Source organism: Coregonus clupeaformis, chromosome 27 (genome assembly GCF_020615455.1).
Source record: "Coregonus clupeaformis isolate EN_2021a chromosome 27, ASM2061545v1, whole genome shotgun sequence".
Classification (NCBI taxonomy): Eukaryota; Metazoa; Chordata; class Actinopteri; order Salmoniformes; family Salmonidae; genus Coregonus; species Coregonus clupeaformis.
The window spans coordinates 50,736,453-50,808,541 of record NC_059218.1 but is presented as its reverse complement, the minus strand read 5'-3'; the positions used below and the strand labels follow the sequence as shown (position 1 = coordinate 50,808,541).

General features: G+C 43.4%; 2 protein-coding genes across 2 annotated transcripts in view; one reads left to right on the top strand and one right to left on the bottom strand.

Annotated features, from left to right (window-relative positions):
• Positions 1 to 3,719, bottom strand: part of LOC121554451 (tumor necrosis factor ligand superfamily member 10) — a 49,272-nt gene extending 45,553 nt beyond the window's left edge. Inside the window, exon 1 of the mRNA XM_041868048.1 lies at positions 3,291 to 3,719. Coding sequence (XP_041723982.1) covers positions 3,291 to 3,512 — 222 coding nt within the window. The 5' untranslated portion in view covers positions 3,513 to 3,719. The remainder of the gene's footprint in view (positions 1 to 3,290) is intronic.
• A 21,804-nt stretch (positions 3,720 to 25,523) lies between these two features.
• Positions 25,524 to 41,428, top strand: LOC121554374 (G2/mitotic-specific cyclin-B3). Its single transcript, XM_041867931.2, has 11 exons — positions 25,524 to 25,645; positions 26,659 to 26,797; positions 27,753 to 27,836; positions 28,175 to 28,287; positions 28,922 to 29,033; positions 29,709 to 29,900; positions 32,227 to 32,364; positions 32,533 to 32,688; positions 34,071 to 34,220; positions 34,522 to 34,652; positions 40,444 to 41,428. The coding sequence occupies exons 2-11, from the start codon at positions 26,714 to 26,716 to the stop codon at positions 40,508 to 40,510; spliced, it is 1,227 nt and encodes a 408-aa protein (XP_041723865.2). The 5' UTR covers positions 25,524 to 25,645; positions 26,659 to 26,713; the 3' UTR covers positions 40,511 to 41,428.
• The last annotated feature ends 30,661 nt before the right edge of the window (positions 41,429 to 72,089 follow it).

Sequence of the window (72,089 nt, the reverse complement as noted above, 5' to 3'; positions counted from 1 at the left end):
TAATAGAATGCAAGAACAATATAATAGAATGCAAGAACAATATAATAGAATGCAAGAACAATGTAATAGAATGCAATAACAATGTAATAGAATGCAAGAATGTAATAGAATGCAAGGACAATGTAATAGAATGCAAGAACAATATAATAGAATGCAAGAACAATATAATAGAATGAAAGAACAATGTAATAGACTGCAATAACAATGTAATAGAATGCAAGAACAATGTAATAGAATGCAAGAACAATATAATAGAATGCAAGAACAATATAATAGAATGCAAGAACAATGTAATAGAATACAAGAACAATGTAATAGAATGCAAGAACAATGTAATAGAATGCAAGAACAATATAATAGAATGCAAGAACAATGTAATAGAATACAAGAACAATGTAATAGAATGCAAGGACAATGTAATAGAATGCAAGAACAATATAATAGAATGCAAGAACAATGTAATAGAATGCAATAACAATGTAATAGAATGCAATAATGTAATAGAATGCAAGGACAATGTAATAGAATGCAAGAACTATATATTAGAATGCAAGAACAATGTAATAGAATGTAAGAACAATGTAATAGAATGCAAGAACAATATAATAGAATGCAAGAACAATGTAATAGAATGCAAGAACAATGTAATAGAATGCAAGAACAATGTAATATAATGCAAGAACAATGTAATAGAATGCAAGAACAATGTAATATAATGCTCAGCTTGCCCTGTGTGCTGCATGGCAGTGGGTCCTCCTGACCAGAGAAAGAAGGAGGGCGTTCTGCTCATTCATTCCTATCCTGTGTTCCTGAGTCCTGTGGGAGCCTCATTCATTATACACATCAATATACACTATACCCATCAATATAAACATCAATATGCACTATACACATCAATATGTACATCAATATACACTATACACATAAATATATACATCAATATACACTATACACATCAATATACACATCAATATGCACTAAACACATCAATATACACTATACACATCAATATATACATCAATATACACTACACACATCAATATACACATCAATATATACTATACACATCAATATACACATCAATATACACTATGCACATCAATATACACATCAAACACATCAATATACACATCAACATACACTATGTACATCAATATACACATCAATTTGCACTATACACATCAATATACACTACACACATCAATATACACTATACACATCACTACACACATCAATATACACATCAATATCTACATCAAACACATCAATATACACATCAATATACATTATGCACATCAATATACACATCAAACACATCAATATACACTATGCTCATCAATATACACATCATACACAGCAATATACACTTCAATATACACATCACTATACACATCAATATACACATCAATATTCACATCAAACACATCAAACACATCACTATACACATCAATATACACTATACACATCAATATACACATCACTATACACATCAATATACACATCACTATACACATCACTATACACATCAGTATAACATCAATATACACTATACACATCAATATATACATCAATATACACTATACACATCAATATACACATCAATATACACTATACACATCAATATACACATCCATATACACTATACACATCAATATACACTATACAAATCAATATACACATCACTATACACATCAATATACACATCAATATGCACGTCAATATTCACATCAATACAAGAAAAGCAAAACACAATCATAGAAAACAAACACATTTGTCAGTTTAAAAAAAATCACAGACATTCACTTCTATTCATTCTCACTTGTATGTCACTTTGTAGGCTACAAACAAAGTGAATCTCGGCCACCTTGGGAGTTCGGATGACACTGAAGAATGGACCTAAGTTGTCATATTGAAGGACTTATTGTCAAACTGGATAATGTCTTATTTAACACAATTATAGGCTATTATACATAATAACAAGCAGCAAGTTTCGGTTTCATCCCATAATCAATCCATAATGACTTAATCGTTCTGTCTGTCTGTCTGTCTGTCTGTCTCTCTCTCTCTCTCTCTCTCTCTCTCTCTCTCTCTCTCTCTCTCTCTCTCTCTCTCTCTCTCTCTCTGTCTGTCTGTCCATCTGTCTCTCTTTCTATCTCTCTGTCTGTCTGTCTCTCTCTCCCTTTCTATCTATCACTCTTTCTATCTCTCTCTCACTCTCTCTCTCTCTCTCTCTCTCTCTCTTTCTGTCTCTGTCCCTATTTCTTTCTCTCTCTCTGCTTCGCCTTCTTTCTCTCTCCCTCTCTCTGCCAGAACACCCATAACCTTGCATCATCAGTTAGATTAGACATGTCTGTATGATATGGATAGTAGCCTGTTTATCAGGTTTACTCTGTTGCAATCAATATTACCATGTTCATTACTGTGTGTTATCTCTATTGGTTTATTCGTGTTCGTCTGTGGAACGAAACTCTAGGTTATAGTCAGTCCATAGCTATTTAGATCAAACTCGTGTTGGGCAAAATTGCATTTAGCCTACATTTCACAACCCATATTATCCAGATTACAGACTATACTTTTGCTGCAAAAGTTTTGCTGTTATACTGTGGTTATGAATTGGCGACCATAAACTGTTAATAGGCTATACCTATGCTATACATGATTTGTCTATAAATAATCTTGCACATCTATCATTCCAGTGTTAATACTAATTGTAATTATTTTGCACTATGGCCTATTTATTGCCTTACCTCCATAACTTGCTACATTTGCACACACTGTATATATATTTTCTGTTGTATTTTTTTGACTTTGTGTTTTGTTTTACCCCATATGTAACTCTGTGTTGTTGTTTTTATCGCACTGCTTTGCTTTATCTTGGCCAGGTCGCAGTTGTAAATGAGAACTTGTTCTCAACTGGCTTACCTGGTTAAATAAAGGTGAAATTAAAAATAAATTTAAAAAATCTAACATAAACAACGTGTTTGGCCACTATTGCCAGAGAGACATTTAACCATATAACATGTTGCGTAATTTGCTCACAAAATCCATAGGTCACACCATTTCCTGAAACTTTGTAAAATCGTGCATAAAGTTCCTCCACACAGCGCTGGAATATCGTCAACAAGTTTCACCAAGAAACTTTGTTCCAGAAGTTTGCGTTGCGTCCAAATATAGACAACTGCACTCACGCGGTGTCTGTCCGCGGCAAAGCCAACTGTCTGCGGCCAAGAAAACACTCCTCTCCCTTCCTCCCTTTTCCTTCATCCCCTGAACAAAAACAAACTCCTTACCTGTGATATCGACATATTCAGGTAGACGAACAGACCTGTGGTAGAGGCAATCTGTAGAACGACCACCACAATCACCACCATAGCGACCCACATCTTGGACGGCGCGGCATCGCGACGCGTGTTTGCCGCTGCCGCCGTGGCCGGGACCATCATATACGTGGTGGATTCGCTGCTGACGCTTCTGAAGTAATCCTGCTGCTGAAGGCTGTTCGGCGTGGCCATGGTGGCATTCCCGACGCATAAGTATCCTTCAAAAAACACAACAATGAAATCGCTGATGGGACGGGTAAATTAAATCAGTGCCAAGGCTACATGAGTGTGTCTACTGCTATTCCGAGTCCGAAAGAGTCCTTCCATTCAGTTTTGCGTGGGAGGAGAAAGCAGGGTAAAACCTATTCATTCCTCTTTGGCCCGACGACTGCTGTGCAAGGCGAGTTGAGAAAGAAAGTTAACTGGGGCAAGCCAAGTTCCAGAGAGAGAGAGTGGGAGAGAGAGAGGGAGGGAGAGAGAGTGCAGACTGAGAAAGAGAGAGAGAGAGACTGTTAATATTGTTAATATTGATTGTTTATTTCACTTTTGTATTCTATCTACTTCACCTGCTTTGGCAATGTTAACATACAGTTTCCAATGCCAATAAAGCCCTTACATTGAAATTGAATTGAAATTGAATTGAGAGAGAGAGAGAGAGCATAGCCTTGCTATTGAGAAAGGCCGCCGTAGGCAGACCTGGCTCTCAAGAGAAGACAGGCTATGTGCACACTGCCCACAAAATGAGGTGGAAACTGAGCTGCACTTCCTAACCTCCTGCCAAATGTATGACCATATTAAAGACACATATTTCCTTCAGATTACAGAGATCCACAAAGAATTCGAAAACAAACCCAATTTTGATAAACTACCTTATCTACTGGGTGAAATACCACAGTGTGCCATCACAGCTGCAAGATTTGTGACCTATTGCCACAAGAAAAGGGCAACCAGTGAAGAACAAACACCATTATAAATACAACCCTGAGTGGCGCAGTGGTCTAAGGCACTGCATCGCAGTGCTAACTGTGCCACTAGAGATCCTGGTTTGAATCCAGGCTCTGTTGCAGCCGGCCGCGACCGGGAGACTCATGGGCGGCGCACAATTGGCCCAGCGTCGTCCAGGGTAGGGGAGGGAATGGCCGGCAGGGATGTAGCTCAGTTGATAAAGCATGGCGTTTGCAACGCCAGGGTTGTGGGTTCGTTTCCCACGGGGGGCCAGTATAAAAAAATAAATAAAATAAAAATATTCACTAACTGTAAGTCGCTCTGGATAAGAGCGTCTGCTAAATGACTAAAATGTAAACCCATGTTTATTTATTTTTCCCATTTGTACTTTAACTATTTGCACATCGTTACAACACTGTATATAGACATACTATGACATTTGAAATGTCTTTATTCTTTTGGAACTTCTTTCACTTTTGTTTACTATCTACCTCACTTGCTTTGGCAATGTTAACTTATGTTTACCATGACAATAAAGCCCTTAAATTGAATTGAATTGAATTGAGAGAGAGAGAGAGAGAGAGAGAGAGAGAGAGAGAGAGAGAGAGAGAGAGAGAGAGAGAGCAAGAGAGAGCGAGAGAGCGAGAGAGAGAGAGAAAGAGAGAGAGAGAGCAAGAGAGAGCGAGAGAGAGAGAGAGAGAGCAAGAGAGAGCAGAGAGAGAGAGAGAGAACAAGAGAGAGAGAGAGAGAGAGAGAGTAGAGAGAGAGAGAGAGAGAGAGAGAGAGAGAGAGAGAGAGAGAGAGAGAGAGAGAGAGAGAGAGAGAGAGAGAGAGAGGTAGAGAGAGAGAGAGAGAGAGAGAGAGAGAGAGAGAGAGAGAGAGAGAGAGAGAGAGAGAGAGAGAGAGAGAGAGGTAGAGAGAGACAGAGGTAGAGAGAGAGAGAGAGAGAGAGAGAGAGAGAGAGAGAGAGAGAGAGAGAGAGAGAGAGAGAGAGGGAGAGAGAGAGAGAGAGAGATAGAGAATGGTCTTTTACCCATGGTCATTTAAAAATATACTCATCTAACATTGATTTGTCATTCAGCCAAGATTATCCTTTTAGGCCAGATAAAACTAAAAAGGAAACATTTACGATAAAATAAACATCTTCCATCACAAACACATCAATGAAGATATAAAGTTGCATTTGAAACAACTGATAAAGATGCAGAAAGATGGGAACAGATAAGTGACGGCTTTTAGCAGATATATATACCAAATATATCAGACATTTTTATTGGTCTTCATCTCCTCCTACCTTTTTGTCTTTTTGAGGACCGCTGTTATCTGAATGCTCTGTATGTGTGTTTGTATGTATGTGCGTGCGTGTGTGTGTGTGTGTGTGTGTGTGTGTGTGTGTGTGTGTGTGTGTGCGTATGGAGTGTTTGAATGTATGAGGGATTTGTGTGTGAGTGAGTGTGTAGATGGTGTGTATACAGTTGAAGTCTGAAGTTTACATACACCTTAGCCAAAAACATTTAAACTCAGTTTTTCACAATTCCTGACATTTAATCCTAGTAAAAATTCCCTGTCTTAGGTCAGTTAGGATCACCACTTTATTTTAAGAATGTGAAATGTCAAAATAATAGTAGAGAGAATGATTTATTTCAGCTTTTATTTCTTTCATCACATTCCCAGTGGGTCAGAAGTTTACATACACTCAATTAGTATTTGGTAGCATTGCCTTTAAATTGTTTAACTTGGGTCAAATGTTTCGGGTAGCCTTCCACAAGCTTCCCACAATAAGTTGGGTGAATTTTGGCCCATTCCTCCTGACAGAGCTGGTGTAACTGAGTCAGGTTTGTAGGCCTCCTTGCTCGCACACGCTTTTTCAGTTCTGCCCACACATTTTCTATAGGATTGAGGTCAGGGCTTTGTGATGGCCACTCCAATACTTTGACTTTGTTGTCCTTAAGCCATTTTGCCACAACTTTGGAAGTATGCTTGGGGTCGTTGTCCATTTGGAAGACCCATTTGCGACCAAGCTTTAACTTCCTGACTGATGTCTTGAGATGTTGCTTCAATATATCTGTATAATCTTCCTTCCTCATGATGCCATCTATTTTGTGAAGTGCACCAGTCCCTCCTGCAGCAAAGCACCCCCACAGCATGATGCTGCCACCCCTGTGCTTCACGGTTGGGATGGTGTTCTTCGGCTTGCAAGCAACCCCCTTTTTCCATAACGATGGTCATTATGGCCAAACAGTTCTATTTTTGTTTCATCAGACCAGAGGACATTTCTCCAAAAAGTACGATCTTTGTCCCCATGTGCAGTTGCAAACCGTAGTCTGGCTTTTTTATGGGGGTTTTGGAGCAGTGGCTTCTTCCTTGCTGAGCGGCCTTTCAGGTTATGTCGATATAGGACTCGTTTTACTGTGGATATAGATACGTTTGTACCGGTTTTCTCCAGCATCTTCACAAGGTCCTTTGCTGTTGTTCTGGGATTGATTTGCACTTTTCGCACCAAAGTACGTTCATCTCTAGGAGACAGAACGCGTCTCCTTCCTGGGCAGTATGACGGCTGCGTGTTCCCATGGTGTTTATACTTGCGTACTATTGTTTGTACAGATGAACGTGGTACCTTCAGGCGTTTGGAAATTGCTCCCAAGGATGAACCAGACTTGGAGGTCTACAATTTTATTTCTGAGGTCTTGTCTGATTTCTTTTGATTTTCCCATGATGTCAAGCAAAGAGGCACTGAGTTTGAAGGTAGGCCTTTAAATACATCCACAGGTACACCTCCAATTGACTCAAATGATGTAAATTAGCCTATCCAGAAGCTTCTAAAGCCATGACATCATTTTCTGGAATTTTCCAAGCTGTTTAAAGGCACAGTCAACTTAGTGTATGTAAACTTCTGACCCACTGGAATTGTGATACAGTGAATTATAAGTGAAATAATCTGTCTGTAAACAATTGTTGGAAAAATTACTTGTGTCATGCACAAAGTAGATGTCCTAACCGACTTGCCAAAACTATAGTTTGTTAACAAGAAATTTGTGGAGTGGTTGAAAAACGAGTTTTAATGACTCCAACCTAAGTGTATGTAAACTTCCGACTTCAACTCTATATAGTCTAGTGAGTGTGTATATGGTGTGTATATAAAGTCTAGTGAGTGTGAGTAGGTTCAGTGCAAGATAGAGTCAGTGCAGATAGTTTGGGTACCATTAATTGAATATTTAGCAGTCTGGCTATTTAGCAGTCTTATGGCTTGGGGGGTAGAATCTGTTTCGGAGCCTATTGGTCCGAGAGCCGATGCTCTGGTACTGTTTTCCGGACGGCAGCAGAGCTCCGGCAGGGAGCTCAGCCTTAGTGATGTACTAGGCTGTCCGCACCACCCTCTGTAGCGCTTTGCGGTCAAGGGTGGTGCATTTGCCATACCAAGAGGTGATGCAGTCAGTTAAGATGCTCTCGATGGTGCAGCTGTAGAACTTTTTGAGGATTCGAGGGCCCATACCAAATCTTTTCAGCCTCCTGAGGGGGAAGAGGCGCTGCCGTGCCCTCTTCATGACTGCGCGCTAGGGGTTAGGGGTTGAGATTAGATAACATGCTAGCTAAGTATTTAAAGGGTTACAGTTAAGGTTAAGGTTAGGGTTAGCTAACATTCTAAGTAGTTGCAAAGTAGCTAAAATTGTCTGTGATGAGATTTGAACACGCAACCTTTGGGTTGCTAGAAGTTCATGTTATACGCCAGCCCATGTACCCCGACCAACCACCCTCCTATAATTTCCATCTTACGTAACCTACTAATTCACTGTATACAAAATTGTGTACTTTTTCGTGTGCCTGTCACGAATTTCCAATAAGCAATTCGTGTCTATTTCACAACAATCTGTGATACTGGGTTGGTGTGTTCACACTGTATTTCACCCATAAACTGCCTGGATGGAAAGAGAAGTGAAGAGGTGTCTCTCTGCAGGCCTCTGGCAGTAACACACACACACACACACACAAGGGGTGGTGGTAATGCAAGAAGGGATGCTCTTTTTTGCCTCCATCTATACATCCTTCTGCTGCGATCCCCCTCCTCCTCCTCCTCCTCCTCCTCCTCCCCCTCCCTTGTTCCTTTTGGCAGCCCCCCACCCCCTGACACTAGCACGAGTGGTTCTCCAGATGCAGTGTGTGTGTGTGTGTATGTGTGTGTGTGTGTATGAGGGGAGCTCTGAGTATTGTGTCCATGTCTCCTCTGACACCACAGCTGGCGGCCCAGACCTGCATGTGTGTGTGTGTGTGTGTGTGTGTGTGTGTGTGAGTGTGTGTGAGTGTTTCTGCCGTGAAGCTTACTTTTCCAAACCTCTGTGTATTTCCATGTATCCGTCTAAACCTGGCCTCTTTGTATAAATTGTTTGCCTGTGTGTGTGTGTCTGTATGTTTCTCCCTGTGTGTGTGTGTGTGTGTGTATGTTTCTCCCCGTGTGTGTGTGTGTCCCGCGGTGGGGCCGCCCCGTGACCAAATGTAGGAGGCAAAGGTTCACAATCTACAATCCTGCCATGTTAGGTATCTGAGCTGGGGGAATACAGTCGGACGTGCTTGCGCACTCACACACACACACACACACACACACACACACACACACACACACACATCGTAGTTAAACTGGAGAACTAGACAAGGGGTCTTGATGGGACCCTATAGACCTCACAGTGGGCAGCATACAGGATGGAGGGAAGGAGAGAGGTGGAGAGGGAAGATAAAGCGAGGTAAGAGGGGGAGAAAACATGACGAGAAGAGAGAGAAAAATAGAGGAATGAGGAAAAAGAGGGGAGAGGGAAAAGGGAGTGAAAGTAGAGAGAGAAAGTAGAGAGAGAGGAGGGAGAGAGGGGCTGTAAAGGAGAGAGAGAGAGAGAGAGAGAGAGAGAGAGAGAGAGAGAGAGAGAGAGAGAGAGAGAGAGAGAGAGAGAGAGAGAGAGAGAGAGAGAGAGAGAGAGAGAGAGAGAGAGAGAGAGAGAGAGAGAGAGAGAGAGAGAGAGAGAAAGAGAAGGAGAAAAAGTAGAGAGAGCGAAATAAATAAAAAAAGAAAGAAAAAAGAGAGAGAGAGAAAGTAGAGAGAGAAAGTAGAGAGAGAAAGTAGAGAGAGAAAGTAGAGAGAGAAAGTAGAGAGAGAAAGTAGAGAGAGAAAGTAGAGAGAGAAAGTAGAAATCGATAGGAGGGAGAGAGAGGCTGTAAAGGAGAGAGAGACAGAGAGAGTAGACGAGCCGATGAGCTCCCACATTTTCCAGCATGTTTTTACAAAAAGATAGATTTAAAGTTAGATACACTTGGATTTTCTGGCAGGGACATACACAGGATACTACCCTCCACAACATAACCTTCACTCCAAATCAAACCTCCAAACCTACAACCAGATTTTGGACAAAATTACCTACTACCAAATATTCTTATTTCCAAGCTATACAGCAAATATGCTCTGGCAAACAAACAACAGAAACCTGAAAAAACCATCCAACCTGGAACTAAGTGAGTAATGTTTAGTCTGAAGTTACTTTTACAACCAATAAGAAAAATACATTACAATGATATATTTTACTTTATAAGGACTGAATGCTAAATTAAGGCTACCACGCTTGCTAGGACAGAACAGATCTGACTGATACTTCAATTAGCACTGAGGTGTGAAGTGAGAGGTGTCAAAGCCCTTGAGCCCAACAATGGCAGGAGAGTCTTACAGCCTACCCCACCCAAGTGCAGAGGCCATTGATGTAGCGGGTGATTTTGGACAGAGTCAGACGCAGGAGGGTAAATCACAGAATAAATGGTTGATTCGGCAATACAGCGGTACACAGCAATGCGTAAAACACTCCAGGGCGGTAAAACTGGAGAAAACAAGGCACACGGGTGAATATCCTGGTGATACAAAATACAATATAGCTCCACCGAGCTATGGTCACCTCCACAATAAACAATCACACACAAAGACAAGGGGGGCAGAGGGAACAATTATACAGGTACTGATGAGGGGATATGAACCAGGTGTGTGTAATAAACAAGACAAAACAAATGGAATGATGAGATGAGGAGCGGCAGTGGCTAGAAGGCCAGTGACGATGAACGCCGAAGCCTGCCTGAACAAGGAGAGGAGGCAGCTTCGGAGGAAGTGGTGACAGTACCCCACCCTTTGACGCGCAGCTCCAGCAGCACGCCGACACCGGCCTCGGGGACGGCCAGTAGGACGCGGAGAAGGGCGAGCCGGATGGCGATGGTGGAAATCCCGCAACAGGGAGGGATCGAGGACATCCCTCACCGGGACCCAGCACCGCTCCTCCGGACCGTACCCCTCCCACTCCACGAGGTACTGAAGGCCCCCCACCCGATGCCTCGAATCCAGGATGGAACGGATGGTGTACGCCGGAGCCCCCTCGAGGGACCTCCCGCACCTCAGACTCCTGGAGCGGTCCAGCCACCACTGGCCTGAGGAGAGACATGTGAAACGAGGGGTTAATACGGTAACCTATACGTAACCTCATTTACTCTCCTCAGGACTTTGAACACTTACTGGTCTGAGGCCAAACCACACGACTAACAACATTGGACACTTTATGGAACACAAATCCTTCACTATCTCATCCTGGAATATCCAAGGCCTGAGGTCATATGCCTTTGGCCTAAAGAGCAGGAACCAGGACTTCACCAAAGAAATCAGAAATACAGACATTGTCAACCTACAAGAAACATGGTATAGAGGCCGATTTTGCAGGTTTTTCTACTTACAAAGCATGTAGAGGTCTGTAATTTTTATCATAGGTACACTTCAACTGTGCGAGACAGAATCTAAAACAAAAATCCAGAAAATCACATTGTATGATTTTTAAGTAATTAATTTGCATTTTATTGCATGACATAAGTATTTGATCACCTACCAACCAGTAAGAATTACGGCTCTCACAGACCTGTTAGTTTTTCTTTAAGACGCCCTCCTGTTCTCCACTCATTACCTGTATTAACTGCACCTGTTTGAACCTGTATAAAAGACACCTGTCAACAGAAAAACAACAAATTGAGACTCTGCATGCAGATTTCTGAAAAAATATCCTCAGTGTACAATGAAAAACACCAAATAATGCATGCAGAGCAGAATTAGGTCGATATCCGCTAATTATCAAAATCCAGAAAAAAGCTGTTAAATTCAATAACCACTTAAAAGGAAGCGATTCCCAAACCTTCCATAACAAAGCCATCACCTACAAAGAGATGAACTTGGAGAAGAGTCCCCTCAGTAAGCTGGTCCTGGGGCTCTGTTCACAAACACAAACAGACCCCACAGAGCCCCAGGACAACAAAAACAACACAATTAGACCCAACCAAATCATGAGAAAACAAAAAGAGAATTACTTGACACATTGGAAAGAATTAACAAACAAACAGAGCAAACTAGAACGCTATTTGGCTCTAAACAGAGAGTACACAGTGGCAGAATACCTGACCACTGTGACTGACCCAAACTTAAGGAAAGCTTTGACTATGTACAGACTCAGTGAGCATAGCCTTGCTATTGAGAAAGGCCGCCGTAGGCAGACCTGGCTCTCAAGAGAAGACAGGCTATGTGCACACTGCCCACAAAATGAGGTGGAAACTGAGCTGCTCTTCCTAACCTCCTGCCAAATGTATGACCATTATTAGAGACACATATTTCCCTCAGATTACAGAGATCCACAAAGAATTTGAAAACAAACCCAATTTTGATAAACTCCCTTATCTACTACTGGGTGAAAAACCGCAGTGTGCCATCACAGCAGCAAGATTTGTGACCAGTTGCCACAAGAAAAGGGCAACCAGTGAAGAACAAACACCATTGTAAATACAACCCATATTTATGTTTATTTATTTTTCCATTTGTACTTTAACTATTTGCACATTGTTACAACACTGTATATATACATAATATGACATTTGAAATGTCTTTATTCTTTTAGAACTTCTGAGTGTAATGTTTACTGTTAATATTTATTGTTTATTTCACTTTTGTTTACTATCTACTTCACTTGCTTTTTGGCAATGTTAACATACGTTTCCCATGCCAATAAAGCCCTTACATTTAATTGGGAGAGAGAGAGAGAGAGAGAGAGAGAGAGAGAGAGAGAGAGAGAGAGAGAGAGAGAGAGGAGAGAGAGAGAGAGAGAGAAAGTAGAGAGAGAGATAGGAGGCACAAACCTCTCACCTGGGAACTGGGCATGTTTTATTTCATACTTGGGGTTACATCTCAAATGGCACCCTATTCCATATTTAGTGCACTACTTGGCCCGTGTATATATGGAATAGGGTGCTATTTGGGACCCAATGCAGGAATTTGGATTTTACGCTAAATTCACTGTTTTTTCTAGTCCGAGTTTTCTTGTCGTCTCAATATGCCTCTGTCTGAGTAACTCCACCCAAAACATACACACTGACCTCATCCTCTCTCCCACTCACTGTGGTGGCTGTGGATAGTGTGTGTGTGTGTGTGTGTGTGTGTTAGGCTGACCCAATAATGTGAATGAAGCTGACCCAATGAAGACAAAAACCTCTTCTATCAAAGTTGCTCCTGAGACCTGGAGCTAAATACTTTTAACCACTAACTCTAACCTTGTGTCATATCTAGATACAATGACTCAATGTTTTAATTGTAGGCTATCTATCCCTAACAGGCTACTATTATCTAGACTACTTATTTATAATTAACTCTACTGCCTAAAATTCTTATAAACCATCTAATAACAAAAAGTCAAAGTCATAACAGTTTTAGTTAAATGCCCATATTTTATTTAAGCAGACTTTAACATCGCTACACTACCTGGGGAGAACCGGCAGGGGGCGGTTATGTCGGGTAGGTTGCCCGGCCTGTCTAACGCCTCCTGCGTCCTCCTCTTCTGCGACGACGGGACACCCTGGGGCGTCGTCGTCTGCGGACAGGGCGGCTGCTTGATCTGCGTCTTCTGGGCATCGCGATTGATAGATAATACTATGAATGACATTAAGACGAGTCGGGGGTCCATTTTATAGGGCTGGAGGGGGTGGGCGTGACGTCATTATGGGATAAATGATGATGCAATAATTATTATTGAAAGTTTGAATTTTGAAAACTACTGTCGTCAGTGACGTCATAGTAGCATTGGCAGGATGACACAACAGTGATATTTTTTTATTTTGCTATTTAATTAGTGATGTTCTTGGTCGTTCCATCAGTTCACTTGTTTCCACCACAAAACACCAGAAAATGACCAAAAAGTGTAGAACCAGCTCACCTGCTTTTACACTTGATTTGATTATTAGATGTTCAAGGTTTATTTTGACATTTTAAAAAAAGAATAGCGGTTCGTTTTTTTATTAAAATTACAGTTCAGTTCACATAATAGGGTTGACCTTAAAATGAGGGAAAGACATAAATTAATCACTAATCACATTTAAAATATATAGAATCTTCAGAAATGACTTTGTCAAAGCAACAGAATAACTAGGGTAAAAACTATGGAGAAACGTTGGAGTTAAGTGGGTTAAAAATCACAGAGGGTTTTAATGGAGGGACTTGTAAAAATGCTGAATTTAGGCTCTTTAAGAAGTCTTTATTCACTTTAAAAAATCAGATTTATTGAATTCACGAGTTCTATATTAAAGGGTACTTCATGTAAAATAACAGTCTTTTAAAATTCAATATTGGTACACAATTTCTACTTGCAATATCAAAGGGCCTTCTTTAAATTGAATAAATGGACCCTTCCGTTTCTTTGGCTAACCCAATGAACCCTGGTACAAATAATCACTCAGGGCCTGGTTTCCCAAAAGCATCTTTGGGCTAAAAAGATCCTATGGTTCTAACGATGAACTTAGCTTTAAGATGCTTTTGGGAAACCGGGCCCAGGGCTTTAGTCATTTGGAATGTCAAGTCGGTGAGCATTATGGGTCAAATGTACAAAACACATCAGAATATGAAGTGGACAACATGCTTCCTATGATCCTGAAATTGAGAAAATCTGCCCCAAACTGTAGGATACAATTTTTGGTTGTTGTATAACCCATATATGTCAAGCTCATCAGTTCTGACCACATTGTCCGAGCACAAACTCTAACCTTGTTGCATCGTCAGTAAGCAAAAATAGGCCTACACTAAATTATCTCTTAATTTTGGGTTAAGGTTATTAAACTCTAAAGTTCTATCAACATTGCAAAGTTGCCCCTGAGACCTGGAGCTAAATACTTTTAACCACTAACTCTAACCTTGTGGCGATATCGTCAGTGAGTAAACAAATACAAAGTCAATTTAATCCCAGGTTAAATTTGAGGTTAAGGTTATGGCTTCAATTTTGTTCAATTTTGACCACTAACTCCAACCTCGTGGCAGGCAATATTGTCAGGAAGCAATTATACATAAGCAATGTATTTTTAATTTGGGAGAGGCGCCATAGCTCATGTACATCACCCTCATAAGTTCTGACAACATTCCCACTTTTGTCAAATTTTAACCACTAACTTTTACTTTGTGGTAATATCGTCAGTAAGTAAGCAAATGCATGTACAATTTATTTAATTCTGGGTTAAGGTTATACACATGAACATCAAACTCATCAATTCTGACAACACTTGTCCAACAGTTGCTCCAGGAGCTGAATAACCACCCAGATGTCGCCCTCTTGTGGTCATTCTGTGTCATTACATCAGGCCTCCCACTCAGTGTAGATCGGCCACTCTGGAGAACTACATGTCAATCAATCAATCAAATGTATTTTATAAAGCCCTTTTTACATCAGCAGTTATCACAAAGTGCTTTACAGATACCCAGCCTAAAACCCCGAAGAGAAAGCAATGCAGGGGCAGAAGCACAGTGGCCAGGAAAAACTCCCCAGAAGGCAGGAACCTAGGAAGAAACCTAGAGTGGAAAAAATGTCACGTTTTTATTGTCACGTGCATAAGTACAGTGAAATGCCTTTCTTGAAACTCTTTCCCAACAATGCAGTAATCAATATCAGTAGTACTATAAAGTAAAGTAAAGTAGAACAGTCTATGGCTTAGGTGGCTGGAGTCCAACAATTTCCCTGGCCTTCCTTTCACACCGCCTGATATAGAGGTCGTGAATGGCAGGGAGCTCGGCCCCAGTGATGTACATTTTACATTTTTAGTCATTTAGCAGACGCTCTTATCCAGAGCGACTTACAGTTAGTGAATACATCTTTTTTTTTTATACTGGCCCCCCATGGGAATCAAACCCACAACCCTGGCGTTGCAAACGCCATGCTCTATCAACTGAGCTACATCCCTGCCGGCCATTCCCTCCCCTACCCTGGACGACGTTGGGCCAATTGTGCGCCGCCCCATGGGTCTCCCGGTCGCAGCCGGCTGCGACAGAGCCTGGATTCAAACCAGGATCTCTAGTGGCACAGTTAGCACTGCGATGCAGTGCCTTAGACCACTGCGCCACTCAGGAGTATGTACTGGGCTGTCCGTAACACCCTCTGTGGCGCAATGCGATTGAGGGGCGGTGCTGTTGCCATACCAAGTAGTGATGCAGCAAGTCAAAATGCTCTCGACGTTGCAGCTGTAGAACGTTTTGATGATTTGAGGGCCCATGCCAAATCTTTTCAACCTCCCGAGGGGGAAGAGGCGCTGTCACACCTTCTTCGCGACTGTGTGTGTGTGGACCATTTTAAGTCCTTGGTGATTTAGACACCGTGGAACTTGAAGCTCTCGGCTCAGAGGTGTGGCCAGAGGCCGGAACCTAGGAAGACACCTAGAGCGGAGCCAGGATCCGAGGGGTGGCCCATCCTCTTCTGGCTATAAAGAACTACATACACTGCTGCCTTTTGGGGGCCCTAAGCTAGATTTCGTTGGGGGGGCCCCGACACCTCTTGACCGCGGAGAGAACATTTTTAATTTGAAAGTTAATTTCCTGAAATTCTACACATTTTGCCATGGGGAGTAGAGGACATTTTTTCAGTTTTAAAGCTAATTTCCTGCAATTCTACATATTTTGCCAATAATGATATCTGAGTGACAGTGACTAAGAAAATCAATGTGGGCCCCCTGGAGGTCAGGGCCCCTGTGTGTCTGGTCGGTATTCGGCCATGATTACTACAAGTTTAGATAGCTGGCTAGACTAACTTACCAATCTAAAAGTTGTTATCTGACATGGCTAATTGAGTGACTGTCATGTATAACAACATTTTAAAATTGCACCTGGTGTATTCTACTATTCTAACTCTCAACAGTAAGTTGAGACCCCGACTGAGTTCCTAAAATACAAAAAATACAAAATGGGTCGGGGGCCCTGTCGCTTTAGCCTGGAGCCAGCCCCACCTGCAGGCCTTTACCACGCGACACCTCACCACAGCTTAGGCCCTCAGCAGCGGAGTGACTGATTACAGAGGGTTGAAGAGTGGGCTGTCATGTTGGGGGTCCGATCTGAATTCAACTCATAGGGTTTGGGTGAACCAAGCTGGATGCTGGATGACTGGCTGGGAGTGGTTAGACTGGGATGTGGATAGACAGTGGTCTGGTTAGGTCAGCCTTGGTCCATTGGACTTGGTTCCCCTCGCCACTTCTGCTCCTTTTGGAGAACCAGGGGGTCATGGAGAGAGGCCCTCTTCAGCTCCGCTCTAGCCAGGGGGAGTGCACCGGAGACCAGCCTTCCAGCATAGTTGGTGGTTGGATGTAGAAGCAGGGCGTCCTGGACAGAGGCTATCTTGAGCTTTTCCCAACCCATGGAGAGTGCATCCGAGACCAGCCTTCCAGCATATATTATATTATTATACCCCCTCAGCCTCACCTCAGTTAATAACGACGTGATGATTTTATCAGACATTCGATCAGATATCAGATAGAGGTCGTCAATTTTTGTCTTGTTATTGTTCAGCCATGTGATGATGTCATCAGAGATTGCCTCTGCGTACGTCGTCAGCTTGGCACTCCTTCCGTGGGGTCCTCGCTCTTCATAACTGACCTCGCCATAGCTGTCCACCACAGTGCCTGCTGGGAAATCTAAATCAAAATCCTATTTTTCTTTCCAAACTTCCTCTCGCTCAGAACACTCTAGAGAAAGAGAACGTAACAGACGCCCCATGAAATCCTCCCCCTTCCCTCAGGTCCTCGACCTCCCCCACGATCCCCAACGCGAGCCCCCCATCTCTGTGCTTCTCCTTGGGGGTAGGAAGGGGCGGTGAGGGGAGGAACTCTTTAGCCAGCCCTCCTTTCAGTTTCCGGATGAAGCTATCCCTGCTCTGGACCATCTCTGGGAGGAGAGGGGTGGTTGGGGAGGCATCCGGGTAGTAAAGCGATCCCAGTGTGGGGAGCCCCGACTCGGGTAAGAAGGAGCCGGAGGAGTGGGTGTCCTTGGAGGGGTGGAGAGTGGAGATTGAGGATCCAGAGGAATGGTCCTTGATGGTCCTGTTGAATTGATCTGTCTCACCATTGCCACTCATCTCTGTATCCATATGAACCTCCCTTTGTCTTGTACTGTGTAGAACCGTCTTCCTTCTATCTGAGTGTGAGCTGGCATTGGAATAGGACAAAGATCTTGTGCTGAACCAAGAGGGTATGTTGGACCAAAAGCTCTCACTTCCAACCGCTTCCTTCAAGGCAGCTGTGATGGCCAGAGAGGCTAACTTCTCAGCCAATCTCTCCTGAACTGGAAGACAGACGAGGACTCATAATATGTAGCTGAGTGTAATATGTCTTCAGCCATTGTGTGGGCCAAACAGTGAATGATCCTTCCATTGTCTTGGCTGGGTTCTAGAACATTCTGGACCCCACTTATTGCCTCCATTGGAACCTATAAGAGAACAACCAGAATCCAAAAGAGACACATTTGTTTCAATTTGTATTATATGATGATGTTATATTAGGGCCTGTATTATTTCAATTTCAGCTTGTGTGTAGGAAGACAATGATTGAATATTTAAGTTGTCTGTGTGTATTCCTGGCTTCAGACTAGGGGTGGAAAAAGACAGTGGTTGGAAACCACAGCCAATGTGTGTGTGTGTGTGTGTGTGTGCATGGTGCATGAAAAAGACAGTGGTTGGAAACCACAGCCAATGTGTGTGTGTGTGTGTGTGTGTGTGTGTGTGTGTGTGTGTGTGTGCATGGTGCATGAAAAAGACAGTGGTTGGAAACCACAGCCAATGTGTGTGTGTGTGTGTGTGTGTGTGTGTCTGTGTGTGTGTGTGTGTGTGTGTGTGTGTGTGTGTGTGTGCATGGTGCATGAATAAGACAGTGGTTGGAAACCCACAGCCAGGCTGCCAATTAACACATGAGCTGTCAAGGTTCCAGGAAGTCAGAGGGTCACATGACAGACTGACAGGAAGTGCAGTTTGATTTAGATCAAAAGATGAAAGAGAACCTGAATGGCCTTCTGTAACTGCCAGAGAAAGTCTAATGAAATTGACACAGTCAGGCTGGTAATTCCCTTGTATTTTATTACAGGGAACTGACCAGGAACCCAGGACCTGTTCTGATAGATGATGGAATTGTGTGTGTGTGTGTTGGATAATTTGACAGATGTAATAGATGTCAATAAAGGATCATTCACAATAGAGTGTCAGGGTGTTCTAAGCGGTAACTGTATCCACGTGTGAAATGAATGTGGTGTTCTGTGTGTTCTGTGTGTCTGTGTGCGTGAATATAGTTTATTATCCAAGGCTAAAACACACGCCTGCCAAGCGTAGATGATGCTATCAGAGGTCTATTTTTACTAAAACAATGATAGTTTCCAGATACATTAGAGGTTATAGCAATAATAATCAGTTTGGTTCTGAAAGGTGAATCTGTGTTCCAAATGGCACCATCTTCCCCATATAGCACACTGTATTTATGACCAGGGTCATAAGACGCTGGTCAAAAGTAGTGCACTATATAGGGAATAGGGTACCATTTGAGACTCAATCTCTGCTTACAAACCTATCTGGGTGTTCTTCCCCCAGCATGAACATGTGGGATCGATTGGGGTTCCAAACACAGGCCTCCAGCCAGTGTAAAAGACGAGGTCTATTAACAATTAACCGCAACAGACAGAGCAGATGAACACACACATTCAGGGATATCTCTTACTACATTCAGACATAAGGAGTAAGACACAGAATGCGTCCCAAAATGGCACCCTATTCCCTATATAGTGTTAGAAAGTAGTGCACTATGTAGGGAATAGGGTGCCATTTGGGATGCACACAGAGATAAAGACAACAATGAGAAATGAAAAAATCCCCTTTGAGTATTTCCCTCAGACTTGTGATATTTATACAATGTCTTGGATTACTTATCAAAGGATGTACTGGTTTGAAACACACACACACACACACGCACGCACACACACACACACAGCCCTCTCATATCTCTATTGGCCCTATCAAAGCCAGGGAAGACTATTCATGCTTTAACCAGAGGTCCCCTGAGGCCTGTAAGGATAAGCCAAAATCAAATGATGTCATATTTATTGTGTGTGTGTGTGTGTGTGTTGTTGTCTGTGTGTGTGTTTGAGTTTGTGTATGTGCAGAACTAAATTGATCTTCCAACATTTATTGCCCTGTAATATTGAGCTTTGAAAGATTGAAAACGTTCTCATCTCATTGCATTGACAATTGGATACACATTCTCTCAATCTCACAATTGAAACTGTTGTTGTTCAGCTTGAAGTTATAAGCTACTGTCACGCCCTCTCTCAGGGGACTTTTATATGTTGAGTCAGGGTGTGAATGTTCTATGTTGTTGTATCTAGTATGTGTATTTCTATGTTGGCCGGTGTGGTTCCCAATCAGAGGCAGCTGTTGCTCGTTGTCTCTGATTGGGGACCATACTTAGGCAGCCTATTGGCACTGTCTAGTTGTGGGATCTTGTTCCGGTTAAGGTTAGTTGTGTATTCTACCTTAGGACTTCACGTTTCGTTTCGTTTATTGTTTTGTCGTTGTGTTTATAAGTTAATAAACATGTACGTATATCACGCTGCGCCTTGGTCTGACCCGTCATTCAACGAACGTGACAGAAGATCCCACCAAACGAGGACCAAGCAGCGTGCCCAGGCGGAGTGAATGGCCATGCCACAGGTGGGCAATTTGTGGTCATGGGAAGAGATATTTGCGGGGAGAGGACCATGGGCTAAGGTAGATGCCCAGGCCGGAGAGGAGCAACGGCAACACGGAGGAGGCCGGTCGAGGAGGAAGCCCGAGAAGCAGCCCCAATAAACATTTTTGGGGGGCACACGGGGTGGTTGGCGGAGCCTAGTGTCAGAGCAGAGCCAACTCCCCGTACTCACGCGAGGAAGCGTATGACTGGGCAGGCTCCCGTGTTATGCGGAGCTACGTACTGTGTCGCCAGTGCGCCGGCACAGTCCTGTACGTCCTGTGCTTGCACCACGCACGTGCCGTGCGAAGATGGGCATCCAGCCAGGACGGGGTGTGCCGGCTCAACGCTCCTGGTCTCCAGTACGCCTCCTCGGTCCCGCATATCCTGCGGCAGTTCTACGAACTGTATCGCCAGTGCGCGTGCACAGCCCTGTGCGTCCTGTGCTGATGCCTCACACATACTGTGCGGAAGTAGGCATTCAGCCAGGACGGGTTGTGCCAGCTCTCCGCTCCAGACCTCCAGTCCGCCTCCACAGTCCGGCCCGGCCTGTTCCTGCTCCTCGCACCAAGCCAGTGGTGCGCGTCGCCAGTCCGGCCCGGCCTGTTCCTCGCACCAAGCCAGTGGTGCGTGTTCCCAGTCCGGCCCGGCCTGTTTCTGCTCCTCGCACCAAGCCTGTGGTGCGCGTCACCAGCCTGGCCCGGCCTGTTTCTGCTCCTCGCACCAAGCCTGTGGTGCGCGTCACCAGCACGGCCCGGCCTGTTCCTGCTCCTCGCACCAAGTCTGTGGTGCGCGTCGCCAGCCCGGCCCGGCCTGTTCCTGCTCCTCGCACCAAGCCTGTGGTGCGCGTCTCCAGCCCGGCCCGGCCTGTTCCTGCTCCTCGCACCAAGCCTGTGGTGCGCCTCGCCAGTCCGGCCCGGCCCGTTCCGGCTCCTCGCACCAAGGCAGTGGTGCGCGTCGCCAGTCCGGCCCGGCCTGTTCCTGCTCCTCGCACCAAGCCAGTGGTGCGCGTCGCCAGTCCCGGCCCGGCCTGTTCCTGCTCCTCGCACCAAGCCAGTGGTGCGCGTCGCCAGCCCGGCCCGGCCTGTTCCTGCTCCTCGCACCAAGCCTGTGGTGCGCGTCTCCAGCCCGGCCCGGCCTGTTCCTGCTCCTCGCACCAAGCCTGTGGTGCACGTCGCCAGTCCGGCCCGGCCCGTTCCGGCTCCTCGCACCAAGGCAGTGGTGCGCGTCGCCAGTCCGGCCCGGCCTGTTCCTGCTCCTCGCACCAAGCCAGTGGTGCGCGTCGCCAGTCCGGCCCGGCCTGTTCCTGCTCCTCGCACCAAGCCAGTGGTGCGCGTCGCCAGCCCGGCACGGCCCGTTCCGGCTCCTCGCACCAGTCCAGTGGTGCGTGTGTCCAGTCCGGCACGGCCCGTGCCCGTTCCACCGGTGCCTGGTCCGGCACCGGTCAGCGGCTCCACTCCGGAGCCAGAGCAGTCCGCTCCACCGGTGCCTGATCCAGCTCCGGTCAGCTGCTCCACTCCAGAGCCAGAGCAGTCCGCTCCACCGGGGTCCAGTCCAGCTCCGGTCAGCGGCTCCACTCCGGAGCCAGAGCAGTCCACTCCACCGGTGCCTGATCCAGCTCCGGGCAGCTGCTCCACTCCGGAGCCAGGGCAGTCCGCTCCACCGGGGTCCAGTCCAGCTCCGGTCAACGGCTCCACTCCGGAGCCAGAGCAGTCCGCTCCACCGGTGCCTGATCCAGCTCCGGTCAGCGGCTCCACTCCGGAGCCAGAGCAGTCCGCTCCACCGGGGTCCAGTCCTGCTCTGGTCAGCGGCTCCAGTCCAGACCATGACGTCAGCCCATCTCCAGGTTCGGGGTCTCCCACACCAGGGTCGAGACAGGGCCTGGCGTATCGTGGGAGGAAGGAGAGGGGAAGCAGCGCGCCGAGGTCCAGACCAGACCAGGGGCGCAACAGGGAGGCGGAGAGTAAGAGGTCCGCCTCCGAGGCGGAAAGCCCACCCGGCCCCTACCCTGTTATGTTTATGTTGTGTGGTCGGAGTCCGCACCTTTGGGGGGGGGGTACTGTCACGCCCTGACTCAGGGGATGCTTATATGTTGAGTCAGGGTGTGAATGTTCTATGTTGTTGTATCTAGTATGTGTATTTCTATGTTGGCCGGTGTGGTTCCCAATCAGAGGCAGCTGTCGCTCGTTGTCTCTGATTGGGGACCATACTTAGGCAGCCTATTGGCACTGTCATGTTGTGGGATCTTGTTCCAGTTAAGGTTAGTTGGTTATCTACCTTAGGACTTCACGTTTCGTTTCGTTTATTGTTTTGTCATGTGTTTATTAAGTTAATAAACGTACGTATATCACGCTGCGCCTTGGTCTGACCCGTCATTCAACGAACGTGACAGCTACATGTAAAATGTTTTAGGCGGTACAGAAGAGTTAGGAAATAAAGAAAGAAATTGAGATGAAACCAGTTTACTAAAGAACGTTTATTTAGACCTGTACTCATCATTTTCCTCTTGTGAAAGACGACAGAAGACAAGGCCGGTTTGCTGTAGCTGAGATGCAAATGGTCATGATGGGGAAATAGATATACTGTTATGAACCTACAGTCACTTCCTAAATGTGTGTGTGTGAGTGAGAGAGAGATTAAAAGCTTAAAGGGTTATAGAGCAGGGGTGTCAGAAGGGGTGGATTGGGAGGGAGTTTAGCCTCTCTGTGGGTCTTCATGCTATCCCACCTTCTCCCTTAACCAGTGATATATCTAAGGTTGCTTGAGAGGGTAAGAGATGTTGAGGAAGGAGTAGATTCAGTTGTAAGTGAACATTTAAGAACACAATGCTATGCTGTCTTGAATATATTCACAGATGGATCTAAGGACCCTAAAACAGGGAGGACAGGAGCAGCTTTTAGTGTTCCTGAGTTTAAGGTGGCAGTGACGAAAAGAGCAACGGATCATTTATCTGTTTACACAACGGGAGTTGTTGGCCATACTATTGGCTGCAGAGTGGGTGGAGGAGGTGTGGCCAGACAGGGTAGTCATCTGCTCTGACTCCTGGGGCAGCACTGATGAGCTTAAATTAATGTGTGTCTCGGAGCAGACAGGATGTATGGTATGAGGTTTTGCAGTGTTTGCATAGGGTGAAACAGATGGGGGTATTTGTGATGTTCCTCTGGGTACCAGCTCATGTGGGAGTAGAGGGGAATGAGGAAGTGTATATTATTGCCAAGCAAGCTCTTAGACATCCTAATGTTGAGATGGAATTGTCAATCAGTAAAGCAGAAGCCAAGTGGTTAATAAGAACAGTGGTATAAGAAGACACCTGTATAAGATCCAGGAAAAGGTGGGGGCAGGGAGGTCCTCAGGCCCAGAGAGAAGGGAGGTCCTCAGGCCCAGAGAGAAGGGAGGTCCTCAGGCCGAGAGAGAAGGGAGGAAAGTGTAGTCACAAGGCTGAGACTGGGACACACAAGGCTCAATAGTACATTGAAATTGGTGGGGAAACATCAGACTGGGAGGTGTGATCATTGTCAGGAGGAGATGGAGACAGTGGAACATGTTCTATTTCAGTGCCAGAAATATGTGAGCGAAAGGGAGCGATTGTTATTAGATTTGAGGAGTGATGGGGTTGGAGAGCCAGGATTAAGTGAACTGCTGGGGAAATCATCAGGGGATGTAGTATTTAATTATGCATTTTGTTTCCTTAGGGAGATGAGATTATTGGGTAGGATTTAGACCATCACTGTCTCTGTTCCACACTCCAGTCCAGTTGGTGGTGGTAATGCACCTTAAAGTTGGTTGCCAACCGCCATATAAAATCCACAGAAGAAGAAGAAGAGCAGGGGTGTCAAACATATGGCCCACAAATGGGTACAATCGGGCCCGTGGGTGGTTTGAGTAAAATATACTGTAATGACCTGACTAGATCATAAAAGAACAACTGTCCAGACAGAGGATTGAGTTTACGAATGGACGGTTTATTAAACCAACTTTACACAGGCTACTGTTTGGCCGTAGCCCACGCCAAATAAATGAAAGATAACCCACAAGCCAATCGTGACCTTCTCTTGTGAAGCCCAGACGTAAAAAGAGAGAGAACAAAGGCTAAACCTGGTCTTAACTTCCAATGCTCCATCCCCCTGCCCAACCCCCCTCCACGCCACTCCGCCAACCGCCAGGATGCCCGGCATCAGAACATTCCAGGCATTCCCGTGATTGGCAGATAGCAGGTTGATTGACATGTCGGACCCCGCGAACACTGGGTACTGGTAGGTACAACAAAACCATCTACTAGCCTAACACATAACACACAGCTGTCTGTGCGGGTCGCTACAATACTTTAAAATGACTAAATCGAAACTGTGTAGAAATGATAATGGACCCAGGGCCCCGTGTAGCTCAGTTGGTAGAGAATGGCGCTTGCAATGCCAGGGTTGTGGGTTCGATTCCCACGGGGGGCCAGTATGAAAATGTAAGCACTCACTAACTGTAAGTTGCTCTGGATAAGAGCGTCTGCTAAATGACTAAAATGTATATTCATACAGTTTCTTGACTGTCCAGCTCGTTAATAATCACTACACACAGTCAGGGAGTATCCTTAAAGACCAAATGTGGCGCTCCTGGGGGGAAAATGAGTTTGACACCCCTGTTATAGAGTGGTGAGTTTTTTTCTTCAAATACAACATTATCATTCCATTTTATTGTACTCTAGCAAATGAAAAAAGGGCCTGCCAATTAGTTACAGAATCCTAGGGACTTTTTGTAACCCAACCATATGAATTTCACTTCCAATTAGCAGATAGACTGTTTAAACAGTTCTTTAAAACCAGCTTGGCCATGGCAAAGATTGGATCCATTACAGAAAGGTCGAGGACTTGTTTCAAGACAGAGGGTTTAACTTTTTGACAGTTGTAAAGCTATAGCTTGCTAAAGTCATGTAGAATGTGCAAATGAAATCGCATCATGAAACTGTTATTTTCAGATCTTGTGAAAGAAAGCAAAACCGTTTGTAGAATTCTCACAAACACTCCAGGAAACACCACCGTGCCGTTTACTACTTCAAAATTCCGAGTGAAAACGCAATAACGTAGGCAAACACCGCGAACTCCCATTGGTTGCTAAGAAGTTTGAAAATTCTAAAGACCCCGCCCCCTAACAACGGCATCGTAGCTGAGCGCTGATAGGCTAACTAGCGACAAATGTCAGCCAATCAGCACTGCTCGCATGGACGCAGTCTGCTCGCACTTTTGTTTAGCTCACCGTCTGGACCATTCGACCTGTGTTGCATATTGTATTTTTGGCTTAGAAACTTTTGCAACAAACTTTGACCGTACGGAAAATACGATAAGGTAAGATCTTGTTTTCTTGGACGGATAAGTTAGTTTTCTCACTAGATAGCGTGCTACTCTTTCGAAGTCATGCCAGTCGGTTTCACGTGCAGTCATGTGCAGAAGTACCCTTTGCGCAGTAGGCTAGTTAGCGTTTGAGCAAGTAAGCTAACCAACGTTAACGTTAGATCCTTCAACACAATTTATGTTTTCTGTTTGCAATACAAACATATTGCCTGTTGAACCAGTACCTGAGTATGAGGAGACGAGAGTTCCTCTGATGCCCAGGATCCTTCTATTCAAAGTCCCGTTAACCAACTCTGCAAAAGTTATAACGTTAAAATACGATCGGTACAGTACGCATCAAAATATGGAGTTTCGCAGAGCAACTATCGTAGGTACTGCGGTTATGAACGGTATGTATTTTTTTTTTTTAAGTGTCTAAATCAGTTATCTATTGTTTTTGACGAAGTGCACATGCCCAAATCCACCTCCTGCACCTCCAATATAATCACTCATTACAGTCCTCCTGTAACTCAGTTGGTAGAGCATGGTGCTTGCAACGCCAGGGTTGTGGGTTCGATTCCCACGGGGGGGCCAGTATGAAAAATGTATGCACTAACTGGAAGTCGCGCTGGAGAAGAGCGTCTGCTAAGTGACTAAAATGTAAACGTAATTACGGCCACGCACAGGTCGGCTGATCCAGCAGCAGTACAGTATCCCGAAAGATCATTGATTTTATTTGTATTTTGTTGGGAAGTACATACCGTGCTGAACTTAATTAATTAATGACGATAGTTGCTCTGCGAAACTCCATATTTTGGTGAGTACCGAACGTGTTTTGACAACGTTTGCACAGCTGGATAATGGGACTTTGAATTGAAGGATCCTGGGAGTCAGAGGAGATCTCGGCTCCTCAAGCCCAGGTAGCTGTTCATTTGCCAGTTAACAAGTTATTATGCTTTGAAGATCACAGAAACAGGCCCTCACATAATTTTTTTTACCGCAGGCAAATGTTATGTTTTCTCTTGCAGGATACAACCACTGACTGTCTGGAAACCCATTTGGTGAAAACTCCAAGCTGCTGTCATGCCTTTTCCCAGGGGGAAGAAACCTAGTGTCACTGCTGGCAATAAAATACCCAACCTACATGACAAAGGGATGGAGAATCAGGTACGTTGACTAATACTAGCCTCACACTTTTGATTAGGGATGGTTTGTTTTTATTTTTATTTTATTTAACCTTTATTTAACCAGGTAAGCCAGTTGAGAACAAGTTCTCATTTACAACTGCGACCTGGCCAAGATAAAGCAAAGCAGTGCGATTTAAAAACAACAGCAACAGAGTTACACATGGGATAAAACAAAACATAGTCAATAACACAATATAAAATCTATATACAGTGTGTGCAAATGTAGTAAGTTATGGAGGTAAGGCCATAGTGCAAAACAATTACAATTTAGTATTAACACTGGAGTGATGGATCTGCAGAAGAAGATGGGCAAATAGAGATACTGGGGTGCAAATGAGCAAAATAAATAACAATATGGGGATGAGGTAGTTGGGTGGGCTAATGACAGATGGGCTGTGTACAGGTGCAGTGATTGGTAAGCTGCTCTGACAGCTAATGCTTAAAGTTAGTGAGGGAGATAAGAGTCTCCAGCCTCAGAGATTTTTGCAGTTCGTTCCAGTCATTAGCAGCAGAGAACTGGAAGGAATGGCGGCCAAAGGAGGTGTTTGTAGTAGGGCTGGAGCAAAAATGTGCACAACCCAGTAGCTAACTATCTCTCCAGGAGGAGCGTTGGCGTTTTCTTTTTTTGTATTGTTCGGCTCTGTATCAAGCTTTGTTACCAGACAAAATATGTATTCCCATCATGGATGGCATAGCTAGGTACATCAGTTTGGGATAAGCTAGCTAAAATGTTTGTCTGTGTTGCCGGGGCATATTGCATGGACTCACTTTCAAGAAGTTGTGGGGTGTCTGATATCTGCTGGTCAACTTAACCCCTCTCATCTCTCAATGAAACCACTAGTCCTGCGCTAACTAAACTAACCTCAATGGTGTCTTGCTATCACTCTTCATTGCATAACTCCATATCAAATAACCCATCTCTGTGTGTTTTTTAGGAGGAAGGCCCCCAGGTCAAGAGGGTTTCCTCCTCTCCCCAAGGAGCCCCTAAGAAGAGGACTGCCTTCGTAGACATCACCAATGTAAGTCTATCCTGTCTTCTTTCAGTCGATCTATCTTGAGTGTATTCACTAGGAACCAAACGGAACCTAATTAAACTGCGAGGGACTAACCTGAATTTGTCCAATAGAAACTTGTTTTCGTCGCAAAAAGGTTTCCAATTGGAGTAAATGTTTTCAGTTCCATTAACGTTTTTTAAACTGTTTGCTACGGTCTTGGTCTGAATGAATACACCACTGTTACAGGGTGTGGGCAACAAAACAGGGTCAAAACAAGTTAATATTCTGCCCTATCTGCACAGTATGAAGAGACTGTGGGGTTGACTCTCTCTGCTCTCTCCTTGGCTCTACTGAAATTCCAGGCACACAAGGTCCACATCAGCCTGCCAGGAACCAAGAAGAAGAACTCCCTTAAGAAGACACAGAAGAAGACCACCACTACTGTGTCAGACAAGAACGAAGCCAACCTAAAAAAGTAAGTAACTCATTTTTATAGACCCATACCCCCGCGCGCCATCTGTTATGTCGTTGTTTAAAAAAAATAAAAAATAATCTGTCCATCCATTCTGTACTGTCATTTATGTTGTGGGGGTGAATGTACCCAGACCGTGTTAATGTTGTGGTGGTCTATTTTATTCAGTAGTAGAACAGTCTTGTACCTTGCCTTTTGATATGATGGGCTGTGAAGAATGCTGTAGTTGTTTTTCTGTGAGTGTGAGAGAGAATAGAGAGCAAGGGGGGGGGCCACATTTAAAAAGGGAAGGAGTCATTTTATATGTTTATGATGCTTGTTATGGGGGCAATGAAAAATGCCTGTCCTGATACTAAATTCCTTGATCACTCACACATCTCTTATTGCGATATGATAGAACTTTTTCGTCCATTTAATAAACTTTTTTTTTTAAGGTCATCAATACATAACATGCATAACATTCCACATCACAGCAATACATCAAAACACTTTCCCTGCCTTTATTGAGGCATGTTTTGCTTGCAATGACTGCCTTATAGGCACTGACTGATGCTTGGGATAAGAACGTCTGCTAAATGACTAAAATGTGAAATCAAATCGCTGTTAAACCCTATACCTACCCGTCTCCCCTTTCCAGGTCTGAATCAGTGAGCTCAGAGAGTCAGGAGGAGGAAACCCCAGTGGAAGAGCTGGTGGTGGTGGGGGCTGTTCCACCTAGAGAGTTACCCCCCCACCTTCAGAGACCACAGGTAGGCTAATGGGGCACCACAGTCTATTGTCACATCGGTGGGCTCTAAATGGAGACAGTCAGGAATAATTCTATGGAACTCAATTTAGCATAATCTAGCACTGTTCTGTATAGCTCTTTGTAAATGAAATCAAACTTTATTAGTCACATGCGCTGAATACAACAGATAGTTCACCTTACAGTGAAATGCTGACTTACAAGCCCTTAACCAACAATGCAGTTTTAAGAAAAATAAGTGTTAAGTAAAAAAATAAAAATAATTAAAGAGCAGCAGTAAAACAACAGTAGCGAGGCTTTATACAGGGGGTACCGGTACAGAGTCAATGTGCGGGGGAACCGGTTAGTCGAGGTAATATGTACATGTGGGTAGAGGTAAAGTGACTATGCATAGACAATAAACAGAGAGTAACAGCAGTGTAAAAGTGGGGGTGGGGGAGGGGCAGTGCAGATAGTCTGGGTAGCCATTTGATTAGATGTTCAGGGCTCTTACGGCTTGGGGGTAGAAGCTGTTAAGAAGCCTTTTGGACCTAGACTTGGCGCACCGGTACCGCTTGCCGTGCGGTAGCAGAGAGAACAGTTTGACTAGGGTGGCTGGAGTCTTTGACCATTTTTAGGGCTTTACCCAAATATCACACTTCTCTTTCTCTCTTCCTCCCTCCTTCCTTCCCTCTTTCAGATCCCTGAGAAGTTTGATATAGACACCCAGCACCTGGATGACCCCACTCTGACGGCTGAGTACGCCAAAGAGATTTTTGACTACCTCAAAGCCAGAGAGGAGAAGTTCATCCTGTCTGACTATATGTCCATCCAGCCCAGTCTGAATGCTGGGATGAGGTCCATCCTGGTGGACTGGCTGGTCGAGGTGCAGGTCAGGAAACCAGTATACTTGCTACTAGGACTGTTGTGGTGACCGTATTACCGCCACACCACGTGACTGTTTAGTCACGGTAATTAGGCTTCTCCAAGCTCTGATGCTGCTGATGGTCATTAGTAGCCTACCAAACTTGCTAACTGCCTGGTACTCAGCACTCTATTGTCCCTCTAATCACTCTGACATCAATGCAAATCTAATCAAACACTTCATGAGAGCCCATGAGCTCATGTTGTGCAACATTTCTATAGACTATGAAATTGCGTGAGAAAACAGAGTTTTGATGGCCTCTTAAGAAGAGGAGGATCCCATCAGCTTTCTATAGGCTAGGCCTACTATATTTATTTCTCTACTTTCCGAATATTAAGCACATTGCTTCTCTTTACAACAGGAGTACAGCCTGGCTGGCATGAAAATGAACCACAGGAAAAGCGTCCTCCATTTGTTATTTAAGTGCATAGATGACAAGTATTTTTTCCCCGCTGCCCCTGTTTCGAGACAGGTGCATGATAATGGTCCATTCTAAATCAAAACAAATTTCACACACATATATATATATATATATATATATATATATATATATATAAATAATTTAGTATATGTAAAGACAAGATTAAGTCAAGGATAGGCTAATATTGTCACCCATCAGACTATCACTTGTGAATGATATATTATCACTTGTGAATGATGCCCAGGTTAAGAAATAGCCTTTTTTTGCGACTTTTTCTAATCATAGTCGAGCACCTCATGGCCTAGCCCATAGGCCTATATGTATTGAAAAGGTTTATATCACAACTAAAGTGGCCAAAAAACGTCTTAGAATTAAGCACATTAATCCACTTTACAAGGGGTGTAGAGCCTAACTGGCATACATAAGCAGCGCATACATTTCAAGTTTGGGGAAAATAATTTTCACCATAAAAATGCCCCTTTATAATAAAAGCATTACATAAATAATCGCATTTGTGGTCACTTTGGAGAATGTTGTTTTCCTGCTAATGTCCCAGACTATGTTTGGAATATTTATTTGTTGCACAGAATAGAACAGGTCGACTTTTGTACTATGGGGGATAGTAGATTGACATAGGCCAGTGTGTTTGCTGTTTGTTAGCCCTACTCATCTTGTTGGCTGACGAAAAGTAAATGTGGACAGTTCTTCCAATATCTTCAATATGCGCCTCGGAATTGGATAAGGACGCGCGCAGTTGCGTCCCCTACGTGTCTGTCTTCACTTGTAGCCTGTGAGAAAGACCCGATCACGTGAGTGAGAGGTGATTCGGAGAGCGCAGCACTCAGGGAGAAGGGCACCGGCCACTGGCCGCAAAAGTCATGGATTTGTTAAGGGTGCATTAAGGCCACACAAAGGGGATGCCGCGGTGAAATTCTAGGCATTATCAAGTGCTTGTCAAATTGTGAATGAGTGACTGATGTAGTGTGTACAGCCTGCGCAAAAAACAAAGCAGAGCTCATGGCCTTTCAAGCGACTTTTTTCAAATCATTAGTCACATCATGCAGCCTTACAATGTATTAAAAAATCTAAACATATAGCCCAATGTTTGTAGAACAACTAAAGTTACATGAATAACTCTAAACTAAGCATATAGGAGTACCTGTTTCTTTGTTAACCGCTCAACACAGAATAGCCGCAGGTGCGCACTCCCTCAAATCGTTTGGAGAAAATATTTCTATTTTATTCAGCTTTGTTCAATTGTATTCTTCATACTATAAAATAATGCCACGGAATTCTAAGCAAATCTTGTCTGCTAAATGAACTAGTGTAGCCCACAGCCATTTGGCATAGCCACATCAGGACCTAACATAAGGACAACTCAGAGTATGCTATTCTGTTCTTCTGAAATAGACTACATTTTCTTCATATCGTGCTTCTTTAGACCTTTCTAAAAATAAATAATGGATTTATTATTTTAAAAAATGTAAATGTAGATGTTCCAAGCGTCTGCATCAGTGGCTTGTAGGCGACGTGTGGAAGCCAGGAGATGCTAAATGTGTTTATGTTAATTGACAATCAATTACCGCGAGAACAACCAGTTATTTGCTTGAAAATCACCGGCTGACGAAATGTTGTGACCACCACAGCCCTACTTGCTGCTACAATGCTACTTGCTGCTACAATAATACTCTACAATGCTACTTGCTGCTACAATAATACTCTACAATGCAGTATGCCCATAGTACAGACAATTAAAATAGGAGTGAAGTTGAGAAGTGTATGTGTTGGCACTCTGTGGTTCTGTGTGTGTGTGTGTGTGTGTGCGCTGGAGAAAGTGTGTTTGTTGACACCATGTTTCTGTGTGTTTTCCAGGAGAACTTTGAGCTGAACCATGAGACCCTGTATCTGGCTGTGAAGGTGACGGACCACTACCTGTCCACTGCTCCGGTCAACAGAGAGAGTCTACAGCTCATAGGGTCTACAGCCATGCTCATAGCGTCCAAGTTTGAGGTGAGGAATATTGAGCGCACACTACCTGTCCGGTTAGCGGTAGGAGAGGTGAGGGACGGATGTAGGGAGGGGTTAGAGTTGTCCTCTCACTTGGGCTCTCCTCTTTCTCTCTGTTTGTGCAATACTCTTTCTCTTACCCACAATCCTCTGTCTCTCTCCCTCCGTCAGGAGCGCTGTCCGCCCTGTGTGAACGACTTCCTGCTCGTCTGTGACGATGCGTACAAGAGGGAGGAGCTTATCGCTATGGAGACAAACATCCTGCAGGCGCTGGGGTTCGACATCAACATCCCCGTCCCCTACCGCTTCCTCAGGCGATACGCCAAGGTACGCGGCAGGGTTTTTTCCTGGATCAAAATGGTGGTGGGTGGGGCGTGGCCAATGGTGTGATGGCCGACTGAACATTTTAGAGGCCCTCCTGTTGGCCGCAGCGATAAAATATAGCCGTTTCAAAGCAGATTTCCTGCAATTCTACACATTTGTGCTATCTGAGTGACTCAAACATGATAAAATCAATGGGGGCCCCATGCCATAAAAAAATACTCCTGAATGCTTAATTTCTTTACATTTTTAGATTCTCTGACTGTCTGTCTAGCTTTTATTTTGTTGATTGTTAGTTTTCAAAGATGATCTTATTTAAACATCCATTATCTCTGTGTGTGTGTGTGTGTGTGTGTGTGTGTGTGTGTGGAGAGAGAGAGAGAGAGACTCTCTCTCTGCCTCTAGTCTGGAATGGAATGGTATCAAACACCTGGAAACCATGTGTTTGAGTTCATTACCATTCCATTCCATCTCTCCAGTGTGTAACCCCTCTCCATCTCTCCAGTGTGTAACCCCTCTCCATCTCTCCAGTGTGTAACCCCTCTCCATCTCTCCAGTGTGTAACCCCTCTCCATCTCTCCAGTGTGTAACCCCTCTCCATCTCTCCAGTGTGTAACCCCTCTCCATCTCTCCAGTGTGTAACCCCTCTCCATCTCTCCAGTGTGTAACCCCTCTCCATCTCTCCAGTGTGTAACCCCTCTCCATCTCTCCAGTGTGTAACCCCTCTCCATCTCTCCAGTGTGTAACCCCTCTCCATCTCTCCAGTGTAACCCCTCTCCATCTCTCCAGTGTGTAACCCCTCTCCATCTCTCCAGTGTGTAACCCCTCTCCATCTCTCCAGTGTGTAACCCCTCTCCATCTCTCCAGTGTGTGACCCCTCTCCATCTCTCCAGTGTGTAACCCCTCTCCATCTCTCCAGTGTGTAACCCCTCTCCATCTCTCCAGTGTGTGACCCCTCTCCATCTCTCCAGTGTGTGACCCCTCTCCATCTCTCCAGTGTGTGACCCCTCTCCATCTCTCCAGTGTGTGACCCCTCTCCATCTCTCCAGTGTGTAACCCCTCTCCATCTCTCCAGTGTGTAACCCCTCTCCATCTCTCCAGTGTGTAACCCCTCTCCATCTCTCCAGTGTGTAACCCCTCTCCATCTCTCCAGTGTTAACCCCTCTCCATCTCTCCAGTGTGTAACCCCTCTCCATCTCTCTCCAGTGTGTAACCCCTCTCCATCTCTCCAGTGTGTAACCCCTCTCCATCTCTCCAGTGTGTAACCCCTCTCCATCTCTCCAGTGTGTAACCCCTCTCCATCTCTCCAGTGTGTAACCCCTCTCCATCTCTCCAGTGTGTAACCCCTCTCCATCTCTCCAGTGTGTAACCCCTCTCCATCTCTCCAGTGTGTGAGTGCCAGTATGGACACTCTAACCCTGGCACGGTACGTGTGTGAGCTGAGTCTCCAGGAAATGGATCTGGTCCCAGAGAGAGGATCATTACTGGCCTCAGCCTGTCTGCTGCTGGCTCTAGTCACCAAGGAGCTGGGAGGATGGGTGAGTTTCTACACACACACACACAGAGTATACCACTCATATGTCCACTCAGTGTATTTCTATGTCGGTCTCCCGTTCTCCACTTTCTGCTCTGCCTTATGAATTTATTACACATCCCATACTGAAATCAATGAGCCAATACCTGTTTATAGTCTGAAAACGTACCCTGGTCCTTCACTGTCTTGTCTGACATCTTACAGTACCACTCCAGTCCCCCCATACTCTGGGTAGAGAGGGGCTGGGAATACTTTACATTATAGTCTGTATTTAATCACCCACACCTCTGTCCCCTGTCCTCTAGTCCCCTATCCTGGTTTTCCACTCTGGGTACGGTGTGTCAGAGCTGGCCCCTGTCGTCCGGAAGCTTCACTCCATGCTCACCTCCCCTCCAGACGACAAACTCCTGGCCGTCCGGAGCAAGTACTCTCACAAGTAGGTGTACTGTATAAACTAGGTATTGCAGTTATCGCACGAGTAAGTGTACCGTCCTTCAGGTTAGCCTCAGCTCTCAGGCTTCGATCGCGTTCAAAATAAAATGAGGTATGAGTAGAGATTGACTGCATAAACGTTAGATTTTGTATTTATTTTTTCATCCGTCAAATACAAAAAAAAAAAGAACATGAGCTGTGCTTGAAGTAGTTTATACAATGGAACTAAAATGAAATGGCTCCAAAAGTTCATAGAGCGCAAGTCAAACACTTTGGTTAAATGCGAAAGATACATTTTCAGTTTTTTTTACATTTACGTCATTTAGCAGACGCTCTTATCCAGAGCGACTTACAAATTGGTGCATTCACCCTATAGCCAGTGGGATAACCACTTTACAATAGTTATTTTATTTTTATTTTTATTTTTTGGGGGGGGGGGGGATAGAAGGATTACTTTATCCTATCCCAGGTATTCCTTAAAGAGGTGGGGTTTCAAATGTCTCCGGAAGGTGGTGAGTGACTCCGCTGTCCTGGCGTCGTGAGGGAGCTTGTTCCACCATTGGGGTGCCAGAGCAGCGAACAGTTTTGACTGGGATGAAGAGTTGTACATTCAGAGCTCAGAGACAGGATTGTGTCGAGGCACAGATCTGGGGAATAGTACCAAAACATGTCTGCAGAATTGAAGGTCCCCAAGAACACAGTGGCCTCCATCATTCTTAAATGGAAGAAGTTTGGAACCACCAAGACTCTTCAGTTGTACAACTGACTAGATATCCCCCTTTCCTTTCCCTTTAACCCAGGTTGGCTACGGGTGATTCATCACAACAACAAAAAGTGATTTTTCACATTGTGATCAATAGAATGGTCCTTTGGAGGAAGGATTGTTGACATATTTGACGTTTTGTATCTAAAAGCATAATTGAGAAATTAATTGAAGTTGGAGTATTTGTGACATTTTGGCCTTACCCAGGCCTCCTTTAAGACTCCATACTGTTTAATCTGTAAGAGCTACAAAGCAAACATTGGTGTCATGAAGCCGCTTGCTCTGTAATATTAGTTTTTATTTTTTTATAACAATTTCCGTACATTTCATTTAGGAATATTGAAAAATGTAATCAAGAATATTGAAAGTAGTTTTGATTTGTCAAATGTTTCTATATGTTGTTGAACATAATATACTCCACAGGCATATCAAAGTCCCACTGTGGGATCTCTGCTAGCTTTAAAGTTATGGCCCATTTTATACTGTGAAATTGGCATAGTAGGCAATGTAACCAATCACAGCCCTCCTTTTACTTGTATCATTGCACATCCTGCAAATCACCAGCAGAGGATGACCATTTTGAATCTATTTTCACATTCACTCTTTTGGCAATGCTTACAAATTGGATCATAATTCTAAAAGTAGCAGAGATCCCACCCTGGAACTTGAATATGCCCCTCCCCCTCAAGTTTTCTGACTTGTAAAAACACCAGCAAATTAGCTCCATGTGATTTAATTTTTTTTGTGGAAATCTGTTACAAAGTATTCCCGCACATAATAGAGATATACAGTGCATTGGGAAAATGTTTAGACCCCTTGACTTTTTCCACGTTTTGTTACATTACAGCCTTATTCTAAAGTTGATTTAAAAAATGTTTTTCCTCATAAGTCTACACACAATATCCCATAATGACAAAGCGAAAACAGGGTTTTAGAAATGTTTGCTAATGTAGAAAAAAACAGAAATATCTTATTTACACACGTATTCAGACCCTTTGCTTGCTATGAGACTCGAAATTGAGCTTAGGTTCATCCTGTTTCCATAACTTGATTGGAGTCCACCTGTGGTAAATTCAATTGATTGGACATGATTTGGAAAGGCACACACCTGTCTATATAAGGTCCCACTGTTGACAGTGCATGTCAGAGCAAAAACCAAGCCATGAGGTCGAAGGAATTGTCCGTAGAGCTCAGAGACAGGATTGTGTCGAGGCACAGATCTGGGGAATAGTACCAAAACATGTCTGCAGAATTGAAGGTCCCCAAGAACACAGTGGCCTCCATCATTCTTAAATGAAAGGAGTTTGGAACCAACGACTCTTCCTAGAGCTGGCCGCCCGGCCAAACTGAGCAATAGGGGGAGAAGGGCCTTGGTCAGAGAGGTGACTAAGAACCCGATGGTCACTCTGACAGAGCTCTAGAGTTCCTCTGTGGAGATGGTTTTCTTTCTGGAAGGTTCTCCCATCTCTGCAGCACTTTACCAATCAGGCCTTTATGGTGGAGTGGCCGGATGGAAGCCACTCTTCAGTAAAAGGGACATGACAGCCCGCTTGGAGTTTGTCAAAAGACACCTAAAGGACTCTGACCATGAGAAACAAGATTCTCTGGTCTGATGAAACAAAGATTGAACTATTTGGCCTGAATGCCAAGCGTCAGATCTGGAGGAAACCTGGCACCATCCCTACGGTGAAGCATGGTGGTGGCAGCATCATGCTGTAGGGATGTTTTTCAAAGGCAAGGACTGGGAGACTAGTCAGGATCGAGGGAAAGATGAATGGAGCAATGTTCAGGGAGATCCTTGTTGAAAACCTGCTCCAGAGCACTCAGGACCTCAGACTGGGGCTAAGGTTCACCTTCCAACAGAACAACGACCATAAGCACACAGCCAAGACAATGCAGGAGTGGCTTCGGGACAAGTCTCTGAATGTCCTTGAGTGGCCCAGCCAGAGCCCGGACTTGAACCCGATCAAACCTCTCTGGAGAGACCTGAAAATAGCTGTGCATCAACGCTCCCCATCCAACCTGACAGAGCTTGAGAGGATCTGCAGAGAAAAATGAGAGAAACAGGATGCACCTGAGCTTAATTTCGAGTCTCATAGCAAAGGGTCTGAATTATGTAAATAAGGAATTTCAGTTTTTTTATTATTCATACATTTGCCAAAATTTCTAAACCTTTTTTTGCTTTGTCATTCTGGGGTATTGTGTGTAGATTGAGGATTTTTTATTTAATCCATTTTAGAATAAGGCTGTAACGTAACTGTGGAAAAAGTCAAGTGGTCTGAGTGCTTTCCGAATGTATGTGATCTTGTACAAATGTAAGCATGGTTTGAAATTATTGTTTTACTTCAATATTATATCTGTTTGGGCTTCTTGCGGTCAAATTACTTTTAATTATGTTCCGACCCCCTGACCATCCACTCAAGAATTGGGCCAGCGGTTGAAATGGGCCAGCGGTTGAAACTGCCGTAGAGTATATTATGCTCAACAATATATTGAGAAAAATTGCCAAATCCAAATTTGTATTTTCAATATTCAGAAATTGAAATTAAAATACGACTTGTGTTACAGCGAAAGCTGTAAAATTTCATATGACACCATATTTTGCTTTAGCACCTACAAATGTCTGGCCAAAAAGCCACATGTATTCGAACTTTTATGCTTTTATGATACAAATGTCAAATACATGTCAACAATCCTTCCTCCAAAGGACTATTCTATGGATAAAATGTTGTGAAAATCCCCAAAATCATGTTTTTGTTTTGTTTTCGTGAGGAATAACCAATGATTTTTATATATATATATATATATATATGCATATGCTGCTATTGACATTTTAGTCATTTAGCAGACGCTCTTATCCAGAGTGACTTACAGTTAGTGAGTGCATACATTTTTCATACTGGCCCCCCATGGGAAACGAACCCACAATCCTGGCATTGCAAGCGCCATGCTCTACCAACTGAGCTATAGGGGGTGCTGTGTTGAAACCACCACACCTCCATCTTGGTATAATATATTTTTGGAAGCTATAGAAATGCATTTATTAATGTCTACATTTGTTTTTGCCAAATGTATTATGTTAGACACCTTTTAATGCATACTTTTTAAAATGTATATCACGTGAGTTAAACATAAAAATGAAAAGTATATAAGTATAATTTTTGGGGGAGATTACGAATTTTACTGTCCCCACTACAAAAAATACAAAATACTTAAACACCTGCAATTTTTTTCCCCTTGAAACATTTCATTGAAATACTGTAGAATTCCATTCATTCCTATGGGGGACTGCTCCTACTGGGGAGTGACAATATGGCCGACGGGTGGCTTCAAAGCCTCTCATTGGCCAATATGTAGCGTCAGCAATCTAGGGTTTATATACACCGTTTGGAATAACTCCTACAGGTCATATGAGGAGTGAAGTGTTGTGAATTTGTTTTTAATTTTCAAGTTATTTGACTTATGATGTTGAAAGACCTTTTGAGCATTGATGGCCCTGAAGCAGAGGTTAGTTTACAACCGACAGTTGTGACAGGTCTTAGCCAGAGGGGTTTGTAACAAGGACATAGACAGATATAGCCCAACAAGTTCAAGCGCAAACGCTTTTAACCCACAGATCATGAGGGAGGAGTCCTTGTAGCAGGCAATTTGTTTTTGATTAGTAGCTACCAGCTAAGTTATTTGATTTATTATAATGAGAACTCTTCCGCATTAATGGACCTAGACTAGAGAGCATTTTAAGACTTTCTGCTTTGAACTTGTGATCAAACCAACTGCCATCTTGGACTAATCAACAAAGTCCAACACAGATGGCTTATAGATGAGGACGGGTGTGTTTGTCTGTGTGTTGGGAGTATCAGTGTGTGTAGGGCCCTGTGAGTGTGCATAGACGGTGCAAAAATCTGAATAGAATACAAGGGTCAACTCAGCCCGTCAAGACATTTTGTTTGCTAAATAGCCATCTATGTAAATAGCTGTCTTATGACTTGGGGACAGAAGCTATTCAGGAGCCTGTTGGTGTCAGACTTGATGTACCGCCTGCTGTGCGGAAGTAGAGAGAACAGTCTATGGTTTGGATGGTTTAATTTTCCGTGCCTTCCTTTCACACCGCCTGGTATAGAGGTCCTGGATGGCAGGGAGCTCGGCCCCAGTGATGTGCTGGGCTGTCCGCACCTCCTTCTGTAGCGCCATGCGATCGAGGGCGGAGCTATTGCCATACCAAGCACTGATGCAGCCAATCAAGATGCTCTCAACGGTACAGCTGTAGACCTCTTTGAGGATTTGAGGGCCCATGCCAAACCTTTTCAACCTCCTGAGGGGGAAGAGGCGCCTTCACGACTGTGCGCGTTTGTGGACCATTCTAAATTCCACCACTTCAACCTGATGTTCATTATCTCCAGCACGATACCAGTGTCTACATATGGTAACATGGCGCATTTCTACGTATAGGAGAGAAAAATATCAAGTAAAAAATGTTGTACCCGATGACATCAAAAGTTAAAACATTTTAAAGACGGTGATTTTTCAAAACCTATGAGATTTGCGGTGAGCAAGAAAATGCAATCCCTAGAAACGTGTTTCAAGTTTTTGAATGTCAGTTTTTCCATTTTAATCCTTCCCTGGGATGTCGCAGAGATCATAGAAACTCACTGTTTTCACACATGTAGACTGGTTTGGTGCTGGAGACAATGGAGGAGGTTGAAAAGTGGCAGAATGGATATTGACAAGCCGGGTGGACAGAGGGAAATGTGCGTTGTGCAAGGAGCCAACGTTCAATTGGTAGGCCATCACCCCTCCTCGTTTTGCCATACTTGTTGCAGTCACTTCTATGTTGGCGCTGGTGTCAATGAAACAGCAGTGAGCACGCTGGGGAGCAGTGGGCTGCCCCCCCCTCCCACACACACACAAAAAAGCATTCACCTAGGTTTCTATTGGATATAGCACAAATGGAAACGTGTGTGGTGGGGGGGGGGTTTGGGGATTACATTTGTAAGTGATTACTTTCAATTAATATCTATTTTTTTGCCAACAGGGTTTTCTTTGAAGTCGCGACGATTCCGACGGTGGACCTGGAGACATTGGAGAGCGCGTTGAAGTGACGTGAGCCATAGCAACGAGTTGGTGGATGAGTGAGAAAATATGTACATTTCTAAGGAAGACACTGTATATATTTTGTAATAATATTTATATATATCGCTATGCTAATTTTTCTAATAAAGGGATGGAATTTGTTGTTCTGTTGTATAATCAAGCTTGGATTTTTTTCAGCAGCAATGCTTTTTTTACATGTTCAAGTTGTATTTTGTAGCTGTTTTACACTTGTTCTTTAAGAAAAAAAAAAAGTTTTATACAGGTGTTGAAGTAAAAGTAGTCTAAATGTTACAAAGCTATTTTTAGAAGTGTGTAGTGAGAGAGGGGGGGGAAAAAAGTAAATATTGATTTACTGTTAATATCATTGACCATTGATATTATTGTATTGTGTAACCCACGGTAACAGTGTTCTTTATAGGTATAAACAATGTCTGTCTCTGTCGGGAGTTGTCAAGGTTTTGCTCCAGCCCTGCTCCAAGTTATACAGAACTTATTCTACTAATCGGCCTCTCATCAGGACCTTGATTAGCGGAAGCAGGTGTGTTAGTTAGAGCGATGCTGGAACAAAAGCCTGCATACTACCCAGTAGCTCTCCAGGAGGACGGTTGGACACCCCTTGGCCTGTCTGCCTCCCAAAATGGAGGGTTGGACACCCCTTGGCCTGTCTGCCTCCCAAAATGGTGGGTTGGACACCCCTTGGCCTGTCTGCCTCCCAAAATGGAGGGTTGGCCACCCTTTTGGTCTGTCTGCCTCCCAAAATGGAGGGTTGGACACCCCTTGGCCTGTCTGCCTCCCGAAATGTATTTTTATGTTGTACAGTGTGTATCATGTATAAACTCTTAACAGTCAAATCCTCTCTTGCTCAAATTGTTATGCTATTTTTAAATGGCTATCAGAGCTCTGAAAATTAAATAAATCTGTTTTATTGTTTTAGAACAAAAACAAATGATCTTGTCATTTTTGCGTTGGTTTTCACTCCTTACTCTAAGATACTTACTTGCATGGTGAAGAACTCCATCGCAACTTGCAAAAAATCACAGCGCTTTTGCAAGTCTTTAATAAAGCATAGGAGTTATTATACAACTCTTAAAGAGACAATCTGCAGTTAAAACAAACCATTGTCCCTGCCACTGTTTCAGTAAAAGGCTGAGGTACTACATTTGATACATTTGTTAAGGCTGACTGAGCACACACCAGGCTGACTGAGCACACACCATCCACTGGGGCTCTGGGTAAAAGTTGTCCCTAGGCACGCATCTGGCATTGGCATCTCAAATGCATTTCCTTGATTCCTCACCTCTTCAGAGGTCCCTTCCCCTCCAGGAAATGCAATTGAGTCACCCCATATTTGGATCAATGAGAAGATCTCAGTACTCCTCGTTCTCTCTCCTCCTCAAAACCCATTGGAGGAGAAAGCCGGAGGTTCTAATGACCTCAACTCATTGGAGGAGAAAGCCGGAGGTTCTAATGACCTCAACCCATTGGAGGAGAAAGCCGGAGGTCCTAATGACCTCAAAACCCATTGGAGGAGAAAGCCGGAGGTCCTCTTCCAAGTGTCTGGTGACCACATCATCTGACCTCACCGCGTTTCCTTTCATATAGTACACCCATTTGGCCAGAAGGGAGCAGTGAAGCTTTACATTCTAGGGACACCTAGTCAGTTGTACAACTGAATGCATTTAAACCAACATCTCTGAATCAGAGAGGTGCGGAGGGCTGCCTTAATCGGCATCGGCGTCCGGGGAGCAGTTGTTGGGGGTTTGCTGCCTTGCTCAAGGGCAGGACGGAAGATTGTTTTCCACCTTGTGGTCCTCTGTAGCTCAGCTGGTAGAGCACGGCGCTTGTAACGCCAAGGTAGTGGGTTCGATCCCTGGGACCACCCATACACAAAAAAAAAGTATGCACGCATGACTGTAAGTCGCTTTGGATAAAAGCGTCTGCTAAATGGCATATTATTATTATTACCTTGCCGACTCAGGGATTCGAACCAGCGACCTTTCGGTTATGGGCCCAACGCTCGTGACCGCTAGACTACCTGCCGCATTGCCCTGCTATCTCTACACATGTACTTTGACAACAGAAGGATGATGTTAACTGAATCGTTCCCTGGCTGGTTTTAATTCAGCTGCTAGTACTGGTGCAGTCCCTGTCACACACACACACACACACACACACGAGTAGCACACTAGTTGTTTTCAACAGGTTGTAATAGACCTGCAGAGTCCGACTACCTACATCTACTGAACCAAAATATAAACGCAACGATTTTACTGAGTTACAGTTTACATAAGGAAATCAGTCAATTTAAATAAATTCATTAGGACCTAATCTATGGATTTCATGGACATGACTGTGCAGCCAAGAGTGGGCCTGGGAGGGCATAGGCCCACCCACTGGGTAGCCATGCCCAGCCAGTCAGAGTTTTTCCCCTCAAAAGGGAATTATTACAGACAGAAATACTTCTCAGTTTCATCAGCTGTCCGGGTGGCTGGTCTCAGACGATCCCCGCAGGTGAAGAAGCCGGACGTGGAGGTCCTAGGCTGGCGTGGTTACACGTGGTCTGCAGTTGTGTGGCTGGTTGGACGTACTGCCAAATTCTCTAAAACGATGTTGGAGATGGTTTATGATGGAGAAATGAACATTCAGTTCTCTGGCAACAGCTCTAGTGGACATTCCTGCAGTCAGCATGCCAATTACACGTTCCCTCGACTTGAGACATCTGTGGCATTGTGTTGTGTGACAGAACTGCACATTTTAGTGGCCTTTTATTGTCCCCAGCACAAGGTGCACCTGTGTAATGATCATGCCGTTTAATCAGCTTCTTGATATGCCACACCGGTCACGTGGATGGATTATCTTGGCAAAGGAGAAATGCTCACTAACAGGGATGTAAACAAATTTGCGCACAACATTTTACAGTAATACGCTTATTTCAGCTCATGAAACATGGGACCAACACTTTACATGTTGTGTTTATATTTTTGTTCAGTGTAGATAGCTTCCTCTGCAGTTTAGTACTAGCAACACACACTCCTCTTCTTTATTCCTCCTCTCCTCTGTTCCTCCTCTCCTCTGTTCCTCCTCTCTCTTCACCTCCTCTCCTCTTCACCTCCTCTCCTCTTCACCTCCTCTCCTCTTTACCTCCTCTCTCTGTTCCTCCTCTCTCTATTCCTCCTCTCTCTGTTCCTCCTCTCCTCTGTTCCTCCTCTCTCTTCACCTCCTCTCCTCTTTACCTCCTCTCCTCTTCACCTCCTCTCCTCTTCACCTCCTCTCCTCTTCACCTCCTCTCCTCTTTACCTCCTCTCTGTTCCTCCTCTCTCTGTTCCTCCTCTCCTCTGTTCCTCCTCTCTCTGTTCCTCCTCTCTCTGTTCCTCCTCTCTCTGTTCCTCCTCTCCTCTGTTCCTCCTCTCTCTGTTCCCCCTCTCTTGTTCTCCTCTCCACAGATCAATAAAAGTGATTGATAGCCCAGTGAGTCCATTGACCTACTATCTATCGAACCGATTCCTTCACACACACACACACACACACACACACACACACTTACTGGCTGATTACAATTTATAAGTGAAAACTATCATTGTAGCAGGGTAGACATAATCAGAGATATTGATTGGAAATGATGGGAGTAGATTGTTTACGTCCCTGGAAGTTGAAGTTGGTTCTGAGTTCTAAGTACTTATCTGTTCTGACAAAGAATTATGGTTTGTGCAGTCTGTGTGCATCTTTGTGTGTGTGTGCATCTTTGTGTGTGTGTGTGTGTGAAGAAATCTGTTCTTTGTGTGTGTGTGCATTAGTCTGGCTCCATTGATATGTTAGCATTAATATTCCCTGGACAGGAAAGGGCAACCTCTCCTTAGGAGGAAACAAGGAAAGAAGAGAGAAAAAAAACAAGATCTGTCCTCTAGGCCCTGGCCGTACTCATCAACCTAGCAATCCAATCACTGTATGAATATGAGTAAGATTTGTGTGTGTTTGACCCAATGGGGTCCTGGTCTTTTGTCACTCGTCATGCAGTTTTAATATGACATTTTCAAATATCGTTAAACAGTACACGCACACACACAAGGCTATGTCTTACTATACTTGTGAAGACTTTTTGTGGACCAACAATTGATTCCCATTCTCCTTTCCCTTAACCCCTAACCCTAACCTTATTCCTAACCTTAACCCCTAACCCTAACCTTATTCCTAACCTTAACCCCTAACCCTAACCTTATTCCTAACCTTAACCCCTAACCCTAATTCTAACACACACCACTCTATCTCACAATTATTTTGTCAAATAAATTTTACCTCTGTAAATAACGAGCAAACTCTCTTCCCGTTGCCCTCCCTCCCTCCCTCATTCCCAGATAGAGAGAAACAATCCTCTGTCATATTTTTGTGTTGGTATTTGGTTTTAAGTTAAGATCTGATCTACACAGGGACAATGGGGGAGTGTGTGTGTTTGTGTATGTGTGTCTGTGTGTGTGTGTGTGTATGTGCGTTTGTGTATGTGTGTTTGTGTATCCCAATACTGCAGATTAGAGACTAACACACAAGATGTTTAGAAGTGTTTCGGAGGGAATTTCCGTACCCTTTCATTTGATCTAACCTTGATAATGACACACACTCACGAGAAAGAGAGAGAGAGAGAGAGAGGAGGGATAGAGAGAGAGAGAGAGGTACAGAGAGTGAGAGAGAGGGATAGAGAGAGAGAGAGGGATAGAGAGAGAGAGAGCTAGAGAGAGAGAGAGAGATGTTTATTAACCCTAACTCTGTGTGTATCAACGAACCCTCTTTAGAAAAGCTACAGTCAGGGAGAAGAGTAAGGGTGGTTGTATGGAAGGAGTTGAAGGTAAAGAAGTGCGAAAGAGGAAGGACAGAGAGAGAACTGAGAAGTCTGGGAGAGAGAGAGAGAGAGAGAGAGAGAGAGAGAGAGAGAGAGAGAGGAGAAAGAGAGAGAGAGAGAGAGAGAGAGAGAGAGAGAGAGAGGAGAAGAGACAGAGACAGAGAGGAGAGAGAGAGAGAGAGAGGAGGAGGGAGGCGTTAACAGGAAAATATAATAAGCAGTCACACCCAGCTGGCAAATCCTAATTAAAGTTGTTATAAAGAGCTTTTACTGGACAACTCTCCGCCTTTTACCTCCAGCTCTGCCTCTTTATACCGGCCACACTTTACATCACTCTCTAGTTGGTCTTCATGTTGCTGCCCTATCTGGCTCGAGGGAGTTGGTGTGAGCTGATTTCTAATAGACTATACAGGAATAGACTACAGTCTGTCTGTAGTGTTCAGTGTGTGCTTGCTGAATAGCTCTCAGAGGAAGTTGGCGGACGCTGCAAGGAGACAGCACTAATGCAATTTGCTGCTGTTTCAGAATCAGTAGATGCAGCTCTGAAGTTAATCTGTTAGCAGCAGTGTGTGTGTCTCTTTTCTCTCTCTCACCTTTCTCTCTTCTCTCTCTCTCCTTTCTCTCTTCTCATCTCTCTTGGGTAAACACTGATAAAACGAACGAGGGAAGGAGGGAGGGAGGGACAGAAAAGGATAAACTAACTCTCTCAGAGGATATCTGAAAGCTCAGACGACAGATCCCATAATTATATGTTTCCCACAGGACTCAAAATCAAAAACCCCACCACAAGTGCACCGACCCCACAGTACATCAAGATATTACACATCAAACCAAATCTAAACTCCCAAAGAAGAAGAGAGAGAGAGAGAGAGAGAGAGAAAGGCCGTCGTAGGCAGACCTGGCTCTCAAGAGAAGATGAGGTGGAAACTGAGCTGCACTTCCTAGCTTCCTGTGAAATGTATGATCATATTAGAAACACATATTTCCCTCAGATTACACAGACCCACAAAGAATCTGAAAACAAACCCAATTTTGATTAACTCCCATATCTATTAGGTGTAATAATAAAGTGTGCCATCACAGCAGCAATATTTGTGACCTGTTGCCACAAGAAAAGGGCAACCAGTGAAGAACAAACACCATTGTAAATACAACCCATATTTATGTTTATTTATTTTCCCTTTTGTACTTTAACTATTTACACATAATACGACAATCAGAAATGTCTTTATTCTTTTGGAACTTTTGTGAGTGTAATGTTTTTCTGTTAATTTTTATTGTTTATTTCACTTTTGTTTATTATCTATTTCACTTGCTTTGGCAATGTTAACATATGTTTCCCATGCCAATAAAGCCCTTACATTTAAATTGAATTGAATTGAGAGAGAGATAGCCCTACCACCCCTCCCCAAATTAGAGTAAACTAATGGACAACAACACTTAGGCTTCTACTTCCAGCTTCTACTATTTATATTTTACGGACACAGTATATTTTACAAAAGTTATCTGTTGTTTGTTTTTAGTCCCATCCTTCAGCTCCCCTCAACCCCTCCCATCTATCGCTGAATTATTTATATTTGCCATATATCTTTCTACTGTGCTGTGATGTTTCACATAAGTTATGAACCTTTCTATTCTCATAGTTTCTAAAGATTGTAAATTAAAGATACTTTTTTTTTTTGCTAAGAGTATTAATATATTACTGCTCGATCGACGATTACTTTTCAAGACAAGACGAACAGTGTTACGGAAAGAGAGAAAGAGAAAAGAGAGGTATAACGCGCGCTCAGCCGGAGAATTCAGGCTCAATTGAATCTATGGGTACATCTCGACTGAGTGTGCTTCCCAAATGGCACCCTGTTCCCCATAGGGCTCTGGTCAAAAGTAGTGCACTATGTAGGGAATTTTTGTGACGCAGCCTATCTCAGAACATGTGTCGGGGGTAAGACTGGAAGCGACCGTTTCTGGCTCCACCAGGTGTTCTCACCATCTGGGTTTATAACACACACACACACACACACACACACCTTGAGGCGCTCTAACCCACACACACACCTTGCGATTCTAAAACTCGCTCACACACACATTGTTTATGGTTGAAATGCAACGTGATCATCCGTTTTTTTTTTGGGACCATGGCAGGTACTTCAAGATGTGTGTGTGTGTGTGTGTGTGTGTGTGTGTGTGTGCTTCTGTATGTAAGTGTATATATTAGTAAAGAGCAACACAGGTAGCTGTGCTGTATTAAATAGCAAATGTTTTCTATCCATTTCCCCCTACTGAGACTGTTGGGGCACGCTGTGACTGACTAACAACTGGCTTCGCAAAAAGAGCAACCAGTGGAATACCAAACCTATTCACTCATCAGCCAGTAGAATACCAAACCTAGTCACTCATCAACCAGTAGAATACCAAACATATTCAAACATCATCCAGTGGAATACCAAACCTAGTCACTCATCAACTAGTGGAATACCACATATGTTCACTCATTAACCAGTGGAATTCCAAACCTATTCACTCATCAACCAGTGGAATTCCAAACGTATTTACTCATTAACCAGTTGAATACCAAACCTATTCACTTATCAACCAGTGGAAAACCAAACCTATTCACTCATCAACCAGTGGAATACCAAACATATTCACTCATCAACCAGTGGAATACCAGACCTATTCACTCATTAACCAGTGGAATACCAATCCTATTCACTCATCAACCAGTGGAATACCAAAGCTATTCAATCAGCAACCAGTGGAATACCAAACCTACTGACTCATCAACCATTGGAAAACCAAACCTATTCACTCATCAACCAGTGGAATACCAAACCTATTCACTCAATAACCAGTAGAATACCACAGTCTTTATGTAAGCGTTTCACTGTTAGTCTAAACATGTTGCTTACTAAGCATATGACAAATAAAATGTTATTTGACAGAAAGACAGAGAGAGAGACAGGGTTGTTAGGGAGTGATAAATATAGAGAGAAAGATGGAGTACCGGGGGAGAAAGAAAGAGGGTGAGATGGGGCATAGAGAGAAAGAGAGGAGGGGTAGAGAGAGAAAGAGAGATGTAAAGGGAATTGATTGGAAAGTAGTGCCACTGAAGAGTGGGATGTGTGAATCATTCACAGAGGGAGAGAAAGAGAGTGAAAGAGGGAGGAGGAGGAGAGAGGGGAGTAGGTTGCATATTGATTGGATGGACACTGAGAAATAAAAAAGCAAATTTTGATAAACTGATTTCTGAGAGGAATCCTGCAGTGAGACTCGCCATGGTCCCACACTTAATGTCAGAATAAGAATACATGCAACGCAGGCGCACAAACACACGTGCACACATGAACGCACGCATGCACACACGCGCACACACAAACACCTCAGTTTGTGAGCGAGGGACACTGGAAAATAGTCAACGATTTAGTCAGATATTCAGAAAAAGATTCTGGAATGCTTTTCCAACAGTCTTGAAGGAGTTCCCACATATGCTGAGCACATCAACCAGTGGAATTCCAAACCTATTCACTCATTAACCAGTGGAATACCAAACCTATTCACTCATTAACCAGTGGAATACCAAACCTATTCACTCATTAACCAGTGGTATACCAAACCTATTCACTCATCAACCGGTAGAATACCAAACCTATTCACACATCAACCAGTGGAATACCAAACCTATTCACTCATTAACCAGTGGAATACCAAACCTATTCACTCATTAACCAGTGGAATACCAAACCTATTCACTCATCAACCGGTAGAATACCAAACCTATTCACTCAATAACCAGTGGAATACCAAACCTGTTCACTCATCAACCAGTGGAACACCAAACATATTCACTCATCAACCAGTGTAATACCAAACCTATTCACACATCAACCAGTGGAATACCAAACCTATTCACTCATCAACCAGTAGAATACCAAACATATTCACTCATCAATCAGTGGAATTCCAAACCTATTCACTCTTCAACCAGTAGACTACCAAACCTATTCACTCATCAACCAGTGGAATACCAAACATATTCACTCATCAACCAGTGTAATACCAAACCTATTCACACATCAACCAGTGGAATACCAAACCTATTCACTCATCAACCAGTAGAATACCAAACCTATTCACTCATCAATCAGTGGAATACCAAACCTATTTACTCATCAACCAGTGGAATTCCAAACCTATTCACTCTTCAACCAGTAGAATACCAAACCTATTCACTCATCAACCAGTGGAACACCAAACCTCCATTCATCAACCAGTGGAAAACCAAACCTATTCACTCATCAACCAGTAGAATACCAAACCTATTCACTCATCAACCAGTGGAATACCAAACATATTCAGTCATCAACCAGTGGAAAACCAAACCTATTCACTCATCAACCAGTGGAATACCAAACCTGTTCACTCATTAACCAGTGGAATACCAAACCTATTCACTCATTAACCAGTGGAAAACCAAACCTATTCACTCATCAACCAGTGGAATACCAAACCTGTTCACTCATTAACCAGTGGAATACCAAACCTATTCACTCTTCAACCAGTAGAATACCAAACCTATTCACTCATCAACCAGTGGAGTGGAAAACCAAACCTATTCACTCATCAACCAGTGGAATACCAAACCTGTTCACTCATTAACCAGTGGAATACCAAACCTATTCACCCATTAACCAGTGGAATACCAAACCTATTCACTCATCAACCAGTGGAATGCCAAACCTAGTCACCCATCAACCAGTGGAATACCAAACCTATTCACTCATCAACCAGTAGAATATCAAACCTATTTAAAAATCTTTCAGTGGAATACCAAAACTATTCACTCATCAACCAGTGGAATACCGAACCTATTCACTCATTAACCAGTGGAATACCAAACCTATTCACTCATCAACCAGTAGAATACCAAACCTATTCACTCATCAACCAGTGGAATACCAAACCTATTCACTCGCAGAATACTGGCGCAGTGGCTGTGCCACTAGAGATCCTGGTTCGAATCCAGACTCTGTCGCAGCCGGCCGCGACCGGGAGACTCATGGGCGGCGCACAATTGGCCCAGCGTCGTCCAGGGAGGGGAGGGAATGGCCGGCAGGGATGTAGCTCAGTTGATAGAGCATGGCGTTTGCAACGCCAGGGTTGTGGGTTCGATTTCCACGGGGGGGCAGTATGAATAATAATATATATTCACTAACTGTAAGTCGCTCTGGATAAGAGCGTCTGCTAAATGACTAAAATGTAAATGTAATACCAAACCTATTCACTCATCAACCAGTGGAATACCAAACATATTCACTCCTCAACCAGTGGAATACCAAACCTATTCACTCATCAACCAGTGGAATACCAAACCTATTCACTCATCAACCAGTGGAATGCCAAACCTAGTCACTCATCAACCAGTGGAACACCAAACCTCCATTCATCAACCAGTGGAAAACCAAACATATTCACTCATCAACCAGTAGAATACCAAACCTATTCACTCATCAACCAGTGGAATACCAAACCTATTCACTTATCAACCAGTGGAATACCAAACCCATTCACTCATTAACCAGTGGAATACCAAACCTATTCACTTATCAACCAGTGGAATACCAAACCCATTCACTCATCAACCAGTAGAATACCAAACCTATTCACTCATCAACCAGTGGAATACCAAACCCATTCACTCATCAACCAGTAGAATACCAAACCTATTCACTCATCAACCAGTGGAACACCAAACCTCCATTCATCAACCAGTGGAAAATCAAATCTATTCACTCATCAACCAGTATAATACCAAACCTATTCACTCATCAACCAGTAGAATACCAAACCTATTCACTCATCAACCAGTGGAATACCAAACATATTCAGTCATCAACCAGTGGAAAACCAAACCTATTCACTCATCAACCAGTGGAATACCAAACCTGTTCACTCATTAACCAGTGGAATACCAAACCTATTCACTCATTAACCAGTGGAAAACCAAACCTATTCACTCATCAACCAGTGGAATACCAAACCTGTTCACTCATTAACCAGTGGAATACCAAACCTATTCACTCTTCAACCAGTAGAATACCAAACCTATTCACTCATCAACCAGTGGAGTGGAAAACCAAACCTATTCACTCATCAACCAGTGGAATACCAAACCTGTTCACTCATTAACCAGTGGAATACCAAACCTATTCACTCATTAACCAGTGGAATACCAAACCTATTCACTCATCAACCAGTGGAATGCCAAACCTAGTCACCCATCAACCAGTGGAATACCAAACCTATTCACTCATCAACCAGTAGAATATCAAACCTATTTAAAAATATTTCAGTGGAATACCAAAACTATTCACTCATCAACCAGTGGAATGCCAAACCTAGTCACTCATCAACCAGTGGAATACCGAACCTATTCACTCATTAACCAGTGGAATACCAAACCTATTCACTCATCAACCAGTGGAATGCCAAGCCTAGTCACTCATCAACCAGTGGAACACCAAACCTCCATTCATCAACCAGTGGAAAACCAAACCTATTCACTTATCAACCAGTGGAATACCAAACCCATTCACTCATCAACCAGTAGAATAGCAAACCTATTCACTCATCAACCAGTGGAATACCAAACCTATTCACTTATCAACCAGTGGAATACCAAACCCATTCACTCATCAACCAGCAGAATACCAAATCTATTCACTCATCAACCAGTGGAATACCAAAACGATTCACTCATCAACCAGTGGAATACCGAACCTATTCACTCATTAACCAGTGGAATACCAAACCTATTCACTCATCAAACAGTAGAATACCAAACCTATTCACTCATCAACCAGTAGAATACCAAACCTATTCACTCATCAACCAGTGGAATACCAAACCTATTCACTCGCAGAATACTGGCGCAGTGGCTGTGCCACTAGAGATCCTGGTTAGAATCCAGACTCTGTTGCAGCCGGCCGCGACCGGGAGACTCATGGGCGGCGCACAATTGGCCCAGCGTCGTCCAGGGTAGGGGAGGGAATGGCCGGCAGGGATGTAGCTCAGTTGATAGAGCATGGCGTTTGCAACGCCAGGGTTGTGGGTTCTATTTCCACGGGGGGCAGTATGATAATAATATATATTCACTAACTGTAAGTCGCTCTGGATAAGAGCGTCTGCTAAATGACTAAAATGTAAATGTAATACCAAACCTATTCACTCATCAACCAGTGGAATACCAAACATATTCACTCGTCAACCAGTGGAATACCAAACCTATTCACTCATCAACCAGTGGAATACCAAACCTATTCACTCATCAACCAGTGGAATGCCAAACCTAGTCACTCATCAACCAGTGGAACACCAAACCTCCATTCATCAACCAGTGGAAAACCAAACCTATTCACTCATCAACCAGTAGAATACCAAACCTATTCACTCATCAACCAGTGGAATACCAAACCTATTCACTTATCAACCAGTGGAATACCAAACCCATTCACTCATTAACCAGTGGAATACCAAACCTATTCACTTATCAACCAGTGGAATACCAAACCCATTCACTCATCAACCAGTAGAATACCAAACCTATTCACTCATCAACCAGTGGAATACCAAACCTATTCACTCATCAACCAGTAGAATACCAAACCTATTCACTCATCAACCAGTGGAACACCAAACCTCCATTCATCAACCAGTGGAAAATCAAATCTATTCACTCATCAACCAGTAGAATACCAAACCTATTCACTCATCAACCAGTAGAATACCAAACCTATTCACTCATCAACCAGTAAATTACCAAACCTATTCACTCATCAACCAGTGGAATACCAAACCCATTCACTCATCAACCAGTAGAATACCAAACCTATTCACTAATCAACCAGTGGAACACCAAACCTCCATTCATCAACCAGTGGAAAATCAAATCTATTCACTCATCAACCAGTAGAATACCAAACCTATTCACTTATCAACCAGTGGAATACCAAACCCATTCACTCATCAACCAGTAGAATACCAAACCTATTCACTCATCAACCAGTGGAATACCAAACCCATTCACTCATCAACCAGTAGAATACCAAACCTATTTACTCATCAACCAGTGGAACACCAAACCTCCATTCATCAACCAGTGGAAAATCAAACCTATTCACCCATCAACCAGTAGAATACCAAACCTATTCACTCAGCAACCAGTAGAATATCAAACCTATTTAAAAATCTTCCAGTGGAATTCCAAACCTATTCACTCATCAACCAGTGGAATACCAAACCCATTCACTCATCAACCAGTAGAATACCAAATATATTCACTCATCAACCAGTGGAACACCAAACCTCCATTCATCAACCAGTGGAAAATCAAATCTATTCACTCATCAACCAGTAGAATACCAAACCTATTCACTCATCAACCAGTAGAATATCAAACCTATTTAAAAATCTTCCAGTGGAATACCAAAACTATTCACTCATCAACCAGTGGAATACCGAACCTATTCACTCATTAACCAGTGGAATACCAAACCTATTCACTCATCAACCAGTAGAATACCAAACCTATTCATTCATCAACCAGTAGAACACCAAACCTATTCATTCATCAACCAGTAGAACACCAAACCTCCATTCATCAACCAGTAGAATACCAAACCTATTCACTCATCAACCAGTGGAATACCAAACCTATTCACTCAATAACCAGTAGAATACCACAGTCTTTATGTAAGCGTTTCACTGTTAGTCTAAACATGTTGCTTACTAAGCATATGACAAATAAAATGTTATTTGACAGAAAGACAGAGAGAGAGACAGGGTTGTTAGGGAATGATAAATATAGAGAGAAAGATGGAGTACCGGGGGAGAAAGAAAGAGGGTGAGATGGGGCATAGAGAGAAAGAGAGGAGGGGTAGAGAGAGAAAGAGAGATGTAAAGGGAATTGATTGGAAAGTAGTGCCACTGAAGAGTGGGATGTGTGAATCATTCACAGAGGGAGAGAAAGAGAGAAAGAGAGTGAAAGAGGGGGGAGGAGGAGAGAGGGGAGTAGGTAGCATATTGATTGGATGGACACTGAGAAATAAAAAAGCAAATTTTGAGAAACTGATTTCTGAGAGGAGTCCTGCAGTGAGACTCGCCATGGTCCCACACTTAATGTCAGAATAAGAATACATGCAACGCAGGTGCACAAACACACGTGCACACATGAACGCACGCATGCACACACGCGCACACACAAACACCTCAGTTTGTGAGCGAGGGACACTGGAAAAATAGTCAACGATTTAGTCAGAGTAAGAGATGTACGTACAGCCTTCAGACAGACTGCGTGATTGGATGATGAATGTATACTCTGTTTTCAGAAAATAATAATGTACAGTCAGCATAAATTTGATGGCTTTGTTTTGACGGAGTGATTGCGTAATGTGTTTTGATAGCCAGCCAGCTGGGGGAATACAAAAATATTATTATAATATACAGTGCATTTGGAAAGTATTCAGACCCCTTGGCCTTTTCCACATTTTGTTACATTACAGCCTTATTTTAAAATTGATTAAATTGTTTTTTCCCCCCTCATCAATCTACACACAATACCCCATAATGACAAAGCAAAAACAGGTTTAAAAAAATAAAAAACGGAAATATCACATTTACATATGTATTCAGACCCTTTACTCAGTACTTTGTTGAACCACCTTTGGCAGTGATTAAAACCTTTGATTCTTCTTCGGTATGACGCTACAAGCTTGACACACCTGTATTTGGGGAGTTTCTCCCATTCTTCTCTGCAGATCCTCTCAAGCTCTGTCAGGTTGGATGGGGAGCGTTACTGCACAGCTATTTTCAGGTCTCTCCAGAGATGTTCGATCGGGTTCAAGTCCGGGCTTTGGCTGGGCCACTCAAGGACATTCAGAGACTCGAAGCCACTCCTGCATTGTCTTGGCTGTGTTCTTAGGGTCATTGTCCTGTTGGAAGGTGAACCGTTGCCCCAGTCTGAGGTCCTGAGAGCTCTGGAGCAGGTTTTCAACAAGGATCTCTCTGTCTGTTCACCTTTCCCTCGATCCTGACTAGTCTTCCAGTCCCTGCCGCTGAAAAACATCCCCACAGCATGATGCTGCCACCACCATGCTTCACCTTCAGGATGGTGTCAGGTTTCCTCCAGACGTGACGCTTGGCATTCAGGGCCAAAGAGTTCAATCTTGGTTTCATCAGACCAGGGAATCTTGTTTTGCATGGTCTGAGAGTCCTTAAGGTGCCATTTGGCAAACTCCAAGTGGGCTGTCATGTGCCTTTTACTGAGGAGTGGCTTCCGTCTGGCCACTCTACCATAAAGGACTGGTTGGTGGAGTGCTGCAGAGATGGTTGTCCTTCTGGAAGGCTGTTCCATCTCCACAGAGAAACTCTGGAGCTCTGTCAGAGTGACCATCGGGTTCTTGGTCACCTCCCTGACCAAGGCCCTTCTCCCCCGATTGCTCAGTTTGGCTGGGGGGACAGCTCTAGGAAGAGTCTTAGTGGTTCCAAACTTCTTCCATTCAAGAATGATGGAGGCCACTGTGTTCTTTTGGTACCCTTCCCCAGATCTGTGCCTCGACACAATCCTGTCTTGGAGCTCTACGGACAATTCCTTCGACCTCATGGCTTGGTTTTTGCTCTGACATGCACTGTCAACTGTGGGACCTTATATAGACAGGTGTGTGCCTTTCCAAATCATGTCCAATCAATTGAATTTACCACAGGTGGACTCCAATCAAGTTGTAGAAACATCTCAAGGATGATCAATGGAAACAGGATGCACCTGAGCTCAATTTTGAGTGTCATAGTAAAGGGCCTGAATACTTAGGTATTTCTGTTTTGTATTTTTAATAAATTTGCCAAAATTTCTAAAAACCTGTTTTTACTTTGTCATTATGGGGTATTGTGTGTAAATTGATGAGGGAAAAAAATCATTAAATCCTTTTTAGAATAAGGCTGTAACGTAACAAAATGTGGAAAAAGGGAAGGGGTCTGAATACTTTCCGAATGCAGTGTATATATTTTTACAATTCGCGATTGTTTATACCGATCTATAATGACGCATAAGTCCGCAAAGCTTTAGGCTAGAAACAAGCGGTAAAATGCCAGAGGAAGATGCGCCTCGGATGCACATGGGTACATCTTTGGTTTGTCTCTATGGCCTTTAGAAGCTGAACTACGACCAAGATGCCGGCAAGCATGTCTTTTTTCTCTGATCGTGGTTTGTTGCTGAAAAGCTTTTAGTGGATTTTTATCTCTATTTAACTTTGTTTCATCTGGCTATGTACACATTGTACAATAGTGCAATATTGCATACAGAGTTTTTAAGGACACATACAAAACAGGTCTGCAGAAACTTTTGAGGCCTACTTGGATATACCTGGGCACCCTACTCTGCACTGGGGTATTATCGGAGCAGACACCTGCCTGCTGCTTGACATTGTGCCTTGGATGTTTTTGGACTACTGCCAAACTTGGTTTAGCCTACTTGGATTTACTCTGTAGCGCTTACCACCCTCCCGGCTTCCACCGGCCTCTACTGGAAACGACATCGCCTCCAAGGTGCTTCTCTCCTGGCTATCATACTGGTAATGCGGCCTCCGTTGTGTTGCTGTTTTGATGGGCCCCAGCATTTAGTAAGCCACCGCTCTCTCCTTGCTGTTGTTATGCTGGCCAATTTTGCTCATTGGTTGTGTTTATTGTGGGTCCTAGTGCTGGCTGGGTTCTAGTCTGTGGTTCTGGCTTGCTGCCTATAACTGTGGTGATCCTACAAACTGTGCGATTCAATATAAGTATCACACTGTGTGAATTCATTGACTTTTAGCTGATTCCTCGCCAACCTATTTTATTTGTGTGGACCTACCACTTTCTGCCATACAGGATAACTGTTTTTTTCCAGATTGGCGGCTACCACCTTCCAAGACTAAGGTGATCGTTTCATTCCATGTAGGAGCTGCACCTATTTTGCACAGTTCCAGGATAATATTGACAGGCCAAATTTCCAATGTGGAAACTGTCATCTTATTGAGGAATATACAGTACCAGTCAAAGGTTAGGACACAACTACTCATTCAAGTGTTTTTCTTTATTTTGTACTATTTTCTACATTGTAGAAAAATAGTGAAGACATCAAAACGATGAAATAACACATATGGAATCATGTAGTAACCAAAAAAGTGTTAAACAAATCTAAATATATTTTATATTTCAGATTCTTCAAATAGCCACCCTTTGCCTTGATGACAGCTTTGCACACACATGATGCACAATTATTTTTGAGAATAGATGTGGCTGTCACTGCTACTCTGTTAGCATAACTTCTATAGACAATTCCGACACCTTTTGAAGGTAAAAGATGCTCTGCAGAGATGATGGACTCCACACAAAACATCTAGGAGCCTGGACCCCCTCTTCATATTTCAAGGCCTCGTTAAGATATTGACTTCAGAGACAGACCAAGCCCTGCTCAGGTAATACCTACCATCCTTTCTAAGCGTTATTGTTGTACTGTTGTCTATACTGCCAGGGTTATTTGGTATTTTATCAGGATCCCCAATAGCTGTTGCGAAAGCAGCAGCTACTCTTCCTGGGGTCCACACAAAACATGAGACATGACATAATACAGAACATTAATAGACAAGAACAGCTCGAGGACAGAACTACATAGATTTAAAAACGACACACATAGCCTGCATATCAATACATACGCACAGAATATCTAGGTCAAATAAGGGAAAGGGGTTGTGCTGTTAGATGTTGCTTTATCTGTAAAAAAAAAAAATCATGTCTGCTGTTCATTTGAGCAATATGAGATGGAAGGGAGTTCCATGCAATAATGGCTCTATGTAATACTATACACTTTCTTGAATTTATTCTGGATTTGGGGGTGTTGTCAGTTGCAATCTTGTACTCATTAGTTTGAACTCTGCTCATAGATCCGCTATTGTTAGCTCAAAAGAGGAGCCCACTGTGGTCTGCTCACCCAGTGCTTTCAGTTCGAATGTGAATTCCATAAACTTGAATTCCCCCTCAGTTTGATAAAAATCGTAAAGGACTTGGATATGAATATTTGAATATTAGGAGGTTACTTCCTAAACTGGATTACATAAAGATCTGGGTTATACAGACGATTCCGGACATTTTAGTTTTGACTGAAACGTGGATCTCTGGGGACATTCTGGACTCTGATATTAATATTGAGGGTTGTAATATGTTCAGAGCTGACAGACAGGGTAGATGGATTTTTGGGGTGTTTGTGTCATTTGATTTACACAACATGCCTACCACTTTGAAGATACAAAATATAGATTTTTGTGAACAAACAACAAATAAGACAAAAAAAAACAGAAAACTTGAGCGTGCATACAGTGGGGAAAAAAAGTATTTAATCAGCCACCAATTGTGCATGTTCTCCCACCTAAAAAGATGAGAGAGGCCTGTAATTTTCATCATAGGTACACATCAACTATGACAGACAAAATGAGATTTTTTTCCAGAAAATCACATTGTAGGATTTTTAATGAATTTATTTGCAAATTATGGTGGAAAATAAGTATTTGGTCAATAACAAAAGTTTCTCAATACTTTGTTATATACCCTTTGTAGGCAATGACACAGGTCAAACGTTTTCTGTAAGTCTTCACAAGGTTTTCACACACTGTTGCTGGTATTTTGGCCCATTCCTCCATGCAGATCTCCTCTAGAGCAGTGATGTTTTGGGGCTGTCACTGGGCAACACGGACTTTTAACTCCCTCCAAAGATTTTCTATGGGGTTGAGATCTGGAGACTGGCTAGGCCACTCCAGGACCTTGAAATGCTTCTTACGAAGCCACTCCTTCGTTGCCCGGGCGGTGTGTTTGGGATCATTGTCATGCTGAAAGACCCAGCCACGTTTCATCTTCAATGCCCTTGCTGATGGAAGGTTTTCACTCAAAATCTCACGATACATGGCCCCATTCATTCTTTCCTTTACACGGATCAGTCGTCCTGGTCCCTTTGCAGAAAAACAGCCCCAAAGCATGATGTTTCCACCCCCATGCTTCACAGTAGGTATGGTGTTCTTTGGATGCAACTCAGCATTCTTTGTCCTCCAAACACGACAAGTTGAGTTTTTACCAAAAAGTTATATTTTGGTTTCATCTGAGCATATGACATTCTCCCAATCCTCTTCTGGATCATCCAAATGCACTCTAGCAAACTTCAGACGGGCCTGGACATGTACTGGCTTAAGCAGGGGGACACGTCTTGCACTGCAGGATTTGAGTCCCTGGCGGCGTAGTGTGTTACTGATGGTAGGCTTTGTTACTTTGGTCCCAGCTCTCTGCAGGTCATTCACTAGGTCCCCCCGTGTGGTTCTGGGATTTTTGCTCACCGTTCTTGTGATCATTTTGACCCCACAGGGTGAGATCTTGCGTGGAGCCCCAGATCGAGGGAGATTATCAGTGGTCTTGTATGTCTTCCATTTCCTAATAATTGCTCCCACAGTTGATTTCTTCAAACCAAGCTGCTTACCTATTGCAGATTCAGTCTTCCCAGCCTGGTGCAGGTCTACAATTTTGTTTCTGGTGTCCTTTGACAGCTCTTTGGTTTTGGCCATAGTGGAGTTTGGAGTGTGACTGTTTGAGGTTGTGGACAGTTGTCTTTTATAATTATAACAAGCTCAAACAGGTGCCATTAATACAGGTAACAGTGGAGGACAGAGGAGCCTCTTAAAGAAGAAGTTACAGGTCTGTGAGAGCCAGAAATCTTGCTTGTTTGTAGGTGACCAAATACTTATTTTCCACCATAATTTGCAAATAAATTCATTAAAAATCCTACAATGTGATTTTCTGGATTTTTTTCTCTCTCAATTTGTCTGTCATAGTTGACGTGTACCTATGATGAAAATTACAGGCCTCTCTCATCTTTTTAAGTGGGAGAACTTGCACAATTGGTGGCTGACTAAATACTTTTTTTCCCCACTGTAACTCAACTTTTTTTTAGGGGGTAGATCAGCTTTGTAATTGTCTGCATCACTTCCAATCTCCATATGTTTTTTTTCTCGCAAATATATATATATACATACATATATACAGTGGGGAGAACAAGTATTTGATACACTGCCGATTTTGCAGGTTTTCCTACTTACAAAGCATGTAGAGGTCTGTAATTTTTATCATAGGTACACTTCAACTGTGAGAGACGGAATCTAAAACAAAAATCCAGAAAATCACATTGTATGATTTTTAAGTAATTAATTTGCATTTTATTGCATGACATAAGTATTTGATCACCTACCAACCAGTAAGAATTCCGACTCTCACAGACCTGTTAGTTTTTCTTTAAGAATCCCTCCTGTTCTCCACTCATTACCTGTATTAACTGCACCTGTTTGAACTCGTTACCTGTATAAAAGACACCTGTCCACACCTCAATCAAACAGACTCCAACCTCTCCACAATGGCCAAGACCAGAGAGCTGTGTAAGGACATCAGGGATACAACTGTAGACCTGCACAAGGCTGGGATGGGCTACAGGACAATAGGCAAGCAGCTTAGTGAGAGAGGCAACAACTGTTGGCAGCAATTTTTAGAAAAATGGAAGAAGTTCAAGACGACGGTCAATCACACTCGGTCTGGGGCTCCATGCAAGATCTCACCTCGTGGGGCATCAATGATCATGAGGAAGGTGAGGGATCAGCCCAGAACTACACGGCAGGACCTGGTCAATGACCTGAAGAGAGCTGGGACCACAGTCTCAAAGAAAACCATTAGTAACACACTACGCCGTCATTGCTTAAAATCCTGCAGCGCACGCAAGGTCCCCCTGCTCAAGCCAGCGCATGTCCAGGCCCGTCTGAAGTTTGCCAATGACCATCTGGATGATCCAGAGGAGGAATGGGAGAAGGTAATGTGGTCTGATGAGACAGAAATAGAGTGTTTTGGTCAAAACTCCACTCGCCGTGTTTGGAGGAAGAAGAAGGATGAGTACAACCCCAAGAACACCATCCCAATCATGAAGCATGGAGGTGGAAACATCATTCTTTGGGGATGCTTTTCTGCAAAGGGGACAGGACGACTGCACCGTATTGAGGGGAGGATGGATGGGGCCATGTATCGCGAGATCTTGGCCAACAACCTCCTTCCCTCAGTAAGAGCATTGAAGATGGGTCGTGGCTGGGTCTTCCAGCATGACAACGACCCGAAACACACAACCAGGGCAACTAAGGAGTGGCTCCGTAAGAAGCATCTCAAGGTCCTGGGTGGCCTAGCCAGTCTCCAGACCTGAACCCAATAGAAAATCTTTGGAGGGAGCTGAAAGTCTGTATTGCCTAGCGACAGCCCAGAAACCTGAAGGATCTGGAGAAGGTCTGTATGGAGGAGTGGGCCAAAACCCTGCTGCAGTGTGTGCAAACCTGGTCAAGACCTACAGGAAACGTATGATCTCTGTAATTGCAAACAAAGGTTTCTGTACCAAATATTAAGTTCTGCTTTTCTGATGTATCAAATACTTATGTCATGCAATAAAATGCAAATTAATTACTTAAAAATCATACAATGTGATTTTCTGGATTTTTGTTTAAGATTCCGTCTCTCACAGTTGAAGTGTACCTATGATAAAAATTACAGACCTCTACATGCTTTGTAAGTGGGAAAACCTGCAAAATCGGCAGTGTATCAAATACTTGTTCTCCCCACTGTATATATATATATACACACAGTGGGGAGAACAAGTATTTGATACACTGCCGATTTTGCAGGTTTTCCTACTTACAAAGCATGTAGATGTCAAGGGCTGAGCGTAGATGTGGTGCAGAAATCAAGCGCAGGACAACAGAGGCTCTTCAACAGTCTTTAGTGAGGATCAAACAAATACAAAAGACTCACGGCAAAATCCCAGCCAGAGGGCAAGCGAAACAATTACGCACACAGGAAACAGTGCGTAACCCAAACTGCGCACACAGTGTGGACACTCTCTCCAAACAAAACAGAACGAGAGAGCACAAACTGACGCCTAGCTGACACGAAACAATTACACACAACACATGACAAAACCTAAGAGAACTTATAGGGCATATAATCAACACTAACAAAGAACAGGTGTACAAACAGACCAAACCAAACGAACATCGAAACATAGAACGGTGGCAGCTAGTACTCCGGAGACGACGACCGCCGAAGCCTGCCCGAACAAGGAGGAGAAGCAGCCTCGGCCGAAACCGTGACAGTAGAGGTCTGTAATTTTTATCATAGGTACACTTCAACTGTGAGAGACGGAATCTAAAACAAAAATCCAGAAAATCACACTGTATGATTTTTAAGTAATTAATTTGCATTTTATTGCATGACATAAGTATTTGATCACCTACCAACCAGTAAGAATTCCGGCTCTCACAGACCTGTTAGTTTTTCTTTAAGAAGTCCTCCTGTTCTCCACTCATTACCTTTATTAACTGCACCTGTTTGAAGTCGTTACCTGTATAAAAGACACCTGTCCACACACTCAATCAAACAGACTCCATCCTCTCCACAATGGCCAAGACCAGAGAGCTGTGTAAGGACATCAGGGATAAAATTGTAGACCTGCACAAGGCTGGGATGGGCTACAGGACAATAGGCAAGCAGCTTGGTGAGAAGGCAACAACTGTTGGCGCAATTATTAGAAAATGGAAGAAGTTCAAGATGACGGTCAATCACCCTCGGTCTGGGGCTCCATGCAAGATCTCACCTCGTGGGGCATCAATGATCATGAGGAAGGTGAGGATCAGCCCAGAACTACACGGCAGGACCTGGTCAATGACCTGAAGAGAGCTGGGACCACAGTCTCAAGAAAACCATTAGTAACACACTACGCCGTCATGGATTAAAATCCTACATCGCACGCAAGGTCCCCCTGCTCAAGCCAGCGCATGTCCAGGCATTGATCTCTGTAATTGCAAACAAAGGTTTCTGTACCAAATATTAAGTTCTGCTTTTCTGATGTATCAAATACTTATGTCATGCAATAAAATGCAAATGAATTACGTAAAAATCATACAATGTGATTTTCTGGATTTTTGTTTCTGTCTCTCACAGTTGAAGTGTACCTATGATAAAAACTACAGACCTCTACATGCTTTGTAGGTAGGAAAACCTGCAATATCGTCAGTGTATCAAATACTTGTTCTCCCCACTGTATACATATATATATATATATATATATATATATATATATTGTGACGTCACGAGAGGCTACACAGCTTTCAGCGGGATTGCTCAAGTAGTGCAAGGAGACAAGGTTCAAACAAAACAAGGATTTTATTATAGGTCTTGGGAAATTAACGAAAATATAACAAAATTCTGTTCTCTTGTGGCTCTTTAAGGGTTAACAGTTCAGGGATGTCTCTTCCACATCCAAAGTCATAATTCTCACTCGCTCAGATAACTTTTCCCCAGCCTTACTGTAGTCCACGTTGCAGCTAGTGGCCAACCCAGCAAAAGTCCTTCCAAATGTCTCTCACGTATTTCCACAGGTGCATATATCCAAAGGTGAGTATTTCCCAAAGGTAAGTATCTCCAAATCCTTATATTCCTCATGGAAGTGGACGTGCAGCACTCTTGTCCTCCAGAGAGCCCAGGTTGGAGACTGTGTCTCTTCACCCCCACACACTCCCTCAGTGTGTCTCTTCCCCTTCCCAAACCTTCAGCTCATCAGCTCCTCATTTGTTTCAGCTGCGTGGGAAGATTGGCCATAGAGGGTGAAGTTCCCGACCATACCAGCAGATGGAGCCATAGCTGTCTGGGTTTGCAGCCACCTCAGGGGGATGTAACGTCCCTCAGGACACAGCCTCTCGTGACATCACACATCCCCCCTCCTCGGGACCGACGTCCTCGTCGGGTAAGGCATGGCGAAGAAGGCATCACGCCGGGAGAGGGCGTCCGCATTGCCGTGGTGCTTGCCAGACTGCTCTCTCTTCAACTCCTCCAACTCTAGGACCAGGGACTCAGCCTCCTGTTGTCTCTCCTTGAGTTTCTTACTGAACGCATCAGCCTTGGTTTTAGCAGAGTTTAGCTTCTGTTGAGCAGCTTTCAGTTCCTTCTCTCTCTCTGCCTCCGCATTCTTCATCTTGTTCTCCAACACCTTGTACTTCTCCTCTGCCTTCTTCTGGACCTCCTTACTACTGCGCAGGGTCTCCTCACACTCCTCGATGGTCCTGCGCAGCCTCTCCAGCTCCTCCTGTTGCTTATGGAAGGAGCTCTGTTGGAGTTTAGCCTGGAGGATATCTAACTCTTCTGTCTTCATGTCTAACTGTTGCTTTAACAAACGATACCTCTCAGCGGTCCCCTTCCAGACCAGACAGTTCTTTGTCCAGATTCTGTAGCTCCGTCTCTGTGTCGGTCTGGGCACCTGCCATCCCTATCAGAGCCCGGGCGGGAGTGAGTAATTCGGAGGATTGCACCGGAGCCTTCCCAGGATGAGTTTTGCCTCTCCGTTTCCGAGGGTACTCGGGTTATCCTCTCCTGAGACTCTCTCCAGAGTGGGTAAAAGGCTGGGCAGTCTCGTCCAATTAGGACAGGGACGGGAGGGAATCAACCACCCCGCCGTCGTGTGTATGGTTCCCCGTGTGCTGGTCATTGTAAGTTCAGTAATGGGGTATTCTCTGGTGTCCCCATGGACACAGGAAACTGGGAGGACTTTCCCCGGGGTCAGACACGTTGGGCCCACCAAATCCTTACGCACCAGGGTGGCCCGGCTACCAGAATCCAGTAAGGCCTCCCACATCATGGTGATTCACAGTTACCGGGCAGGTGGGGGGTCGATCTGGGCCGCCATCTACGACTCCCAAGAGCGAGGCAAAACGGTGTGTGGGTGCTGAGCTGGAGGGCTCCGCAGTGGGCATAGGTTCATCGGCTGGTTTCCCACACTGCCAGGAGATATGTCCCATCTCCCCACACCGGTAACACTGTCGAGTTTCCCCCTCCTGGTGTACTCTTCTTGGACCCGCCTGGTTTCTGGCTCCCCCTGGGCCGGGATAAGTCCTGACGTGGCTGGGTTCGAGACCTTGGGGTCCTTTGGACGGGTTCTTCCCATTTGTGGTGGGGCCGCACTCCTGGGGTCTTTTCGGAAGCATTCAGCATCTCCGCTGTGGCCTGGTACTTTTCCACAGCTTCCACGGTCAGATCAGCCGTGGTCAAGGCCTGTTGACTGATACCCGTTTTGCCTCATAAGGCAGGGGCGCGTGGGTAACGATCCACCACAACGGCCTCCACCACCGCCGCTGCTGTATTCCTCTGCGGATCCAGCCATTTCCTTGCGATTCGGACAAGTTCATGCATCTGCGCCCGAGGAGGTTGGTCTGGTTGGAAGGTCCAGCTGTGAAACGCTGGGCCATACCAAACTTTGTGAGTCCATATCTGCTGAGGATCTCAGACTTCAGGGCATCATAGTCAGTAACCTGGTCAGGGCCCAGGTCCCGGACAGCATTCAGCGATTCCCCGGTTAGAAAGGGGGCTAACAGACCAACCCACTGTTGCTTGGGCCAGGCTTCCCTAGTGGCCGTGGCCTCAAATGCATGCAGGTATGCCTCAATGTCATCGGTAGCTCCCATCTTAGATATAAAGTCACTTGCCTTTATTGGGCGGGTATTTTGGACAACCCTCTGTCTCTGCAACTGCAATTCCTCTGCCTTCAGAAGGTTGGCTTTCTTTTGCTCCTCCAAGAGAGCCACGTTTGCTTGCATCTGGGCGTGCTGGCCAGCAACAAGGGCTTTCAATATGTCCTCCATTTCAGTCGGCGGGAGCCTACGGCCAACTTGGAAAACTGGGTGATCAAACCTTCGGTATCCTCCTCTGACATGCACTATTAACGCTTGAGCGTGCCCGTATTCTCCACCATCTGTGACGTCACGAGAGGCTACACAGCTTTCAAGCGGGATTGCTCAAGTAGTGCAAGGAGACAAGGTTCAAACAAAACAAGGATTTTATTATAGGTCTTGGGAAATTAACGAAAATATAACAAAATTCTGTTCTCTTGTGGCTCTTTAAGGGTTAACAGTTCAGGGATGTCTCTTCCACATCCAAAGTCATAATTCTCACTCGCTCAGATAACTTTTCCCCAGCCTTACTGTAGTCCACGTTGCAGCTAGTGGCCAACCCAGCAAAAAGTCCTTCCAAATGTCTCTCACGTATTTCCACAGGTGCATATATCCAAAGGTGAGTATTTCCCAAAGGTAAGTATCTCCAAATCCTTATATTCCTCATGGAAGTGGACGTGCAGCACTCTTGTCCTCCAGAGAGCCCAGGTTGGAGACTGTGTCTCTTCACCCCCACACACTCCCCTCAGTGTGTCTCTTCCCTTCCCAAACCTTCAGCTCATCAGCTCCTCATTTGTTTCAGCTGCGTGGGAAGATTGGCCATAGAGGGTGGAGTTCCCGACCATACCAGCAGATGGAGCCATAGCTGTCTGGGTTTGCAGCCACCTCAGGGGGATGTCAACGTCCCTCCAGGACACAGCCTCTCGTGACATCACAATATATATATATATATATATACACATCCATACACACACATATATATACATACATACATATATACATACATCCATACACACACACATATCCTTTTTTAAATTATATTTCCCTTCATTACTTTCCAACCCCACCACCCCTTCCCCAGTTGGAGTTAACTAGTGAACAACAACGCTTAGGTCTCTACTTCCAGCCCATACATACTATATACATTTTATGGACACAGTCAAATTCTACAATAATTATATTTTGTTTTGTTTTTACTCCTGAACTTCCTCCGATCATTTTCATGATGTCCATCCGGTTTGCTTCTATATGCCATATTTTTCTAACTGTGCTCTTTCACAAAAGCTCTCAACCTATAACCTATATACTTATTATGGACACAGTATGCTTTACATTAGTTATCTTGTTGTTAATAGTTGTTGTTATTAGTCCCATCCTTCAGCTCCATCCAACACCTCCCATCTATCTCTTAACACCATCCATATTGGATTTCTATTTGCCATATATTTTTCAATTGTACTGTGATGTCTTACAAAAGTTCTGAACCTTTCTATTCTCATTGTTTCTACAGATTGTGAATTGAAAATAAACATTTTTGCTAATAGTATTATTATGTTATTGTCCATTTGTAGCTTGTTTTTGGACACAGGTCCAGGAATGGCAAATGGATTGCAATATTTACCTGGAGCTAACCTTGCAGATAGCACTACTGGGTGGTCTGAAAAGTCATAGTCAATCGATCAATAACATAATAATACTATTAGCAAAAATGTTTATTTTCAATTCACAATCTGTAGAAACAATGAGAATAGAAAGGTTCAGAACTTTTGTAAGACATCACAGTACAGTTAAAAAATATATGGCAAATAGAAATCTTATATGGATGGTGTTAAAAGATAGATGGGAGGTGTTGAATGGAGCTGAAGGATGGGACTAATAACAACCAATAGCAAACAATAACAAGATAACTAATAATGTAGGCACGCTGTGTCCATAATAAGTGTATGGGTTGTAGGTTGGGAGCTTTTGTGAAGGAGCACAGTTAGAAAGATATGGCATATAGAAGCAAACCGGATGGACATCATGAAAATGATCGGAGAGGTTGAGAGTAGAAGAAGTTCAGGAGAAAGAACAAACAAAATGTAATTACTGTAAAATTGACTGTGTCCATAAAATGTAGATAGTGGGTATGGGCTGGAAGTAGAGGCCTAGGCGTTGTTGTTCACTAGTTTACTCCAAGTGGGGAAAGGGTGGCGGGGTTGGAAAGTAATAAAGGGGAATATATATATATATATTTTTAAAGGATTAAAAAATAAAAATGGACAGTACCAAAACAAATGATCTAATGATTCTGTCTCTTCGCATCAAAATCTGCAGAGCTGGGAAGATTGTATCCCCCATATAAATAACATTCTATTGGTAGCAAGAATGTTATATAATAATTTAAATTGAAAAATTGTACGTTTTGAATCCGGCGTCGTTTTGCGTATCAATTCATAAACACTATGCCATGGAATCAGTACATCAAAAATCTCTTCCCAACTATTTTGCAATCTATATGGGACGGCTGTCAATCCTTTGGTCCTTAAATGAAACTGGTATACTTTTTTATTTATCACAATTTTCTTTAACCAATTATATTATTTAATGCAAAGCCGACAGACAAGTTCCTTACTTTTTCCCCCTTCCACTTTCCTTTTCCATTTTTGCGGTAATGCTGCAATTATTTGGTTGTAATTTTGGGTAGAGCAGACATTTCCATATGTTTTTGTTAGCTGCATGTGCGACATAACTCCACCAGTGATAATGATAATATAATTTACGAAGATTATACCTTTTTTAAATTTTTTATCAATTAGTATATGTGAGTTTAACCACAATATTTGTTGCATTATTTGTTCTGTCGTTTCTGGAGGATTAAATTGAAATTGCAACCAACTTTCTATGGCTTGTTTTAGAAATAGTGATATTTAGGAGATTCTTTCCTTTTCAAATAACTGAAAGTCAGAGGTTGTAATCTGAATAAAGGGAAAAAGGCCATTTTTGAACATTGGGTGAGACAATCTTACTAATTTGCTAGAGAACCAGTTCGGATTTAAGTATAACTTTTGTATGACTGAAGCTTTTAGTGATAGGTCTAATGCTTTAATATTTACAAATTTCTGTCCTCCGAATTCATATTTATTATATAAATAGGCCCATTTAATTTTGTCTGGCTTGCTGTTCCAAATAAAATGGAATATTTTTTTCTCATATAATAAAAAAACTGTTCGCTAGGCGTAGGCAAGACCATAAGCAAATAGGTAAACTGGGATAATAATAAAGAGTTAATCAGGTGATTTTTTCCACAAATTGACAAGTATTTACCTTTCCATAGTAGCAAGATCTTATCTATCTTTGCTAACTTTCTATTAAAATGTATTGGAGTGAGATCATTTGTTTCATTTGGGATATGTATTCCGAGTATATCCACATCACCATCCGAAAATTGTATTGGTAAACTACATGGTCATGTACATTTAATTTTTTTTAGTGATCCAATACGTAATATAGTACATTTATCACAATTTGGTTGTAATCCAGAGAGGTTAGAAAATGTATCTAGATCCTCTATGAGGCTGTGGAGGGATTCAAGTTGTGGATTTAAAAGAAAACATGAATCATCCGCATACAATGACACCTTTGTTTTTAAGCCCTGTATTTCTAATCCTCTGATATTATTATTGGATCTGATTTTAATAGCTAACATCTCGATGGCCACAATAAATAGATATGCCGATAGTGGACAACCTTGTTTCACTCCTCTTGACAGTTTAAAACTTTCTGAGAAATAGCCATTATTTACTATTTTACACCTAGGGTTACTATACATGATTTTGACCCATTTTATAAGAGATTCTCCAAAATTGAAATGCTCCAGGCATTTATATATAAATTCCAGTCGAACTTTATCAAATGCCTTTTTCGAAGTCTGCTATGAATAGCAGGCCTGGTTTCCCATATTTTCCATAGTGTTCTATTGTTTCCAATACTTGCCTTATATTATCTCCAATGTATCTTCCATGTAAAAAACCTGTCTGATTAGAATGAATAATATCCGACAATACCTTTTTAATTCTATGCGCTATACATTTTGCTAGGATTTTTGCATCACAACACTGAAGTGTAAGGGGCCTCCAATTTTGTAAATGGACTGGATCTTTATATTTTCCACTTGTATCCTGTTTCAGTAATAATGAGATCAGACCTTCTTCTTGAGTGTCAGATAATCTACCATTTACATAGGAGTGGTTAAAACATGCTAATAACGGTCCTCTGAGTATATCAAAAAAGGTTTGGTATAGCTCGACTGTTATGCCATCCAACCCTGGAGTTTTCCCGGACTTAAAGTCTTTAATTGCATACAGAAGTTCCTCCTCTGTAATTTCACCTTCACATGAGTCTTTCTGCATGGCTGTTAATTTTACATTATCAATAGAAAAAAAAAATCTCTACAATATGCTTCAGTTAGAGGAGATGGAGGCGACTGAAACGAAAACATATGCTTAAAGTACTTTGTTTCCTCCTTCAAAATATCATTTGGTGAATCATGGGTGACTCCGTCATTTGTAACCAGTTTCAATAAATTATTTTTGGTAGCATTCCTATGTTGAAGATTATCCAGTTTGCTTTATTTTTATAATATATTACACTTGATCTTACTTGAATAAGTTTCTCCATTTCTTTTTGTTTTTCCTCTAATTTATTCTGAGCATCTATGTTACAGTTTTTATTGCCATCTATCTGTTCTGTTAGACCTTCTATTTCCTTTGTTAGTGTGGACTCTTTTGACCTAAATTGCTTTTGTTTTCGAGATGAGTACTGAATTGCATGGCCTCTAAAGGCACATTTAAAGGTGTCCCATACAATAAGGGGATTTGCTGTACCTATGTTATGTCGGAAAAAATCTGTTAAATTCCTCTGTCCTAGTTAAAAACAAGTTATTATCCAATAGACTTTGATTACATTTCCAATATCCTTGCCCACGTGGAAATTCAGTAAGAGTAAAGTCAATATTTTGTAGAGCCACCTTTTGCAGCAATTACAGCTGCAAGTCTCTTGGGGTATGTCTCTATAAGCTTGGCACATCTAGCCACTTGGATTTTTGCCCATTCTTCAAGGCAAAACTGCTCCAGCTCGTTCAAGTTGGATGAGTTCCGCTGGTGTACAGCAATCTTTAAGTCATACCACAGATTCTCAATTGGATTGAGGTCTGGGCTTTGACTAGGCCATTCCAAGACATTTAAATGTTTCCCCTTAAACCACTCAAGTGTTAATTTAGCAGTATGCTTAGGGTCATTGTCCTGCTGGAAGGTGAACCTCCATCCCAGTCTCAAATCTCTGGAAGTCTGAAACAGGTTTCCCTCAATAATTTATTTAGCACCATCTATCATTCCTTCAATTCTGACCAGTTTCCCAGTCCCTGCCGATGAAAAACATCCCCACAGCATGATGCTGCCAACACCATGCTTCACTGATGGCCAAAAAGCTCAATTTTAGTCTCATCTGACCAGAATACCTTCTTCCATATGTTTGGGGAGTCTCCCACATGCCTTTTGGTGAACACCAAATGTGTTTTCTTATTTTTTTCTTCAAGCAATGGCTTTTTTCTGGCCACTCTTCCGTAAAGCCCAGCTCTATGGAGTGTATGGCTTAAAGTGGTCCTATGGACAGATACTCCAATCTCCGCTGTGGAGCTTTGCAGCTCCTTCAGGGTTATCTTTGGTCTCTTTGTTGCCTCTCTGATTAATGCCCTCCTTGCCTGGTCTGTGAGTTTTGGTGGGCGGCCCTCTCTTGGCAGGTTTGTTGTTGTGCCATATTCTTTAAAAAAAAATTAAATAATGGATTTAATGGGATGTTCAAAGTCTCTGATATTTTTTTAGAACCCAACCCTGATCTGTACTTCTCCACAACTTTGTCCCTGACCTGTTTGGAGAGCTCCTTGGTCTTCATGGTGCCGCTTGCTTGGTGGTGCCCCTTGCTTAGTGGTGTTGCAGACTCTGGCGCCTTTCAGAACAGGTGTATATATACTGAGATCATGTGACACTTAGATTGCACACAGGTGGACTTTATTTAACTAATTATATGACTTCTGAAGGTAATTGGTTGCACCAGATCTTATTTAGGGGCTTCATAGCAAAGGGGGTGAATACATATGCACGCACCACTTTTCCGTTATTTATATTTTAGAAT

What these genes read in the sequence shown, in the direction of transcription:
- LOC121554374 (XM_041867931.2), top strand. Translation starts at nt 26,714, where the DNA reads ATGCCTTTTCCCAGGGGGAAGAAACCTAGTGTCACTGCTGGCAATAAA. An exon ending in TCATAGCGTCCAAGTTTGAG is followed by an intron (nt 32,365 to 32,532) that starts GTGAGGAATATT and finishes TCCCTCCGTCAG; the next exon opens with GAGCGCTGTCCGCCCTGTGT. An exon ending in TCCTCAGGCGATACGCCAAG is followed by an intron (nt 32,689 to 34,070) that starts GTACGCGGCAGG and finishes CCATCTCTCCAG; the next exon opens with TGTGTGAGTGCCAGTATGGA.